Consider the following 72,089-nt stretch of genomic DNA (forward strand, 5'->3'; position numbering starts at 1 on the left):
GCAACCAAATACTTTTTAGTTACAAGTTCAATAACTTGCCATACAGTCTGCTTCACATTACGAACAAAGCTTATTGAAATATAATGAAATGCTGTCTTGAGACAAAGTTTCACGACATGCAACCGTAACGCCATAAACCTCTTAAAACTCAGAAGTTCTTACGTCATGGTCACGTGATACCGATTTGGAAGATAGTTTAATTAACACGCTCAGAATATATGTTTTATTTTTCAATCTACGATGATTTTATAACCAATGTACGTTAGTTCAATGTAATTCTAGTGATTGAAAGTGTCAGTTGGCTAAACCCTGCAGCACGTTATAGTTCTCTATTGTACCAAGTTTACCATTTTCGCCTGTTTCTTTGATGTTTCTGCAAAAACGAGAGTGAAATTTTGGTATTTCTGTCAGCACTAAGTTCGAGTTATTTCTACATATTGAACACCCTGCCGCATTTTCTCGGGATTATTGCGGTAGGGCGAGGAAAAATCTAGTACATCTGGCGGGAGAAATTCCACACAAACATCCGTCCTGGAGCCATCCATTTGGGCTTTCGTTCTCACACTACTTGTTATTATTCGACATCCAAAAATATTCTTGCATGTCTCCTGCGCGCGTACTTTTGCCAATGGTGTGTAAAAACAATCGCCTCACGAGAGCTATAGAAGCTCTGCTTTTAATCCTAAAAGATAAAGCCGGAACTCCTTCATTTACAATTTTAAAATGTTTCACCTCGAAGTGGCAAGCGATTGAGCTCCACGAATTAATTGTCGAACTCCATAGAGACCTCAAGACTTGACGTGTTATATGATACTCAAAAGCCGCACGTGAAAGACCTCTAACTTGGAGAGCTTAATTTTCTCGGAAGTCTGTCGGCTCAAACGAAAATCTGTTAAGTGATGCTAGTAAAATAGAAAGTAGAAGAGAAATTTTATTACTTTCGAGATAACTGAAGTGACGACCGTTCTAAGATCTCCAACTTATGACAACAACGCTTTGAGCCTCGTGTGTTTGGACTTATTTCAATGACTCGTCAAGTAAGCTGAAAAATTTGTAGCTATAATGCAGCGTGACCCATCGATATTGCGAATAAGATGTTTCATCGGTTTTTTCTTGAATCATTCAATCATCGAAATATGGCTAGTAGATACTCTTGATAGGATTAGGTGAGCTTACGGTGGTCAAATATGCTTTAAATTCAACAAAAGATGAGGCTCTTGAGTTATCAAATTTTTTTCTTTTACATATAAGTAAGCCTTTTCAAAAAGTAATGTATGTTACGTTCAAATTTGGATCTATGATAATAATTTTCTTTTTTAACGAAATCCTGATTTGATTGTTTAAGTAATTGTAAAAAAGAGATAGTTTTGAATGATAGTCTTATTTAGCACAATTTTAGGTTGTGCGGCACCTCTTGTACTATATAAAAAGATATCAACAAATCAAATATCACTATAGAGCGTTCTATATCCAGTTTTTTAGTAACCATAAAGAAAAAAAATTTTTTTATCGAAATACTTGCCATATTTGAGTTGTATATTGGACACTGTAGTTCGTATACATATAGTTATACTTGGCCGTATAAGTATTGTTTATGTATTTACAGCATTACTCAAGCTTTGAAGTTAGGTATTAAAAAAAAATTCTGTTTAACGTCTGTTTAATAAATTTTGTAAACATAATGCGCTTTTCTGAGTTTCGTTACTTATTTTGTCATGAGTTTCTGTTTTTTACTTCTGTGAATATTGATTTAAAAAGTTCTTCTGCAGCTGTGGACTTGTTCTTCTTCGACTCTTTTTGAATTCAACATTATAATAAAAAATTTCGGCAGAAGTTCGTAATTTACTACTCGGTGTTTTATTAAATCAATATTTCATTATATTTGTAAGTCAACGTAGTTGAAAAATGGCAATATATATATAGCCAATCTGTTACCTGATATCAACTAAATTTCGAATATCAGCATAGATAACCTTTAAATTATGGTACTTTCCTGAGAAATTAATGTCCAATTACATTTTTTAGAAAAATTTATATATATTAATTTATTCCCTCCAAGTATATATGGTATTATATATTAATTTGAATGCTAAAATAACCGTTCAGGTGTATTATTACTATTAGAATCCAAAAAACATAAAAGGATTAAATTTAATTTTCATGAACTTTCATTTTCGTAAAAAAAAGTAATCACATTTTTATTTTTATTATTCGAAACAACGTCTCATGGGAGCATCTCATAATTGAAGATACGAATGGTTTCAGAATTAAAAAAAAATTAAATGAAAAAGAAATTCAAAGAACTGTATACTTAAAAATATCTGTTTAGGGCTTGTTAGTTTAAAAATAAATAATTTGAAATTGTGATATACTACGATTTTTTACGGAAAGTTGGCCGGAATTCTTGTATTTGACATGTACTTGATAATATTGAAAGTAAAGTAAGAGTTAGTAAAATGCGAAAATATATGATTGCAGACTTAATGTGTACCAAGAGTACAAACTTTGTACCCATTCATTACTTCTTATTTTACGACCTCGTAAGCATCTAAATTTTGCGATTTACAAATTTAATCCATGTGTGCACAAATTAATAAGAAATATTAAATTTTTTTTTATGTTTCGTACCATTTTACACAAATTATATAGCCCTAAACCGTATCAGTTAGTTTTATAAATGACGAGTATAAAGATTGTGTTTACTATTGAAACGAACATAATTTCTCAAAAATATAAATTAAATAAGTATGTTGGTATCTTTTTAAATATTAAATAAATATTTACGTTATGAAAACAGGTAAATTGAAAAAAAAAAAAAAAACTTATTTCGTTATGTTCATGCTGACATCTTAAAAAATTATTTTACATGAGTACTGTCATTTTTACTTCACTGGTAATGATAAGCAACATCAAGATTATATTAGATAGGAACCTAATGACAATCGTCAATTTTACTAACGAAAAAAGTAAAATTTTGCTAAAATTTGTGTTTTTTGCTAATAAAGTTGACATATACAACATTAGACGTCTTTAAGTAAATTACTAAAACTGTTATTAGGTTCAATTTCTATCCAATAAAATAATGATTATCGATGGGTATTAAAAATCTGTTTAAGCTTCTAAAAGAATTTTTTATATTTTTTCAAATATTTTTGAACATTACATTTTTTGCTAAATATTATCCCTCCGTTTCTTCTTATCTCACTATTCATTTTTTGATGTATATATCAATTTATGAATCTTAAATTTACTTAATTCAACTAACTCAATTTAAAAATTCAATGCCAAACTTAATTTTTATCTCAATTCAATTCTTTTATTGTAATTTGACAATGACGTACGTCAAGTTTAAATGTTTTCCTGACGAGTAATCGTTTCTTCTTTTTTTATTTTTTTTTTTTATTAAAATAACATAATTATCAGTTGATCCAATGTTTTAATCAATACAAAGAAAGATAATATATTGAAACGTATTCGAACACATCATTTTTTTCCTGCTGTGTACAAATAATGTGATGTACAACAGCTCTTCTGTAACGAAATCGGTTTTTTTTCAGCATTTTCTTCAATCCTATCTGCATGACACATGAATGTCTTTCTTTTTTTTTTATTCACTACCCGCACGTGTACGAGTCTTCCACTTCGCCCTTGTATAATTATGTACTGGTGTTGATGATGATTTAATCATCACCTTTGAACTTGGCTTAATATGAAACGGTTATCTCGGGATTTCTTCGAAATTTAACACGCCCTGTCCAAGTTTACTCGAAATTTCATTACAAATTAGCGTCTGCGTTACTACTTATCTTTTAGTACTATAATACGTACTAGTCGATTATTTCATGGTTGTGGTGGTGTAAAAGATTTAAGTGTTGATTTTGATATTACCACCGGGTCTAATGTTACTTTTTACCTAAAAATAAAATACCTTAGTAATGATTGAAAAACCGAAAAAAAATATTACGATACTTCAAACCCTGCGGATTCATATGATATTCTGATTTTTATTTGTCTATATACTGATTAAAGAGAAAATCATGATTTTTCAAGTAAAAATGAAAACTTTAGTTAGGTTTATAAAACTGATGCGTTTATGCCATAGAAATAAACTGCACCACGTTCTGTTGGTTATGCTGTGAGCTTCCCACACCCTTGACGCCGCTTTGCCACCCCACTGGAAGATTGTATCAAACCTCCTTAACTTATTTAAAATGTGTCTTAACATGAATTATGAATTTTTCCTTTTGTTTCCAGTAGACTGGAACAAAAGGAAAAAAAAGTAAAAAATTATAACAATAGCTCCAAAAAGTCTCTTAACTCAAAAGAATGCATCATCTCTTTATAAAGATTTTTTTAGAGTATGGCTAAAACACTTTAAAAGTTTATTTTCGAAGATATCTTAGATAATTGCTACCAAAACTTTAAAAAAACTCTTTAGACAGTACCCATGATTTAAGGTATTTCGTGCCATACTGTAATCAATTTCGTTTAATGGAATCAAACTTTGAGTCCATTGTTTTTATTTTATGATACACATTTCCTTCAACTGGATAAAATTTCAACAAATATAATATAAAACTTTTTTTTAAACCATTATAACATACTTCTCTTTTTAAAATTTTTTTATCTTAAATTTAGTACAAGTTAATAAAAATTATGCAAACACTTTTATTTGTCACCTTTTTTTTTCTTGTATAAATAAAATATTCACTCATCTTCTATGAGAAAATTTGGTAAACTTGAACTATTCGGAACAGTAGCTTACAATAAATTCAAAACCAAATAAGTTAGGAAATTAAAAAAAATTTTTTTCAATAAATATAGATTTTATTTATTGTTTATAAGGTACTTATTTTTTTAAGATGATAACTTTATTATTAAGACTATTATACATTAGTAAAATATAGAGAAATTTAAAGCAGGTTTCATCCAAATGATATGTAAAACAGGTTTAAATTCACAATAAAATATAATAAACTTCTATAAAAAATTTTATAACATGGAATTTTTCACTAACGAAAAAATCATTCACTTCACTAATAACAAAGTTTCATTACATATTTATTAATCGTAGTTACCGTCACTGTTGCGCATCTTGATGATAACCGGGCTCAAGGGACCGACTTGACTAGATGCGTACCATTTTTCCGACCAAGGGTGCCGTAAACGCCAAAATGCTAAGAAGAAAAAAATGAAGATAGAAGAGTTGAGTTTTCAGCATTTAGGCCCTAAACCTGGCCTCGTATCACAAACAATTTTATTACATGTAACACATATGAGCTACCGACCATTGTATAAAATTTTATACAGTATTTGCAAAAAATTTAGGCCAAGGTTTAAAATTTAGTATACGCATTAAAACTATAAAAATTAATTTTAGAGAGATATTTTAAACAAATAACATGAAAAACTTCAAGTATTAAAATGTGATACTTTTTTTTTTTAAATCCTTCTTTAATTACTTCAAAGTAAAGTTGGGTATGTTTTTATAAACACAGAAAAACTTTTCTTATTCCAATAAAAATGTTATTTATTTATTAATTTAAATTATGTAATTTGAAATGTTTCTTTTAGGCAAGAAATGCACCCGCCTATCTTATATTTTAACACTAGTACTAAAAAAGTCTAATGGTATTTCATTTCCTATAGTAGCATCATGGGCTTAAACATTTTATAATTTTAGACATATATTCCTTCATCTATAACTAATCGACTATAAAAATTACCAACACAGAAACATGAGACATCAAAGTTGCACTACTTAACATGTTGAGTATAGGTGAAAGAAACATTTTATTTGATTACAAAATAACCATACAACAAACTTTTCTCAAAAACTTATATTATATTTCGTACAGTTATAAAAATACTATATTAAAGAGAAAAAAGAAACTACTTATACCCTTTAGAAATTGACTACGAAAATTAAGGTAATAAGTTAATCAAGTAAATTTTTTCTACTAATAAAAATAATGTAAAAACTGATAAGAAAAAAAACGCGTGATTCAAACTTATGCGTCAAAGATACGGTAACGTTGGTTTTAATGTAGCAAAGTAATTTATTGTAACAATACTATTTCTTCAAAAAAGAATGAGCAACCAAATTTTATGGGAAATAAACGTTTTCTGTTATACTAATGAATATTTTATATTTCATTTACCTTTAATTTTCGTCGTTTCAGGATTTTTTTTTTTTTTTTTTTTTTTTAGCTCAATAACCGAATAATTTGTTACAGAAAAAAAAATTAAATTTGAATTACTATTTCTCTCTTATTTTAATGTACAAAACTTGCAAAGATTTTTCAAACAAGGAACGTAACATGCAAAATATTCTGGTAAGTTTGATCGATATCATTGACAATGGTTAAAAGCTCTAATTGAATTTTTAATTTTTTACGTCAACTATTTAGTTCCACAGAATTATAGTGTTATGTGAAGACTACATTTTGCACAATACGATTTTCAAAATTTTTATTACTCATAATGAACTTTAATTAAGTCTGAAGTAGCCTGAGTTCAACAGAGGCAGTGATTAAATTTATGTGATAGTTATAACCGCAGTTCGTATCAATACATTTTAATAAATAAATTTCCATCCACAACTTATAGAATCAGCCGTTGATGGGTGTTTTCTGCAATCGTCACCAGCAAGTAATTTTAGGTTGCGCTCTACGTTACCGCTATGTCAGTAGGTCAACTATAGTTATATATAAGGTAACTATAGGTATACCTTGAATTAACTGGGGCTCTGTTCCGTAATCTGGCCAGTAAAAACAGCAGACAACGTGAGTCGAAAAAAAAGTAAAGATTTTATTGCTGTTGACTGTCGTCTGCTGTTTTTACTGGCCACATTACAGAACAGAGAGCCAGTTAATTCAAGGTATAGTTGACTTACCGAGCTGGTGGTAAAGTAGAGAACACCTAAAATTACTTGCAGGTGACGATTGCGGAAAACACCCATAGCATCCCAGATAGCATCACGTGGAGAGCAGGGGGTGCGCTTGTGTGACCGCATGCTGTGCTGTCAGTCTGTGGTCATGGTGCCGTCATAGCGTGTTAAAAGCATGCCGTGCCGTCAATGTCAATCTGCAGCAGGTACTCCGTACGATGTGCAGTAGCCTGTGCGCGCACGCCAAAGCATTTCGTGCTCCAGATAAGTTGCAGATCGTACCTTCTGACCGCAGCGTGGAGCACGACATGGAGCACGTATGAAAGCACCGTGACATCCAGCTGTCGTAATTTATGAGCGCACACTGCAAGCATGTCGTGGAAAGTGCACGTCGTGCTGTCAGACTGCATGCACTGTGCATGTACTATGGCTGCAGCATGCGCTCACACGAGGTGGTATGCGTGCAGTACCCATTGCCCTTAACCTCTTTTATATATTCTTATTATTATCTTAATTTATAATAATAAAAAAGTGTTTTCATAAATAAATTAATTTATTGGAATGTATAGTGTAATTCTACATAGTATAAATAAATTTCTTTTCATAAAGTATGTAAAATATTACTATCTTAGATGATTATTTTTCTATATGTAAAGCTGCAAGACTTGGTCCTTGATCCAACACCCATATACTTTGTCCCTGTAATGAATATAAGGTGTCAGTAAATTATGTAAATAATTAAATGAGCAGGTTTGAAGTGAGATTAATAAAGGTGAGAATGATATTACAAGAGAGATCATCCTTACTCTTTTTTGTTGTTTTGATTTTTTATAAGAAATTTACTTGATTTAATTCAAACTTGCCTAAAAAGTCCTCCACACTGCTAGTAGCTGACCATTCTTCAAGTTCTTTAGTCTTGATAAGCCTCTTTGTCACTTACAATATTTAACTGCTGTAATAATTAATTATAAGATTGTATAAAATACACCATACACTCTATAATTTTTATGATGAGTTACTAACTCCTACACACTCTCTTAATAATATAAAAACACCGCAGTTCACATTAATAGCGTAAATCTAAAAAATTATTAACTTTTTGTAACCCATAAAATATACCATCGGTTAAAAATTAATCATGTTTTACATTTGTAAGAGATCCTAACCTCTAAAAGTGTATGATAAATTGACAAGCAGTGATAATGATAAAAAAAATTTACCTTCTATTTGTATGTATGTATGTGCTTACAGATGACTTGAAAAGTTGAAAGTTGCACTTATTTTACATAAACAAAAATTTTAATGACTATATACTGTAAAATTTAGACAAAATTTCTGTATATGATCTTCACCGTTAGAAGCAAAAAACACAAGTGCATGACGTTAGATGATAGCTATATATGTGTATTTGTTTGCCATATATAGATTTTTTCTTGCTTATGCATGGTGCGTGCAGCTTATCTGGAGCACAACATACCTCCAGCATGCGTACACGTTCTACCGCATGGCATACTTCGCTTCAGCTACAGATTGGCTGCACAGCATGCTATAGCATACTGTGACGGCACCATGACTTCAGACTGACAGCACAAGGTGCGGTCACAGCTATTGCACGACCTGCTCTCCACGTAATGCTATCTGGGTTATTATTAAAATAACCTATACTTGCAATATGACAACCATGCAATTTTATTAACCGATATAAAGATCTTCGGATGGTATTCCGTTTCCTACATCAGCTTCAGTAGGTAAAATCAAGTAAGAATTGAAGATAAACACACGTTTGACACGATCGTTCTAGTCCAAGCAGGCTTATTTTTACCTCTGCTCATTGCCAACGTCCATACCATGCTGGAACCTGGAACCACCAGTATTCAACCTTTGACATATTGAATGCTCAAGTACTGGATTTCTGTGGAGTCAACAACGAACCTGACATGTATGGGCTGTGTCTTGCAGATGACTTTAGCAGTTAAAATAAACATATTCTAGTTACGTGGTATATTCCGTATTCAACTCCGTTGTGTAAAAGAACGTTACAAATCTTACTTAAAAAATCATGTGACCATCAGAGATACATTTTCAAATGTATTTCTCTTTGTCTATATTTACTCAACAAGTATCTAAAACGCCGTTTGTTTTTACCGATAAGAAGTATCGTAAACATCAATTGCAAAAAACGGCTTTTTTCTCTCTGGTCAGTAAAATTCCTGCATGCATGCTCCGAAAGTTTTGAGCGAGCGCGTTCAAAATGAGAAGGTGCGGTTTTTTGCAATCTATTTTTATATACTTGTACCTAATTAATGAAAATAAACGGCCTTTTAGGTACTTGTGGAGAGAATATAAACGAAGAGAAAAACGTTTGAATAATGTACCTATGTTGGCTAACAACTTTTTTATGGCCATTTTTGGAAAGGACCTTTTTTCGGTTTTTGCTGCAGTTCGCGAAGAGTTAAAACCGACCAACCTTATTTTGTGTGTATGTTAAGGGCTATAATATCTACCTTGTGTTTAAATTGTAGCTCTTAATATTGTATATATCGCGAGTTATTGAATTTAAAAAGGTGGCTCAAAATGGTAGTTTTTTGCGATTTGCGAAAAAACGGCTAAACTGATTTAAACTCAACGCAGCTTATTTTGTTGGTATTAAGGAGGCTCTTGCACGGGACTTCCACAACTAAAAAGTGATTTTTCTTATAGGAAAAAATGTGATTAATTTAACGGCATCCGCATTTTTGTCCGTTATCGTGAAAAATTTCAAGATATTCGATGCCAAAGTTCGCTCAACGGAACATTACTCTTATGGAGTCGTGCTTCAAGACGTTGTATATTGGCTGTAATACAACTGAATAACAGCATGTTCTCTTAACAAAAATATGAATATTCTGAAGAAAAAATCCTCATCTTTCAGATTTTCTTTAGTAAAATGTAGGTTGTCGTAGAAAAAAATCAAGATATTTGCGTTTGGAGTAAGTAGCTGCGAGAGTTGCTACAGTAAATACATGTAAAAAAACGCGCTGTCATCTGCTACTTGATGATTTTAACCTGTTATACTAATGTTTTTAGAATAAATACTAGCAAGGCGCAAGAGCCTCCTTACAATTGTGCATTTTTACTAAACACTTTCTTATGTGCGATTTTTCGGTTTTCTTCTAGACGCGACGAACAATGGTTTTGGCCATTTTAGCCATTTTTATAAGGCTTTTGCTGACATATTAACTTATTGAATTCTATGTTAATTCGTTACGATGCATTGAAACTACCACCCTATTTTTTTCGATCTAGTCAGAACTTTCGGGATATCGATAATTGTAAGCTAATTTTACCGAACTATCATATTTTAGCGCAAAGTAGGTTAAAAAATTATATTTATACGTTCACGTTATGTATAAATAAAACAATTTCATTGATAATTGGAAGAAAGGGTGTCATTTTAAATAAATTCGTGTAATTAAATTTTTTAAATCTTGTTTTCTACGAATAAGCTTTTAATCTCAACGTTATACCTAACACATGTTAAAAATCTTGCAATTAGTGCGGTATTTTAAACCTTTAAATTCATCGTGTTCCAATAAAATTTTAAAATAATTGGAAAACAAAAACCAAAGTGTACTTACAAAGCTTGAGAGTAATACCAAACATTGAACAAGGTATGTGAATGTAAACACAATCGTACAGCAAAACTAAGAACCAATAATCTAGTGAAAACTAAATATCGTACATATTTTCAGAAGTATCGTGGAATTCCTAATACAATTGGTACTTAACTAAACCATGATGATATGATAAGATCGTAATTTTTCATCAGTAAATCTTTTTTTTTTTGGTGATAAGAATAATAACCCGTTAGGAAACAAAGTATTTAAGGTTTACAAAAGCAGAAGAGCTCTAACGGAGATTGACAAAAAGAGATGCCAACAGCACGCGGGGTTCCCAAGCGGTCACCCATCCAAGTACTAACCGCGCCCAATGCTGCTTAACTTCGGTGATCAGACGAGAACCGGTGCTTTCAGCGTGGTATGGACGTTGGCGAATGCTCGGGGTAAAGATAAGCTTTTTCGGCTGCGTAAACACGCTGCGGGAATTTACGCGACGGAACTCTGGTGTCGGTACATCAGAGCAAATCCCTTACCAACGATTATTTTTCCGCACTGCAACAAATTTTCTGGTACCTTTGGGGTAATTTCTGTTACGGAATTTATCACTTACGTAACCTATAAATATTAAACTAGTGTGTTTTTGATATTGAATTGTTTATAACTATCACACAACCAGTGACTCGACTCAATTTTAACAAAATTTCTCAGATTGTATGCATCAAAAAGTCTGTGAAAATGTGTGAATGCATTGGTCTCTTGTACATTTTGATTTGTTTTAGTATGCAAAATTGCAATACCGTTTTCTCATTCGTTTTAGCTTTTTCAGTTTTACAGTTGCACGATACGGATATACAAAATATATGCAGACGACGATATGTCTGCGCAAAATTCCGAAGTCAAGAAACCCCTCGTTTACATGGAGCGGAAAATTCCGCGACGGAAACTTCATGATCCAATCAGCGTGGAGCTTTAGAAGAATCTATCAGAAAAGCTGTGCTCTGATTGGTGTATGAGGTCTCCGTCGCGGAATTTTCCGCTCCATGTAAACGAGGGGTCCTTCACCGTGCGGAAGCGGAACAGAAATAATCGTTGGTAAGAGTAGATTTGCTCTGATATACCGACGCCAGAGTTCCGTCACGTAAATTTCCGCAGCGTGTATACGCAGCCTTACTGGAACGATCGTATCAAACATATGTATTTATCTTCAATTCGCACTTGATTTTACCCAACGAAGCTGTGGTAGGAAATGAAATGCCGTCCAAAGATTTTACCATCGGTTAGTAATGTTAATGGTAAACTTTTCTGTGACAGTGATTGTTCCTGTGTCGTTAATCAAGTTTTATTTATAAAATTGTATCGATACGAAAGGTAGATTTAAATATCACACATGAGTTTAATTACAGACCCTTTTTAACTTGAGCCTACCTCAGACTTAATTAAAATGCATCAGGAGAAATAAAAATACTAAAAATCGTGTTGAACAGAATGTTGTCTATACATTATACTGAAAACAAAATTCCTGCAAATTGAGGAAATTAAAGTGACAAATTCTAGTTTAAAATTTTTTTAATTTTTTATCAAATTAATGATCGGTATCTACCGAGCCGAACAATCAAATAAGGGATTAAACAAACGTACTTTGGTTACATTAAATATTCTGTATTCAACTTACCTTGTTTCGAAAACTGCTACCAATCTTGCATAAAAAAATAATACTTAATATAAAATTTATTGTATCTTTTTTTTCTACAACAAATCATTTGGTTTTTTAACGACAAAAAAAAAAGAAAAAAAGAACTAAAATATCAAAATGACCAACATATAAGGTAAATGGAGCATTAAAATATCTATTATCTCAGACAACGTTCAATTTTAATAAAATTTATTTGCTTAATATTTTGCTAAAGGAAAAGTATATCGTTATAATTAATTGTTTTGCTGTATTAAAGCTAATGCTACCATATCTTTAACGTATAAGTTTGAATCTCACATATATTTTTTTTTCGGGACACACTTTTGAAAATAGGCTAATTTTATTCGCAGTGTTGTGTTTTACAGAGGAAAGTCGTGAACATAGATCTTAGTGGTAGTGTCAGTGTTTTCACGCAATGCACGTTCGAAAATTATATTTATACATTTGCGTTATATTTCAATGTAATAATTTTATTGAAAAAAAAAGGTATCATATAAAACAAACTCGTGTCATAAGGTCTTTTAAATCTTGTTTTCTCTCTAAACACGTATTAATCTCAATGTTACACCTTAAAAATGTTTAAAATCTTGCTATTAATGCGGTATTTCGAACCGTATAATATGTCATACTTACACTTGAAAGTTTTTTTTTATTTTTTTTTTAAATAGACAAATTTGTCGTTTTTTAACAGAAATTAAAAAATAATAGAAAAACCAAGTGTACAAGGCTTATAAGTAATGATAAACTTTGAACAAGGTATGTAAATGTAAACACAATCGTACTGCAAAACAAAAAACCAATAACCTAGCAAAAAGTGTATATCATACGAATTTTCAAAAGTTTCCTGAAATTCTTAATACTCTTAGTACTTAACTGAGCCATCGTGATTAATAAGATCATAATTTTTCATCAGTAATTTTTTGTTTGTTTTTTTTTTTTATTTTTTACAGCCATTTGAGGTCCCATACAGGTCCTATGTGGCTCTTTATTACTGTGTTACTCTTGCATATGTATGCTATCGTCATTGGCATAGATAAAAAACCGCCTCAGATTCAATGTGATAAATCACTTACACAGCAATCGGGACCGATATTGTACATGGCTTCCAAACCATCGGACCACAGTTGCAAATACGCACTTAAGAAATAAAGCTCCCAGAGGTGGTAGAGGTGCGAGCTAAGTGAGAAAAGGCCGAGTCTTGAACTCGTAAGCGTGTGTTACCATTAATCACTGTGCTACCATGGCCCTCTCTTCAGTAAGTCGTTTGTTTTATCGAGATCGTAGAAATGATAAGCCGTTAAAAAATAGCGTATTTAAGGTTTACAAAAGCAGAAGAGCTCTAACGGAGATTGACAAAAAGAGATGCCAACAGCACGCGGGGTTCCCAAGCGGTCACCCATCCAAGTACTAACCGCGCCCAATGCTGCTTAACTTCGGTGATCAGACGAGAACCGGTGCTTTCAGCGTGGTATGGACGTTGGCGAATGCTCGGGGTAAAGATAAGCTTTTTCGGCTGCGTAAACACGCTGCGGGAATTTACGCGACGGAACTCTGGTGTCGGTACATCAGAGCAAATCCCTTACCAACGATTATTTTTCCGCACTGCAACAAATTTTCTGGTACCTTTGGGGTAATTTCTGTTACGGAATTTATCACTTACGTAACCTATAAATATTAAACTAGTGTGTTTTTGATATTGAATTGTTTATAACTATCACACAACCAGTGACTCGACTCAATTTTAACAAAATTTCTCAGATTGTATGCATCAAAAAGTCTGTGAAAATGTGTGAATGCATTGGTCTCTTGTACATTTTGATTTGTTTTAGTATGCAAAATTGCAATACCGTTTTCTCATTCGTTTTAGCTTTTTCAGTTTTACAGTTGCACGATACGGATATACAAAATATATGCAGACGACGATATGTCTGCGCAAAATTCCGAAGTCAAGAAACCCCTCGTTTACATGGAGCGGAAAATTCCGCGACGGAAACTTCATGATCCAATCAGCGTGGAGCTTTAGAAGAATCTATCAGAAAAGCTGTGCTCTGATTGGTGTATGAGGTCTCCGTCGCGGAATTTTCCGCTCCATGTAAACGAGGGGTCCTTCACCGTGCGGAAGCGGAACAGAAATAATCGTTGGTAAGAGTAGATTTGCTCTGATATACCGACGCCAGAGTTCCGTCACGTAAATTTCCGCAGCGTGTATACGCAGCCTTACTGGAACGATCGTATCAAACATATGTATTTATCTTCAATTCGCACTTGATTTTACCCAACGAAGCTGTGGTAGGAAATGAAATGCCGTCCAAAGATTTTACCATCGGTTAGTAATGTTAATGGTAAACTTTTCTGTGACAGTGATTGTTCCTGTGTCGTTAATCAAGTTTTATTTATAAAATTGTATCGATACGAAAGGTAGATTTAAATATCACACATGAGTTTAATTACAGACCCTTTTTAACTTGAGCCTACCTCAGACTTAATTAAAATGCATCAGGAGAAATAAAAATACTAAAAATCGTGTTGAACAGAATGTTGTCTATACATTATACTGAAAACAAAATTCCTGCAAATTGAGGAAATTAAAGTGACAAATTCTAGTTTAAAATTTTTTTAATTTTTTATCAAATTAATGATCGGTATCTACCGAGCCGAACAATCAAATAAGGGATTAAACAAACGTACTTTGGTTACATTAAATATTCTGTATTCAACTTACCTTGTTTCGAAAACTGCTACCAATCTTGCATAAAAAAATAATACTTAATATAAAATTTATTGTATCTTTTTTTTCTACAACAAATCATTTGGTTTTTTAACGACAAAAAAAAAAGAAAAAAAGAACTAAAATATCAAAATGACCAACATATAAGGTAAATGGAGCATTAAAATATCTATTATCTCAGACAACGTTCAATTTTAATAAAATTTATTTGCTTAATATTTTGCTAAAGGAAAAGTATATCGTTATAATTAATTGTTTTGCTGTATTAAAGCTAATGCTACCATATCTTTAACGTATAAGTTTGAATCTCACATATATTTTTTTTTCGGGACACACTTTTGAAAATAGGCTAATTTTATTCGCAGTGTTGTGTTTTACAGAGGAAAGTCGTGAACATAGATCTTAGTGGTAGTGTCAGTGTTTTCACGCAATGCACGTTCGAAAATTATATTTATACATTTGCGTTATATTTCAATGTAATAATTTTATTGAAAAAAAAAGGTATCATATAAAACAAACTCGTGTCATAAGGTCTTTTAAATCTTGTTTTCTCTCTAAACACGTATTAATCTCAATGTTACACCTTAAAAATGTTTAAAATCTTGCTATTAATGCGGTATTTCGAACCGTATAATATGTCATACTTACACTTGAAAGTTTTTTTTTATTTTTTTTTTAAATAGACAAATTTGTCGTTTTTTAACAGAAATTAAAAAATAATAGAAAAACCAAGTGTACAAGGCTTATAAGTAATGATAAACTTTGAACAAGGTATGTAAATGTAAACACAATCGTACTGCAAAACAAAAAACCAATAACCTAGCAAAAAGTGTATATCATACGAATTTTCAAAAGTTTCCTGAAATTCTTAATACTCTTAGTACTTAACTGAGCCATCGTGATTAATAAGATCATAATTTTTCATCAGTAATTTTTTGTTTGTTTTTTTTTTTTATTTTTTACAGCCATTTGAGGTCCCATACAGGTCCTATGTGGCTCTTTATTACTGTGTTACTCTTGCATATGTATGCTATCGTCATTGGCATAGATAAAAAACCGCCTCAGATTCAATGTGATAAATCACTTACACAGCAATCGGGACCGATATTGTACATGGCTTCCAAACCATCGGACCACAGTTGCAAATACGCACTTAAGAAATAAAGCTCCCAGAGGTGGTAGAGGTGCGAGCTAAGTGAGAAAAGGCCGAGTCTTGAACTCGTAAGCGTGTGTTACCATTAATCACTGTGCTACCATGGCCCTCTCTTCAGTAAGTCGTTTGTTTTATCGAGATCGTAGAAATGATAAGCCGTTAAAAAATAGCGTATTTAAGGTTTACAAAAGCAGAAGAGCTCTAACGGAGATTGACAAAAAGAGATGCCAACAGCACGCGGGGTTCCCAAGCGGTCACCCATCCAAGTACTAACCGCGCCCAATGCTGCTTAACTTCGGTGATCAGACGAGAACCGGTGCTTTCAGCGTGGTATGGACGTTGGCGAATGCTCGGGGTAAAGATAAGCTTTTTCGGCTGCGTAAACACGCTGCGGGAATTTACGCGACGGAACTCTGGTGTCGGTACATCAGAGCAAATCCCTTACCAACGATTATTTTTCCGCACTGCAACAAATTTTCTGGTACCTTTGGGGTAATTTCTGTTACGGAATTTATCACTTACGTAACCTATAAATATTAAACTAGTGTGTTTTTGATATTGAATTGTTTATAACTATCACACAACCAGTGACTCGACTCAATTTTAACAAAATTTCTCAGATTGTATGCATCAAAAAGTCTGTGAAAATGTGTGAATGCATTGGTCTCTTGTACATTTTGATTTGTTTTAGTATGCAAAATTGCAATACCGTTTTCTCATTCGTTTTAGCTTTTTCAGTTTTACAGTTGCACGATACGGATATACAAAATATATGCAGACGACGATATGTCTGCGCAAAATTCCGAAGTCAAGAAACCCCTCGTTTACATGGAGCGGAAAATTCCGCGACGGAAACTTCATGATCCAATCAGCGTGGAGCTTTAGAAGAATCTATCAGAAAAGCTGTGCTCTGATTGGTGTATGAGGTCTCCGTCGCGGAATTTTCCGCTCCATGTAAACGAGGGGTCCTTCACCGTGCGGAAGCGGAACAGAAATAATCGTTGGTAAGAGTAGATTTGCTCTGATATACCGACGCCAGAGTTCCGTCACGTAAATTTCCGCAGCGTGTATACGCAGCCTTACTGGAACGATCGTATCAAACATATGTATTTATCTTCAATTCGCACTTGATTTTACCCAACGAAGCTGTGGTAGGAAATGAAATGCCGTCCAAAGATTTTACCATCGGTTAGTAATGTTAATGGTAAACTTTTCTGTGACAGTGATTGTTCCTGTGTCGTTAATCAAGTTTTATTTATAAAATTGTATCGATACGAAAGGTAGATTTAAATATCACACATGAGTTTAATTACAGACCCTTTTTAACTTGAGCCTACCTCAGACTTAATTAAAATGCATCAGGAGAAATAAAAATACTAAAAATCGTGTTGAACAGAATGTTGTCTATACATTATACTGAAAACAAAATTCCTGCAAATTGAGGAAATTAAAGTGACAAATTCTAGTTTAAAATTTTTTTAATTTTTTATCAAATTAATGATCGGTATCTACCGAGCCGAACAATCAAATAAGGGATTAAACAAACGTACTTTGGTTACATTAAATATTCTGTATTCAACTTACCTTGTTTCGAAAACTGCTACCAATCTTGCATAAAAAAATAATACTTAATATAAAATTTATTGTATCTTTTTTTTCTACAACAAATCATTTGGTTTTTTAACGACAAAAAAAAAAGAAAAAAAGAACTAAAATATCAAAATGACCAACATATAAGGTAAATGGAGCATTAAAATATCTATTATCTCAGACAACGTTCAATTTTAATAAAATTTATTTGCTTAATATTTTGCTAAAGGAAAAGTATATCGTTATAATTAATTGTTTTGCTGTATTAAAGCTAATGCTACCATATCTTTAACGTATAAGTTTGAATCTCACATATATTTTTTTTTCGGGACACACTTTTGAAAATAGGCTAATTTTATTCGCAGTGTTGTGTTTTACAGAGGAAAGTCGTGAACATAGATCTTAGTGGTAGTGTCAGTGTTTTCACGCAATGCACGTTCGAAAATTATATTTATACATTTGCGTTATATTTCAATGTAATAATTTTATTGAAAAAAAAAGGTATCATATAAAACAAACTCGTGTCATAAGGTCTTTTAAATCTTGTTTTCTCTCTAAACACGTATTAATCTCAATGTTACACCTTAAAAATGTTTAAAATCTTGCTATTAATGCGGTATTTCGAACCGTATAATATGTCATACTTACACTTGAAAGTTTTTTTTTATTTTTTTTTTAAATAGACAAATTTGTCGTTTTTTAACAGAAATTAAAAAATAATAGAAAAACCAAGTGTACAAGGCTTATAAGTAATGATAAACTTTGAACAAGGTATGTAAATGTAAACACAATCGTACTGCAAAACAAAAAACCAATAACCTAGCAAAAAGTGTATATCATACGAATTTTCAAAAGTTTCCTGAAATTCTTAATACTCTTAGTACTTAACTGAGCCATCGTGATTAATAAGATCATAATTTTTCATCAGTAATTTTTTGTTTGTTTTTTTTTTTTATTTTTTACAGCCATTTGAGGTCCCATACAGGTCCTATGTGGCTCTTTATTACTGTGTTACTCTTGCATATGTATGCTATCGTCATTGGCATAGATAAAAAACCGCCTCAGATTCAATGTGATAAATCACTTACACAGCAATCGGGACCGATATTGTACATGGCTTCCAAACCATCGGACCACAGTTGCAAATACGCACTTAAGAAATAAAGCTCCCAGAGGTGGTAGAGGTGCGAGCTAAGTGAGAAAAGGCCGAGTCTTGAACTCGTAAGCGTGTGTTACCATTAATCACTGTGCTACCATGGCCCTCTCTTCAGTAAGTCGTTTGTTTTATCGAGATCGTAGAAATGATAAGCCGTTAAAAAATAGCGTATTTAAGGTTTACAAAAGCAGAAGAGCTCTAACGGAGATTGACAAAAAGAGATGCCAACAGCACGCGGGGTTCCCAAGCGGTCACCCATCCAAGTACTAACCGCGCCCAATGCTGCTTAACTTCGGTGATCAGACGAGAACCGGTGCTTTCAGCGTGGTATGGACGTTGGCGAATGCTCGGGGTAAAGATAAGCTTTTTCGGCTGCGTAAACACGCTGCGGGAATTTACGCGACGGAACTCTGGTGTCGGTACATCAGAGCAAATCCCTTACCAACGATTATTTTTCCGCACTGCAACAAATTTTCTGGTACCTTTGGGGTAATTTCTGTTACGGAATTTATCACTTACGTAACCTATAAATATTAAACTAGTGTGTTTTTGATATTGAATTGTTTATAACTATCACACAACCAGTGACTCGACTCAATTTTAACAAAATTTCTCAGATTGTATGCATCAAAAAGTCTGTGAAAATGTGTGAATGCATTGGTCTCTTGTACATTTTGATTTGTTTTAGTATGCAAAATTGCAATACCGTTTTCTCATTCGTTTTAGCTTTTTCAGTTTTACAGTTGCACGATACGGATATACAAAATATATGCAGACGACGATATGTCTGCGCAAAATTCCGAAGTCAAGAAACCCCTCGTTTACATGGAGCGGAAAATTCCGCGACGGAAACTTCATGATCCAATCAGCGTGGAGCTTTAGAAGAATCTATCAGAAAAGCTGTGCTCTGATTGGTGTATGAGGTCTCCGTCGCGGAATTTTCCGCTCCATGTAAACGAGGGGTCCTTCACCGTGCGGAAGCGGAACAGAAATAATCGTTGGTAAGAGTAGATTTGCTCTGATATACCGACGCCAGAGTTCCGTCACGTAAATTTCCGCAGCGTGTATACGCAGCCTTACTGGAACGATCGTATCAAACATATGTATTTATCTTCAATTCGCACTTGATTTTACCCAACGAAGCTGTGGTAGGAAATGAAATGCCGTCCAAAGATTTTACCATCGGTTAGTAATGTTAATGGTAAACTTTTCTGTGACAGTGATTGTTCCTGTGTCGTTAATCAAGTTTTATTTATAAAATTGTATCGATACGAAAGGTAGATTTAAATATCACACATGAGTTTAATTACAGACCCTTTTTAACTTGAGCCTACCTCAGACTTAATTAAAATGCATCAGGAGAAATAAAAATACTAAAAATCGTGTTGAACAGAATGTTGTCTATACATTATACTGAAAACAAAATTCCTGCAAATTGAGGAAATTAAAGTGACAAATTCTAGTTTAAAATTTTTTTAATTTTTTATCAAATTAATGATCGGTATCTACCGAGCCGAACAATCAAATAAGGGATTAAACAAACGTACTTTGGTTACATTAAATATTCTGTATTCAACTTACCTTGTTTCGAAAACTGCTACCAATCTTGCATAAAAAAATAATACTTAATATAAAATTTATTGTATCTTTTTTTTCTACAACAAATCATTTGGTTTTTTAACGACAAAAAAAAAAGAAAAAAAGAACTAAAATATCAAAATGACCAACATATAAGGTAAATGGAGCATTAAAATATCTATTATCTCAGACAACGTTCAATTTTAATAAAATTTATTTGCTTAATATTTTGCTAAAGGAAAAGTACATCGTTATAATTAATTGTTTTGCTGTATTAAAGCTAATGCTACCATATCTTTAACGTATAAGTTTGAATCTCACATATATTTTTTTTTCGGGACACACTTTTGAAAATAGGCTAATTTTATTCGCAGTGTTGTGTTTTACAGAGGAAAGTCGTGAACATAGATCTTAGTGGTAGTGTCAGTGTTTTCACGCAATGCACGTTCGAAAATTATATTTATACATTTGCGTTATATTTCAATGTAATAATTTTATTGAAAAAAAAAGGTATCATATAAAACAAACTCGTGTCATAAGGTCTTTTAAATCTTGTTTTCTCTCTAAACACGTATTAATCTCAATGTTACACCTTAAAAATGTTTAAAATCTTGCTATTAATGCGGTATTTCGAACCGTATAATATGTCATACTTACACTTGAAAGTTTTTTTTTATTTTTTTTTTAAATAGACAAATTTGTCGTTTTTTAACAGAAATTAAAAAATAATAGAAAAACCAAGTGTACAAGGCTTATAAGTAATGATAAACTTTGAACAAGGTATGTAAATGTAAACACAATCGTACTGCAAAACAAAAAACCAATAACCTAGCAAAAAGTGTATATCATACGAATTTTCAAAAGTTTCCTGAAATTCTTAATACTCTTAGTACTTAACTGAGCCATCGTGATTAATAAGATCATAATTTTTCATCAGTAATTTTTTGTTTGTTTTTTTTTTTTATTTTTTACAGCCATTTGAGGTCCCATACAGGTCCTATGTGGCTCTTTATTACTGTGTTACTCTTGCATATGTATGCTATCGTCATTGGCATAGATAAAAAACCGCCTCAGATTCAATGTGATAAATCACTTACACAGCAATCGGGACCGATATTGTACATGGCTTCCAAACCATCGGACCACAGTTGCAAATACGCACTTAAGAAATAAAGCTCCCAGAGGTGGTAGAGGTGCGAGCTAAGTGAGAAAAGGCCGAGTCTTGAACTCGTAAGCGTGTGTTACCATTAATCACTGTGCTACCATGGCCCTCTCTTCAGTAAGTCGTTTGTTTTATCGAGATCGTAGAAATGATAAGCCGTTAAAAAATAGCGTATTTAAGGTTTACAAAAGCAGAAGAGCTCTAACGGAGATTGACAAAAAGAGATGCCAACAGCACGCGGGGTTCCCAAGCGGTCACCCATCCAAGTACTAACCGCGCCCAATGCTGCTTAACTTCGGTGATCAGACGAGAACCGGTGCTTTCAGCGTGGTATGGACGTTGGCGAATGCTCGGGGTAAAGATAAGCTTTTTTGGCTGCGTAAACACGCTGCGGGAATTTACGCGACGGAACTCTGGTGTCGGTACATCAGAGCAAATCCCTTACCAACGATTATTTTTCCGCACTGCAACAAATTTTCTGGTACCTTTGGGGTAATTTCTGTTACGGAATTTATCACTTACGTAACCTATAAATATTAAACTAGTGTGTTTTTGATATTGAATTGTTTATAACTATCACACAACCAGTGACTCGACTCAATTTTAACAAAATTTCTCAGATTGTATGCATCAAAAAGTCTGTGAAAATGTGTGAATGCATTGGTCTCTTGTACATTTTGATTTGTTTTAGTATGCAAAATTGCAATACCGTTTTCTCATTCGTTTTAGCTTTTTCAGTTTTACAGTTGCACGATACGGATATACAAAATATATGCAGACGACGATATGTCTGCGCAAAATTCCGAAGTCAAGAAACCCCTCGTTTACATGGAGCGGAAAATTCCGCGACGGAAACTTCATGATCCAATCAGCGTGGAGCTTTAGAAGAATCTATCAGAAAAGCTGTGCTCTGATTGGTGTATGAGGTCTCCGTCGCGGAATTTTCCGCTCCATGTAAACGAGGGGTCCTTCACCGTGCGGAAGCGGAACAGAAATAATCGTTGGTAAGAGTAGATTTGCTCTGATATACCGACGCCAGAGTTCCGTCACGTAAATTTCCGCAGCGTGTATACGCAGCCTTACTGGAACGATCGTATCAAACATATGTATTTATCTTCAATTCGCACTTGATTTTACCCAACGAAGCTGTGGTAGGAAATGAAATGCCGTCCAAAGATTTTACCATCGGTTAGTAATGTTAATGGTAAACTTTTCTGTGACAGTGATTGTTCCTGTGTCGTTAATCAAGTTTTATTTATAAAATTGTATCGATACGAAAGGTAGATTTAAATATCACACATGAGTTTAATTACAGACCCTTTTTAACTTGAGCCTACCTCAGACTTAATTAAAATGCATCAGGAGAAATAAAAATACTAAAAATCGTGTTGAACAGAATGTTGTCTATACATTATACTGAAAACAAAATTCCTGCAAATTGAGGAAATTAAAGTGACAAATTCTAGTTTAAAATTTTTTTAATTTTTTATCAAATTAATGATCGGTATCTACCGAGCCGAACAATCAAATAAGGGATTAAACAAACGTACTTTGGTTACATTAAATATTCTGTATTCAACTTACCTTGTTTCGAAAACTGCTACCAATCTTGCATAAAAAAATAATACTTAATATAAAATTTATTGTATCTTTTTTTTCTACAACAAATCATTTGGTTTTTTAACGACAAAAAAAAAAGAAAAAAAGAACTAAAATATCAAAATGACCAACATATAAGGTAAATGGAGCATTAAAATATCTATTATCTCAGACAACGTTCAATTTTAATAAAATTTATTTGCTTAATATTTTGCTAAAGGAAAAGTATATCGTTATAATTAATTGTTTTGCTGTATTAAAGCTAATGCTACCATATCTTTAACGTATAAGTTTGAATCTCACATATATTTTTTTTTCGGGACACACTTTTGAAAATAGGCTAATTTTATTCGCAGTGTTGTGTTTTACAGAGGAAAGTCGTGAACATAGATCTTAGTGGTAGTGTCAGTGTTTTCACGCAATGCACGTTCGAAAATTATATTTATACATTTGCGTTATATTTCAATGTAATAATTTTATTGAAAAAAAAAGGTATCATATAAAACAAACTCGTGTCATAAGGTCTTTTAAATCTTGTTTTCTCTCTAAACACGTATTAATCTCAATGTTACACCTTAAAAATGTTTAAAATCTTGCTATTAATGCGGTATTTCGAACCGTATAATATGTCATACTTACACTTGAAAGTTTTTTTTTATTTTTTTTTTAAATAGACAAATTTGTCGTTTTTTAACAGAAATTAAAAAATAATAGAAAAACCAAGTGTACAAGGCTTATAAGTAATGATAAACTTTGAACAAGGTATGTAAATGTAAACACAATCGTACTGCAAAACAAAAAACCAATAACCTAGCAAAAAGTGTATATCATACGAATTTTCAAAAGTTTCCTGAAATTCTTAATACTCTTAGTACTTAACTGAGCCATCGTGATTAATAAGATCATAATTTTTCATCAGTAATTTTTTGTTTGTTTTTTTTTTTTATTTTTTACAGCCATTTGAGGTCCCATACAGGTCCTATGTGGCTCTTTATTACTGTGTTACTCTTGCATATGTATGCTATCGTCATTGGCATAGATAAAAAACCGCCTCAGATTCAATGTGATAAATCACTTACACAGCAATCGGGACCGATATTGTACATGGCTTCCAAACCATCGGACCACAGTTGCAAATACGCACTTAAGAAATAAAGCTCCCAGAGGTGGTAGAGGTGCGAGCTAAGTGAGAAAAGGCCGAGTCTTGAACTCGTAAGCGTGTGTTACCATTAATCACTGTGCTACCATGGCCCTCTCTTCAGTAAGTCGTTTGTTTTATCGAGATCGTAGAAATGATAAGCCGTTAAAAAATAGCGTATTTAAGGTTTACAAAAGCAGAAGAGCTCTAACGGAGATTGACAAAAAGAGATGCCAACAGCACGCGGGGTTCCCAAGCGGTCACCCATCCAAGTACTAACCGCGCCCAATGCTGCTTAACTTCGGTGATCAGACGAGAACCGGTGCTTTCAGCGTGGTATGGACGTTGGCGAATGCTCGGGGTAAAGATAAGCTTTTTCGGCTGCGTAAACACGCTGCGGGAATTTACGCGACGGAACTCTGGTGTCGGTACATCAGAGCAAATCCCTTACCAACGATTATTTTTCCGCACTGCAACAAATTTTCTGGTACCTTTGGGGTAATTTCTGTTACGGAATTTATCACTTACGTAACCTATAAATATTAAACTAGTGTGTTTTTGATATTGAATTGTTTATAACTATCACACAACCAGTGACTCGACTCAATTTTAACAAAATTTCTCAGATTGTATGCATCAAAAAGTCTGTGAAAATGTGTGAATGCATTGGTCTCTTGTACATTTTGATTTGTTTTAGTATGCAAAATTGCAATACCGTTTTCTCATTCGTTTTAGCTTTTTCAGTTTTACAGTTGCACGATACGGATATACAAAATATATGCAGACGACGATATGTCTGCGCAAAATTCCGAAGTCAAGAAACCCCTCGTTTACATGGAGCGGAAAATTCCGCGACGGAAACTTCATGATCCAATCAGCGTGGAGCTTTAGAAGAATCTATCAGAAAAGCTGTGCTCTGATTGGTGTATGAGGTCTCCGTCGCGGAATTTTCCGCTCCATGTAAACGAGGGGTCCTTCACCGTGCGGAAGCGGAACAGAAATAATCGTTGGTAAGAGTAGATTTGCTCTGATATACCGACGCCAGAGTTCCGTCACGTAAATTTCCGCAGCGTGTATACGCAGCCTTACTGGAACGATCGTATCAAACATATGTATTTATCTTCAATTCGCACTTGATTTTACCCAACGAAGCTGTGGTAGGAAATGAAATGCCGTCCAAAGATTTTACCATCGGTTAGTAATGTTAATGGTAAACTTTTCTGTGACAGTGATTGTTCCTGTGTCGTTAATCAAGTTTTATTTATAAAATTGTATCGATACGAAAGGTAGATTTAAATATCACACATGAGTTTAATTACAGACCCTTTTTAACTTGAGCCTACCTCAGACTTAATTAAAATGCATCACGAGAAATAAAAATACTAAAAATCGTGTTGAACAGAATGTTGTCTATACATTATACTGAAAACAAAATTCCTGCAAATTGAGGAAATTAAAGTGACAAATTCTAGTTTAAAATTTTTTTAATTTTTTATCAAATTAATGATCGGTATCTACCGAGCCGAACAATCAAATAAGGGATTAAACAAACGTACTTTGGTTACATTAAATATTCTGTATTCAACTTACCTTGTTTCGAAAACTGCTACCAATCTTGCATAAAAAAATAATACTTAATATAAAATTTATTGTATCTTTTTTTTCTACAACAAATCATTTGGTTTTTTAACGACAAAAAAAAAAGAAAAAAAGAACTAAAATATCAAAATGACCAACATATAAGGTAAATGGAGCATTAAAATATCTATTATCTCAGACAACGTTCAATTTTAATAAAATTTATTTGCTTAATATTTTGCTAAAGGAAAAGTATATCGTTATAATTAATTGTTTTGCTGTATTAAAGCTAATGCTACCATATCTTTAACGTATAAGTTTGAATCTCACATATATTTTTTTTTCGGGACACACTTTTGAAAATAGGCTAATTTTATTCGCAGTGTTGTGTTTTACAGAGGAAAGTCGTGAACATAGATCTTAGTGGTAGTGTCAGTGTTTTCACGCAATGCACGTTCGAAAATTATATTTATACATTTGCGTTATATTTCAATGTAATAATTTTATTGAAAAAAAAAGGTATCATATAAAACAAACTCGTGTCATAAGGTCTTTTAAATCTTGTTTTCTCTCTAAACACGTATTAATCTCAATGTTACACCTTAAAAATGTTTAAAATCTTGCTATTAATGCGGTATTTCGAACCGTATAATATGTCATACTTACACTTGAAAGTTTTTTTTTATTTTTTTTTTAAATAGACAAATTTGTCGTTTTTTAACAGAAATTAAAAAATAATAGAAAAACCAAGTGTACAAGGCTTATAAGTAATGATAAACTTTGAACAAGGTATGTAAATGTAAACACAATCGTACTGCAAAACAAAAAACCAATAACCTAGCAAAAAGTGTATATCATACGAATTTTCAAAAGTTTCCTGAAATTCTTAATACTCTTAGTACTTAACTGAGCCATCGTGATTAATAAGATCATAATTTTTCATCAGTAATTTTTTGTTTGTTTTTTTTTTTTATTTTTTACAGCCATTTGAGGTCCCATACAGGTCCTATGTGGCTCTTTATTACTGTGTTACTCTTGCATATGTATGCTATCGTCATTGGCATAGATAAAAAACCGCCTCAGATTCAATGTGATAAATCACTTACACAGCAATCGGGACCGATATTGTACATGGCTTCCAAACCATCGGACCACAGTTGCAAATACGCACTTAAGAAATAAAGCTCCCAGAGGTGGTAGAGGTGCGAGCTAAGTGAGAAAAGGCCGAGTCTTGAACTCGTAAGCGTGTGTTACCATTAATCACTGTGCTACCATGGCCCTCTCTTCAGTAAGTCGTTTGTTTTATCGAGATCGTAGAAATGATAAGCCGTTAAAAAATAGCGTATTTAAGGTTTACAAAAGCAGAAGAGCTCTAACGGAGATTGACAAAAAGAGATGCCAACAGCACGCGGGGTTCCCAAGCGGTCACCCATCCAAGTACTAACCGCGCCCAATGCTGCTTAACTTCGGTGATCAGACGAGAACCGGTGCTTTCAGCGTGGTATGGACGTTGGCGAATGCTCGGGGTAAAGATAAGCTTTTTTGGCTGCGTAAACACGCTGCGGGAATTTACGCGACGGAACTCTGGTGTCGGTACATCAGAGCAAATCCCTTACCAACGATTATTTTTCCGCACTGCAACAAATTTTCTGGTACCTTTGGGGTAATTTCTGTTACGGAATTTATCACTTACGTAACCTATAAATATTAAACTAGTGTGTTTTTGATATTGAATTGTTTATAACTATCACACAACCAGTGACTCGACTCAATTTTAACAAAATTTCTCAGATTGTATGCATCAAAAAGTCTGTGAAAATGTGTGAATGCATTGGTCTCTTGTACATTTTGATTTGTTTTAGTATGCAAAATTGCAATACCGTTTTCTCATTCGTTTTAGCTTTTTCAGTTTTACAGTTGCACGATACGGATATACAAAATATATGCAGACGACGATATGTCTGCGCAAAATTCCGAAGTCAAGAAACCCCTCGTTTACATGGAGCGGAAAATTCCGCGACGGAAACTTCATGATCCAATCAGCGTGGAGCTTTAGAAGAATCTATCAGAAAAGCTGTGCTCTGATTGGTGTATGAGGTCTCCGTCGCGGAATTTTCCGCTCCATGTAAACGAGGGGTCCTTCACCGTGCGGAAGCGGAACAGAAATAATCGTTGGTAAGAGTAGATTTGCTCTGATATACCGACGCCAGAGTTCCGTCACGTAAATTTCCGCAGCGTGTATACGCAGCCTTACTGGAACGATCGTATCAAACATATGTATTTATCTTCAATTCGCACTTGATTTTACCCAACGAAGCTGTGGTAGGAAATGAAATGCCGTCCAAAGATTTTACCATCGGTTAGTAATGTTAATGGTAAACTTTTCTGTGACAGTGATTGTTCCTGTGTCGTTAATCAAGTTTTATTTATAAAATTGTATCGATACGAAAGGTAGATTTAAATATCACACATGAGTTTAATTACAGACCCTTTTTAACTTGAGCCTACCTCAGACTTAATTAAAATGCATCAGGAGAAATAAAAATACTAAAAATCGTGTTGAACAGAATGTTGTCTATACATTATACTGAAAACAAAATTCCTGCAAATTGAGGAAATTAAAGTGACAAATTCTAGTTTAAAATTTTTTTAATTTTTTATCAAATTAATGATCGGTATCTACCGAGCCGAACAATCAAATAAGGGATTAAACAAACGTACTTTGGTTACATTAAATATTCTGTATTCAACTTACCTTGTTTCGAAAACTGCTACCAATCTTGCATAAAAAAATAATACTTAATATAAAATTTATTGTATCTTTTTTTTCTACAACAAATCATTTGGTTTTTTAACGACAAAAAAAAAAGAAAAAAAGAACTAAAATATCAAAATGACCAACATATAAGGTAAATGGAGCATTAAAATATCTATTATCTCAGACAACGTTCAATTTTAATAAAATTTATTTGCTTAATATTTTGCTAAAGGAAAAGTATATCGTTATAATTAATTGTTTTGCTGTATTAAAGCTAATGCTACCATATCTTTAACGTATAAGTTTGAATCTCACATATATTTTTTTTTCGGGACACACTTTTGAAAATAGGCTAATTTTATTCGCAGTGTTGTGTTTTACAGAGGAAAGTCGTGAACATAGATCTTAGTGGTAGTGTCAGTGTTTTCACGCAATGCACGTTCGAAAATTATATTTATACATTTGCGTTATATTTCAATGTAATAATTTTATTGAAAAAAAAAGGTATCATATAAAACAAACTCGTGTCATAAGGTCTTTTAAATCTTGTTTTCTCTCTAAACACGTATTAATCTCAATGTTACACCTTAAAAATGTTTAAAATCTTGCTATTAATGCGGTATTTCGAACCGTATAATATGTCATACTTACACTTGAAAGTTTTTTTTTATTTTTTTTTTAAATAGACAAATTTGTCGTTTTTTAACAGAAATTAAAAAATAATAGAAAAACCAAGTGTACAAGGCTTATAAGTAATGATAAACTTTGAACAAGGTATGTAAATGTAAACACAATCGTACTGCAAAACAAAAAACCAATAACCTAGCAAAAAGTGTATATCATACGAATTTTCAAAAGTTTCCTGAAATTCTTAATACTCTTAGTACTTAACTGAGCCATCGTGATTAATAAGATCATAATTTTTCATCAGTAATTTTTTGTTTGTTTTTTTTTTTTATTTTTTACAGCCATTTGAGGTCCCATACAGGTCCTATGTGGCTCTTTATTACTGTGTTACTCTTGCATATGTATGCTATCGTCATTGGCATAGATAAAAAACCGCCTCAGATTCAATGTGATAAATCACTTACACAGCAATCGGGACCGATATTGTACATGGCTTCCAAACCATCGGACCACAGTTGCAAATACGCACTTAAGAAATAAAGCTCCCAGAGGTGGTAGAGGTGCGAGCTAAGTGAGAAAAGGCCGAGTCTTGAACTCGTAAGCGTGTGTTACCATTAATCACTGTGCTACCATGGCCCTCTCTTCAGTAAGTCGTTTGTTTTATCGAGATCGTAGAAATGATAAGCCGTTAAAAAATAGCGTATTTAAGGTTTACAAAAGCAGAAGAGCTCTAACGGAGATTGACAAAAAGAGATGCCAACAGCACGCGGGGTTCCCAAGCGGTCACCCATCCAAGTACTAACCGCGCCCAATGCTGCTTAACTTCGGTGATCAGACGAGAACCGGTGCTTTCAGCGTGGTATGGACGTTGGCGAATGCTCGGGGTAAAGATAAGCTTTTTCGGCTGCGTAAACACGCTGCGGGAATTTACGCGACGGAACTCTGGTGTCGGTACATCAGAGCAAATCCCTTACCAACGATTATTTTTCCGCACTGCAACAAATTTTCTGGTACCTTTGGGGTAATTTCTGTTACGGAATTTATCACTTACGTAACCTATAAATATTAAACTAGTGTGTTTTTGATATTGAATTGTTTATAACTATCACACAACCAGTGACTCGACTCAATTTTAACAAAATTTCTCAGATTGTATGCATCAAAAAGTCTGTGAAAATGTGTGAATGCATTGGTCTCTTGTACATTTTGATTTGTTTTAGTATGCAAAATTGCAATACCGTTTTCTCATTCGTTTTAGCTTTTTCAGTTTTACAGTTGCACGATACGGATATACAAAATATATGCAGACGACGATATGTCTGCGCAAAATTCCGAAGTCAAGAAACCCCTCGTTTACATGGAGCGGAAAATTCCGCGACGGAAACTTCATGATCCAATCAGCGTGGAGCTTTAGAAGAATCTATCAGAAAAGCTGTGCTCTGATTGGTGTATGAGGTCTCCGTCGCGGAATTTTCCGCTCCATGTAAACGAGGGGTCCTTCACCGTGCGGAAGCGGAACAGAAATAATCGTTGGTAAGAGTAGATTTGCTCTGATATACCGACGCCAGAGTTCCGTCACGTAAATTTCCGCAGCGTGTATACGCAGCCTTACTGGAACGATCGTATCAAACATATGTATTTATCTTCAATTCGCACTTGATTTTACCCAACGAAGCTGTGGTAGGAAATGAAATGCCGTCCAAAGATTTTACCATCGGTTAGTAATGTTAATGGTAAACTTTTCTGTGACAGTGATTGTTCCTGTGTCGTTAATCAAGTTTTATTTATAAAATTGTATCGATACGAAAGGTAGATTTAAATATCACACATGAGTTTAATTACAGACCCTTTTTAACTTGAGCCTACCTCAGACTTAATTAAAATGCATCAGGAGAAATAAAAATACTAAAAATCGTGTTGAACAGAATGTTGTCTATACATTATACTGAAAACAAAATTCCTGCAAATTGAGGAAATTAAAGTGACAAATTCTAGTTTAAAATTTTTTTAATTTTTTATCAAATTAATGATCGGTATCTACCGAGCCGAACAATCAAATAAGGGATTAAACAAACGTACTTTGGTTACATTAAATATTCTGTATTCAACTTACCTTGTTTCGAAAACTGCTACCAATCTTGCATAAAAAAATAATACTTAATATAAAATTTATTGTATCTTTTTTTTCTACAACAAATCATTTGGTTTTTTAACGACAAAAAAAAAAGAAAAAAAGAACTAAAATATCAAAATGACCAACATATAAGGTAAATGGAGCATTAAAATATCTATTATCTCAGACAACGTTCAATTTTAATAAAATTTATTTGCTTAATATTTTGCTAAAGGAAAAGTATATCGTTATAATTAATTGTTTTGCTGTATTAAAGCTAATGCTACCATATCTTTAACGTATAAGTTTGAATCTCACATATATTTTTTTTTCGGGACACACTTTTGAAAATAGGCTAATTTTATTCGCAGTGTTGTGTTTTACAGAGGAAAGTCGTGAACATAGATCTTAGTGGTAGTGTCAGTGTTTTCACGCAATGCACGTTCGAAAATTATATTTATACATTTGCGTTATATTTCAATGTAATAATTTTATTGAAAAAAAAAGGTATCATATAAAACAAACTCGTGTCATAAGGTCTTTTAAATCTTGTTTTCTCTCTAAACACGTATTAATCTCAATGTTACACCTTAAAAATGTTTAAAATCTTGCTATTAATGCGGTATTTCGAACCGTATAATATGTCATACTTACACTTGAAAGTTTTTTTTTATTTTTTTTTTAAATAGACAAATTTGTCGTTTTTTAACAGAAATTAAAAAATAATAGAAAAACCAAGTGTACAAGGCTTATAAGTAATGATAAACTTTGAACAAGGTATGTAAATGTAAACACAATCGTACTGCAAAACAAAAAACCAATAACCTAGCAAAAAGTGTATATCATACGAATTTTCAAAAGTTTCCTGAAATTCTTAATACTCTTAGTACTTAACTGAGCCATCGTGATTAATAAGATCATAATTTTTCATCAGTAATTTTTTGTTTGTTTTTTTTTTTTATTTTTTACAGCCATTTGAGGTCCCATACAGGTCCTATGTGGCTCTTTATTACTGTGTTACTCTTGCATATGTATGCTATCGTCATTGGCATAGATAAAAAACCGCCTCAGATTCAATGTGATAAATCACTTACACAGCAATCGGGACCGATATTGTACATGGCTTCCAAACCATCGGACCACAGTTGCAAATACGCACTTAAGAAATAAAGCTCCCAGAGGTGGTAGAGGTGCGAGCTAAGTGAGAAAAGGCCGAGTCTTGAACTCGTAAGCGTGTGTTACCATTAATCACTGTGCTACCATGGCCCTCTCTTCAGTAAGTCGTTTGTTTTATCGAGATCGTAGAAATGATAAGCCGTTAAAAAATAGCGTATTTAAGGTTTACAAAAGCAGAAGAGCTCTAACGGAGATTGACAAAAAGAGATGCCAACAGCACGCGGGGTTCCCAAGCGGTCACCCATCCAAGTACTAACCGCGCCCAATGCTGCTTAACTTCGGTGATCAGACGAGAACCGGTGCTTTCAGCGTGGTATGGACGTTGGCGAATGCTCGGGGTAAAGATAAGCTTTTTCGGCTGCGTAAACACGCTGCGGGAATTTACGCGACGGAACTCTGGTGTCGGTACATCAGAGCAAATCCCTTACCAACGATTATTTTTCCGCACTGCAACAAATTTTCTGGTACCTTTGGGGTAATTTCTGTTACGGAATTTATCACTTACGTAACCTATAAATATTAAACTAGTGTGTTTTTGATATTGAATTGTTTATAACTATCACACAACCAGTGACTCGACTCAATTTTAACAAAATTTCTCAGATTGTATGCATCAAAAAGTCTGTGAAAATGTGTGAATGCATTGGTCTCTTGTACATTTTGATTTGTTTTAGTATGCAAAATTGCAATACCGTTTTCTCATTCGTTTTAGCTTTTTCAGTTTTACAGTTGCACGATACGGATATACAAAATATATGCAGACGACGATATGTCTGCGCAAAATTCCGAAGTCAAGAAACCCCTCGTTTACATGGAGCGGAAAATTCCGCGACGGAAACTTCATGATCCAATCAGCGTGGAGCTTTAGAAGAATCTATCAGAAAAGCTGTGCTCTGATTGGTGTATGAGGTCTCCGTCGCGGAATTTTCCGCTCCATGTAAACGAGGGGTCCTTCACCGTGCGGAAGCGGAACAGAAATAATCGTTGGTAAGAGTAGATTTGCTCTGATATACCGACGCCAGAGTTCCGTCACGTAAATTTCCGCAGCGTGTATACGCAGCCTTACTGGAACGATCGTATCAAACATATGTATTTATCTTCAATTCGCACTTGATTTTACCCAACGAAGCTGTGGTAGGAAATGAAATGCCGTCCAAAGATTTTACCATCGGTTAGTAATGTTAATGGTAAACTTTTCTGTGACAGTGATTGTTCCTGTGTCGTTAATCAAGTTTTATTTATAAAATTGTATCGATACGAAAGGTAGATTTAAATATCACACATGAGTTTAATTACAGACCCTTTTTAACTTGAGCCTACCTCAGACTTAATTAAAATGCATCAGGAGAAATAAAAATACTAAAAATCGTGTTGAACAGAATGTTGTCTATACATTATACTGAAAACAAAATTCCTGCAAATTGAGGAAATTAAAGTGACAAATTCTAGTTTAAAATTTTTTTAATTTTTTATCAAATTAATGATCGGTATCTACCGAGCCGAACAATCAAATAAGGGATTAAACAAACGTACTTTGGTTACATTAAATATTCTGTATTCAACTTACCTTGTTTCGAAAACTGCTACCAATCTTGCATAAAAAAATAATACTTAATATAAAATTTATTGTATCTTTTTTTTCTACAACAAATCATTTGGTTTTTTAACGACAAAAAAAAAAGAAAAAAAGAACTAAAATATCAAAATGACCAACATATAAGGTAAATGGAGCATTAAAATATCTATTATCTCAGACAACGTTCAATTTTAATAAAATTTATTTGCTTAATATTTTGCTAAAGGAAAAGTATATCGTTATAATTAATTGTTTTGCTGTATTAAAGCTAATGCTACCATATCTTTAACGTATAAGTTTGAATCTCACATATATTTTTTTTTCGGGACACACTTTTGAAAATAGGCTAATTTTATTCGCAGTGTTGTGTTTTACAGAGGAAAGTCGTGAACATAGATCTTAGTGGTAGTGTCAGTGTTTTCACGCAATGCACGTTCGAAAATTATATTTATACATTTGCGTTATATTTCAATGTAATAATTTTATTGAAAAAAAAAGGTATCATATAAAACAAACTCGTGTCATAAGGTCTTTTAAATCTTGTTTTCTCTCTAAACACGTATTAATCTCAATGTTACACCTTAAAAATGTTTAAAATCTTGCTATTAATGCGGTATTTCGAACCGTATAATATGTCATACTTACACTTGAAAGTTTTTTTTTATTTTTTTTTTAAATAGACAAATTTGTCGTTTTTTAACAGAAATTAAAAAATAATAGAAAAACCAAGTGTACAAGGCTTATAAGTAATGATAAACTTTGAACAAGGTATGTAAATGTAAACACAATCGTACTGCAAAACAAAAAACCAATAACCTAGCAAAAAGTGTATATCATACGAATTTTCAAAAGTTTCCTGAAATTCTTAATACTCTTAGTACTTAACTGAGCCATCGTGATTAATAAGATCATAATTTTTCATCAGTAATTTTTTGTTTGTTTTTTTTTTTTATTTTTTACAGCCATTTGAGGTCCCATACAGGTCCTATGTGGCTCTTTATTACTGTGTTACTCTTGCATATGTATGCTATCGTCATTGGCATAGATAAAAAACCGCCTCAGATTCAATGTGATAAATCACTTACACAGCAATCGGGACCGATATTGTACATGGCTTCCAAACCATCGGACCACAGTTGCAAATACGCACTTAAGAAATAAAGCTCCCAGAGGTGGTAGAGGTGCGAGCTAAGTGAGAAAAGGCCGAGTCTTGAACTCGTAAGCGTGTGTTACCATTAATCACTGTGCTACCATGGCCCTCTCTTCAGTAAGTCGTTTGTTTTATCGAGATCGTAGAAATGATAAGCCGTTAAAAAATAGCGTATTTAAGGTTTACAAAAGCAGAAGAGCTCTAACGGAGATTGACAAAAAGAGATGCCAACAGCACGCGGGGTTCCCAAGCGGTCACCCATCCAAGTACTAACCGCGCCCAATGCTGCTTAACTTCGGTGATCAGACGAGAACCGGTGCTTTCAGCGTGGTATGGACGTTGGCGAATGCTCGGGGTAAAGATAAGCTTTTTCGGCTGCGTAAACACGCTGCGGGAATTTACGCGACGGAACTCTGGTGTCGGTACATCAGAGCAAATCCCTTACCAACGATTATTTTTCCGCACTGCAACAAATTTTCTGGTACCTTTGGGGTAATTTCTGTTACGGAATTTATCACTTACGTAACCTATAAATATTAAACTAGTGTGTTTTTGATATTGAATTGTTTATAACTATCACACAACCAGTGACTCGACTCAATTTTAACAAAATTTCTCAGATTGTATGCATCAAAAAGTCTGTGAAAATGTGTGAATGCATTGGTCTCTTGTACATTTTGATTTGTTTTAGTATGCAAAATTGCAATACCGTTTTCTCATTCGTTTTAGCTTTTTCAGTTTTACAGTTGCACGATACGGATATACAAAATATATGCAGACGACGATATGTCTGCGCAAAATTCCGAAGTCAAGAAACCCCTCGTTTACATGGAGCGGAAAATTCCGCGACGGAAACTTCATGATCCAATCAGCGTGGAGCTTTAGAAGAATCTATCAGAAAAGCTGTGCTCTGATTGGTGTATGAGGTCTCCGTCGCGGAATTTTCCGCTCCATGTAAACGAGGGGTCCTTCACCGTGCGGAAGCGGAACAGAAATAATCGTTGGTAAGAGTAGATTTGCTCTGATATACCGACGCCAGAGTTCCGTCACGTAAATTTCCGCAGCGTGTATACGCAGCCTTACTGGAACGATCGTATCAAACATATGTATTTATCTTCAATTCGCACTTGATTTTACCCAACGAAGCTGTGGTAGGAAATGAAATGCCGTCCAAAGATTTTACCATCGGTTAGTAATGTTAATGGTAAACTTTTCTGTGACAGTGATTGTTCCTGTGTCGTTAATCAAGTTTTATTTATAAAATTGTATCGATACGAAAGGTAGATTTAAATATCACACATGAGTTTAATTACAGACCCTTTTTAACTTGAGCCTACCTCAGACTTAATTAAAATGCATCAGGAGAAATAAAAATACTAAAAATCGTGTTGAACAGAATGTTGTCTATACATTATACTGAAAACAAAATTCCTGCAAATTGAGGAAATTAAAGTGACAAATTCTAGTTTAAAATTTTTTTAATTTTTTATCAAATTAATGATCGGTATCTACCGAGCCGAACAATCAAATAAGGGATTAAACAAACGTACTTTGGTTACATTAAATATTCTGTATTCAACTTACCTTGTTTCGAAAACTGCTACCAATCTTGCATAAAAAAATAATACTTAATATAAAATTTATTGTATCTTTTTTTTCTACAACAAATCATTTGGTTTTTTAACGACAAAAAAAAAAGAAAAAAAGAACTAAAATATCAAAATGACCAACATATAAGGTAAATGGAGCATTAAAATATCTATTATCTCAGACAACGTTCAATTTTAATAAAATTTATTTGCTTAATATTTTGCTAAAGGAAAAGTATATCGTTATAATTAATTGTTTTGCTGTATTAAAGCTAATGCTACCATATCTTTAACGTATAAGTTTGAATCTCACATATATTTTTTTTTCGGGACACACTTTTGAAAATAGGCTAATTTTATTCGCAGTGTTGTGTTTTACAGAGGAAAGTCGTGAACATAGATCTTAGTGGTAGTGTCAGTGTTTTCACGCAATGCACGTTCGAAAATTATATTTATACATTTGCGTTATATTTCAATGTAATAATTTTATTGAAAAAAAAAGGTATCATATAAAACAAACTCGTGTCATAAGGTCTTTTAAATCTTGTTTTCTCTCTAAACACGTATTAATCTCAATGTTACACCTTAAAAATGTTTAAAATCTTGCTATTAATGCGGTATTTCGAACCGTATAATATGTCATACTTACACTTGAAAGTTTTTTTTTATTTTTTTTTTAAATAGACAAATTTGTCGTTTTTTAACAGAAATTAAAAAATAATAGAAAAACCAAGTGTACAAGGCTTATAAGTAATGATAAACTTTGAACAAGGTATGTAAATGTAAACACAATCGTACTGCAAAACAAAAAACCAATAACCTAGCAAAAAGTGTATATCATACGAATTTTCAAAAGTTTCCTGAAATTCTTAATACTCTTAGTACTTAACTGAGCCATCGTGATTAATAAGATCATAATTTTTCATCAGTAATTTTTTGTTTGTTTTTTTTTTTTATTTTTTACAGCCATTTGAGGTCCCATACAGGTCCTATGTGGCTCTTTATTACTGTGTTACTCTTGCATATGTATGCTATCGTCATTGGCATAGATAAAAAACCGCCTCAGATTCAATGTGATAAATCACTTACACAGCAATCGGGACCGATATTGTACATGGCTTCCAAACCATCGGACCACAGTTGCAAATACGCACTTAAGAAATAAAGCTCCCAGAGGTGGTAGAGGTGCGAGCTAAGTGAGAAAAGGCCGAGTCTTGAACTCGTAAGCGTGTGTTACCATTAATCACTGTGCTACCATGGCCCTCTCTTCAGTAAGTCGTTTGTTTTATCGAGATCGTAGAAATGATAAGCCGTTAAAAAATAGCGTATTTAAGGTTTACAAAAGCAGAAGAGCTCTAACGGAGATTGACAAAAAGAGATGCCAACAGCACGCGGGGTTCCCAAGCGGTCACCCATCCAAGTACTAACCGCGCCCAATGCTGCTTAACTTCGGTGATCAGACGAGAACCGGTGCTTTCAGCGTGGTATGGACGTTGGCGAATGCTCGGGGTAAAGATAAGCTTTTTCGGCTGCGTAAACACGCTGCGGGAATTTACGCGACGGAACTCTGGTGTCGGTACATCAGAGCAAATCCCTTACCAACGATTATTTTTCCGCACTGCAACAAATTTTCTGGTACCTTTGGGGTAATTTCTGTTACGGAATTTATCACTTACGTAACCTATAAATATTAAACTAGTGTGTTTTTGATATTGAATTGTTTATAACTATCACACAACCAGTGACTCGACTCAATTTTAACAAAATTTCTCAGATTGTATGCATCAAAAAGTCTGTGAAAATGTGTGAATGCATTGGTCTCTTGTACATTTTGATTTGTTTTAGTATGCAAAATTGCAATACCGTTTTCTCATTCGTTTTAGCTTTTTCAGTTTTACAGTTGCACGATACGGATATACAAAATATATGCAGACGACGATATGTCTGCGCAAAATTCCGAAGTCAAGAAACCCCTCGTTTACATGGAGCGGAAAATTCCGCGACGGAAACTTCATGATCCAATCAGCGTGGAGCTTTAGAAGAATCTATCAGAAAAGCTGTGCTCTGATTGGTGTATGAGGTCTCCGTCGCGGAATTTTCCGCTCCATGTAAACGAGGGGTCCTTCACCGTGCGGAAGCGGAACAGAAATAATCGTTGGTAAGAGTAGATTTGCTCTGATATACCGACGCCAGAGTTCCGTCACGTAAATTTCCGCAGCGTGTATACGCAGCCTTACTGGAACGATCGTATCAAACATATGTATTTATCTTCAATTCGCACTTGATTTTACCCAACGAAGCTGTGGTAGGAAATGAAATGCCGTCCAAAGATTTTACCATCGGTTAGTAATGTTAATGGTAAACTTTTCTGTGACAGTGATTGTTCCTGTGTCGTTAATCAAGTTTTATTTATAAAATTGTATCGATACGAAAGGTAGATTTAAATATCACACATGAGTTTAATTACAGACCCTTTTTAACTTGAGCCTACCTCAGACTTAATTAAAATGCATCAGGAGAAATAAAAATACTAAAAATCGTGTTGAACAGAATGTTGTCTATACATTATACTGAAAACAAAATTCCTGCAAATTGAGGAAATTAAAGTGACAAATTCTAGTTTGAAATTTTTTTAATTTTTTATCAAATTAATGATCGGTATCTACCGAGCCGAACAATCAAATAAGGGATTAAACAAACGTACTTTGGTTACATTAAATATTCTGTATTCAACTTACCTTGTTTCGAAAACTGCTACCAATCTTGCATAAAAAAATAATACTTAATATAAAATTTATTGTATCTTTTTTTTCTACAACAAATCATTTGGTTTTTTAACGACAAAAAAAAAAGAAAAAAAGAACTAAAATATCAAAATGACCAACATATAAGGTAAATGGAGCATTAAAATATCTATTATCTCAGACAACGTTCAATTTTAATAAAATTTATTTGCTTAATATTTTGCTAAAGGAAAAGTATATCGTTATAATTAATTGTTTTGCTGTATTAAAGCTAATGCTACCATATCTTTAACGTATAAGTTTGAATCTCACATATATTTTTTTTTCGGGACACACTTTTGAAAATAGGCTAATTTTTTTCGCAGTGTTGTGTTTTACAGAGGAAAGTCGTGAACATAGATCTTAGTGGTAGTGTCAGTGTTTTCACGCAATGCACGTTCGAAAATTATATTTATACATTTGCGTTATATTTCAATGTAATAATTTTATTGAAAAAAAAAGGTATCATATAAAACAAACTCGTGTCATAAGGTCTTTTAAATCTTGTTTTCTCTCTAAACACGTATTAATCTCAATGTTACACCTTAAAAATGTTTAAAATCTTGCTATTAATGCGGTATTTCGAACCGTATAATATGTCATACTTACACTTGAAAGTTTTTTTTTATTTTTTTTTTAAATAGACAAATTTGTCGTTTTTTAACAGAAATTAAAAAATAATAGAAAAACCAAGTGTACAAGGCTTATAAGTAATGATAAACTTTGAACAAGGTATGTAAATGTAAACACAATCGTACTGCAAAACAAAAAACCAATAACCTAGCAAAAAGTGTATATCGTACGAATTTTCAAAAGTTTCCTGAAATTCTTAATACTCTTAGTACTTAACTGAGCCATCGTGATTAATAAGATCATAATTTTTCATCAGTAATTTTTTGTTTGTTTTTTTTTTTTATTTTTTACAGCCATTTGAGGTCCCATACAGGTCCTATGTGGCTCTTTATTACTGTGTTACTCTTGCATATGTATGCTATCGTCATTGGCATAGATAAAAAACCGCCTCAGATTCAATGTGATAAATCACTTACACAGCAATCGGGACCGATATTGTAAATGGCTTCCAAACCATCGGACCACAGTTGCAAATACGCACTTAAGAAATAAAGCTCCCAGAGGTGGTAGAGGTGCGAGCTAAGTGAGAAAAGGCCGAGTCTTGAACTCGTAAGCGTGTGTTACTATTAATCACTGTGCTACCATGGCCCTCTCTTCAGTAAGTCGTTTGTTTTATCGAGATCGTAGAAATGATAAGCCGTTAAAAAATAGCGTATTTAAGGTTTACAAAAGCAGAAGAGCTCTAACGGAGATTGACAAAAAGAGATGCCAACAGCACGCGGGGTTCCCAAGCGGTCACCCATCCAAGTACTAACCGCGCCCAATGCTGCTTAACTTCGGTGATCAGACGAGAACCGGTGCTTTCAGCGTGGTATGGACGTTGGCGAATGCTCGGGGTAAAGATAAGCTTTTTCGGCTGCGTAAACACGCTGCGGGAATTTACGCGACGGAACTCTGGTGTCGGTACATCAGAGCAAATCCCTTACCAACGATTATTTTTCCGCACTGCAACAAATTTTCTGGTACCTTTGGGGTAATTTCTGTTACGGAATTTATCACTTACGTAACCTATAAATATTAAACTAGTGTGTTTTTGATATTGAATTGTTTATAACTATCACACAACCAGTGACTCGACTCAATTTTAACAAAATTTCTCAGATTGTATGCATCAAAAAGTCTGTGAAAATGTGTGAATGCATTGGTCTCTTGTACATTTTGATTTGTTTTAGTATGCAAAATTGCAATACCGTTTTCTCATTCGTTTTAGCTTTTTCAGTTTTACAGTTGCACGATACGGATATACAAAATATATGCAGACGACGATATGTCTGCGCAAAATTCCGAAGTCAAGAAACCCCTCGTTTACATGGAGCGGAAAATTCCGCGACGGAAACTTCATGATCCAATCAGCGTGGAGCTTTAGAAGAATCTATCAGAAAAGCTGTGCTCTGATTGGTGTATGAGGTCTCCGTCGCGGAATTTTCCGCTCCATGTAAACGAGGGGTCCTTCACCGTGCGGAAGCGGAACAGAAATAATCGTTGGTAAGAGTAGATTTGCTCTGATATACCGACGCCAGAGTTCCGTCACGTAAATTTCCGCAGCGTGTATACGCAGCCTTACTGGAACGATCGTATCAAACATATGTATTTATCTTCAATTCGCACTTGATTTTACCCAACGAAGCTGTGGTAGGAAATGAAATGCCGTCCAAAGATTTAACCATCGGTTAGTAATGTTAATGGTAAACTTTTCTGTGACAGTGATTGTTCCTGTGTCGTTAATCAAGTTTTATTTATAAAATTGTATCGATACGAAAGGTAGATTTAAATATCACACATGAGTTTAATTACAGACCCTTTTTAACTTGAGCCTACCTCAGACTTAATTAAAATGCATCAGGAGAAATAAAAATACTAAAAATCGTGTTGAACAGAATGTTGTCTATACATTATACTGAAAACAAAATTCCTGCAAATTGAGGAAATTAAAGTGACAAATTCTAGTTTAAAATTTTTTTAATTTCTTATCAAATTAATGATCGGTATCTACCGAGCCGAACAATCAAATAAGGGATTAAACAAACGTACTTTGGTTACATTAAATATTCTGTATTCAACTTACCTTGTTTCGAAAACTGCTACCAATCTTGCATAAAAAAATAATACTTAATATAAAATTTATTGTATCTTTTTTTTCTACAACAAATCATTTGGTTTTTTAACGACAAAAAAAAAAGAAAAAAAGAACTAAAATATCAAAATGACCAACATATAAGGTAAATGGAGCATTAAAATATCTATTATCTCAGACAACGTTCAATTTTAATAAAATTTATTTGCTTAATATTTTGCTAAAGGAAAAGTATATCGTTATAATTAATTGTTTTGCTGTATTAAAGCTAATGCTACCATATCTTTAACGTATAAGTTTGAATCTCACATATATTTTTTTTTCGGGACACACTTTTGAAAATAGGCTAATTTTATTCGCAGTGTTGTGTTTTACAGAGGAAAGTCGTGAACATAGATCTTAGTGGTAGTGTCAGTGTTTTCACGCAATGCACGTTCGAAAATTATATTTATACATTTGCGTTATATTTCAATGTAATAATTTTATTGAAAAAAAAAGGTATCATATAAAACAAACTCGTGTCATAAGGTCTTTTAAATCTTGTTTTCTCTCTAAACACGTATTAATCTCAATGTTACACCTTAAAAATGTTTAAAATCTTGCTATTAATGCGGTATTTCGAACCGTATAATATGTCATACTTACACTTGAAAGTTTTTTTTTATTTTTTTTTTAAATAGACAAATTTGTCGTTTTTTAACAGAAATTAAAAAATAATAGAAAAACCAAGTGTACAAGGCTTATAAGTAATGATAAACTTTGAACAAGGTATGTAAATGTAAACACAATCGTACTGCAAAACAAAAAACCAATAACCTAGCAAAAAGTGTATATCATACGAATTTTCAAAAGTTTCCTGAAATTCTTAATACTCTTAGTACTTAACTGAGCCATCGTGATTAATAAGATCATAATTTTTCATCAGTAATTTTTTGTTTGTTTTTTTTTTTTATTTTTTACAGCCATTTGAGGTCCCATACAGGTCCTATGTGGCTCTCCATTACTGTGTTACTCTTGCATATGTATGCTATCGTCATTGGCATAGATAAAAAACCGCCTCAGATTCAATGTGATAAATCACTTACACAGCAATCGGGACCGATATTGTACATGGCTTCCAAACCATCGGACCACAGTTGCAAATACGCACTTAAGAAATAAAGCTCCCAGAGGTGGTAGAGGTGCGAGCTAAGTGAGAAAAGGCCGAGTCTTGAACTCGTAAGCGTGTGTTACCATTAATCACTGTGCTACCATGGCCCTCTCTTTAGTAAGTCGTTTGTTTTATCGAGATCGTAGAAATGATAAGCCGTTAAAAAATAGCGTATTTAAGGTTTACAAAAGCAGAAGAGCTCTAACGGAGATTGACAAAAAGAGATGCCAACAGCACGCGGGGTTCCCAAGCGGTCACCCATCCAAGTACTAACCGCGCCCAATGCAGCTTAACTTTGGTGATCAGACGAGAACCGGTGCTTTCAGCGTGGTATGGACGTTGGCGAAAGCTCGGGGTAAAGATAAGCTTTTTCGGCTGCGTAAACACGCTGCGGGAATTTACGCGACGGAACTCTGGTGTCAGTACATCAGAGCAAATCCCTTACCAACGATTATTTTTCCGCACTGCAACAAATTTTCTGGTACCTTTGGGGTAATTTCTGTTACGGAATTTATCACTTACGTAACCTATAAATATTAAACTAGTGTGTTTTTGATATTGAATTGTTTATAACTATCACACAACCAGTGACTCGACTCAATTTTAACAAAATTTCTCAGATTGTATGCATCAAAAAGTCTGTGAAAATGTGTGAATGCATTGGTCTCTTGTACATTTTGATTTGTTTTAGTATGCAAAATTGCAATACCGTTTTCTCATTCGTTTTAGCTTTTTCAGTTTTACAGTTGCACGATACGGATATACAAAATATATGCAGACGACGATATGTCTGCCCAAAATTCCGAAGTCAAGAAACCCCTCGTTTACATGGAGCGGAAAATTCCGCGACGGAAACTTCATGATCCAATCAGCGTGGAGCTTTAGAAGAATCTATCAGAAAAGCTGTGCTCTGATTGGTGTATGAGGTCTCCGTCGCGGAATTTTCCGCTCCATGTAAACGAGGGGTCCTTCACCGTGCGGAAGCGGAACAGAAATAATCGTTGGTAAGAGTAGATTTGCTCTGATATACCGACGCCAGAGTTCCGTCACGTAAATTTCCGCAGCGTGTATACGCAGCCTTACTGGAACGATCGTATCAAACATATGTATTTATCTTCAATTCGCACTTGATTTTACCCAACGAAGCTGTGGTAGAAAATGAAATGCCGTCCAAAGATTTTACCATCGGTTAGTAATGTTAATGGTAAACTTTTCTGTGACAGTGATTGTTCCTGTGTCGTTAATCAAGTTTTATTTATAAAATTGTATCGATACGAAAGGTAGATTTAAATATCACACATGAGTTTAATTACAGACCCTTTTTAACTTGAGCCTACCTCAGACTTAATTAAAATGCATCAGGAGAAATAAAAATACTAAAAATCGTGTTGAAAAGAATGTTGTCTATACATTATACTGAAAACAAAATTCCTGCAAATTGAGGAAATTAAAACGACAAATTCTAGTTTAAAATTTTTTTAATTTTTTATCTAATTAATGATCGGTATCTACCGAGCCGAACAATCAAATAAGGGATTAAACCAACGTACTTTGGTTACATTAAATATTCTGTATTCAACTTACCTTGTTTCGAGAACTGCTACCAATCTTGCATAAAAAAATAATACTTAATATAAAATTTATTGTATCTTTTTTTTCTACAACAAATCATTTGGTTTTTTAACGACAAAAAAAAAAAGAAAAAAAGAACTAAAATATCAAAATGACCAACATATAAGGTAAATGGAGCATTAAAATATCTATTATCTCAGACAACGTTCAATTTTAATAAAATTTATTTGCTTAATATTTTGCTAAAGGAAAAGTATATCGTTATAATTAATTGTTTTGCTGTATTAAAGCTAATGCTACCATATCTTTAACGTATAAGTTTGAATCTCACATATATTTTTTTTTCGGGACACACTTTTGAAAATAGGCTAATTTTTTTCGCAGTATTGTGAGTCACAGAGGAAAGTCGTGAACATAGATCTTAGTGGTAGTGTCAGTGTTTTCACGCAATGCACGTTCAAAAATTACATTTATACATTTGCGTTATATTTCAATGTAATAATTTTATTGAAAAAAAAAAAGGTATCATATGAAACAAACTCGTGTCATAAGGTCTTTTAAATCTTGTTTTCTCTCTAAACACGTATTAATCTCAATGTTACACCTTAAAAATGTTTAAAATCTTGCTATTAATGCGGTATTTCGAACCGTATAATATGTCATACTTACACTTGAAAGGTTTTTTTAATTTTTTTTTTAAATAGACAAATTTGTCGTTTTTTAACAGAAATTAAAAAATAATAGAAAAACCAAGTGTACAAGGCTTATAAGTAATGATAAACTTTGAACAAGGTATGTAAATGTAAACACAATCGTACTGCAAAACAAAAAACCAATAACCTAGCAAAAAGTGTATATCATACGAATTTTCAAAAGTTTCCTGAAATTCTTAATACTCTTAGTACTTAACTGAGCCATCGTGATTAATAAGATCATAATTTTTCATCAGTAATTTTTTGTTTGTTTTTTTTTTATTTTTTACAGCCATTTGAGGTCCCATACAGGTCCTATGTGGCTCTCCATTACTGTGTTACTCTTGCATATGTATGCTATCGTCATTGGCATAGATAAAAAACCGCCTCAGATTCAATGTGATAAATCACTTACACAGCAATCGGGACCGATATTGTACATGGCTTCCAAACCATCGGACCACAGTTGCAAATACGCACTTAAGAAATAAAGCTCCCAGAGGTGGTAGAGGTGCGAGCTAAGTGAGAAAAGGCCGAGTCTTGAACTCGTAAGCGTGTGTTACCATTAATCACTGTGCTACCATGGCCCTCTCTTTAGTAAGTCGTTTGTTTTATCGAGATCGTAGAAATGATAAGCCGTTAAAAAATAGCGTATTTAAGGTTTACAAAAGCAGAAGAGCTCTAACGGAGATTGACAAAAAGAGATGCCAACAGCACGCGGGGTTCCCAAGCGGTCACCCATCCAAGTACTAACCGCGCCCAATGCAGCTTAACTTTGGTGATCAGACGAGAACCGGTGCTTTCAGCGTGGTATGGACGTTGGCGAATGCTCGGGGTAAAGATAAGCTTTTTCGGCTGCGTAAACACGCTGCGGGAATTTACGCGACGGAACTCTGGTGTCGGTACATCAGAGCAAATCCCTTACCAACGATTATTTTTCCGCACTGCAACAAATTTTCTGGTACCTTTGGGGTAATTTCTGTTACGGAATTTATCACTTACGTAACCTATAAATATTAAACTAGTGTGTTTTTGATATTGAATTGTTTATAACTATCACACAACCAGTGACTCGACTCAATTTTAACAAAATTTCTCAGATTGTATGCATCAAAAAGTCTGTGAAAATGTGTGAATGCATTGGTCTCTTGTACATTTTGATTTGTTTTAGTATGCAAAATTGCAATACCGTTTTCTCATTCGTTTTAGCTTTTTCAGTTTTACAGTTGCACGATACGGATATACAAAATATATGCAGACGACGATATGTCTGCCCAAAATTCCGAAGTCAAGAAACCCCTCGTTTACATGGAGCGGAAAATTCCGCGACGGAAACTTCATGATCCAATCAGCGTGGAGCTTTAGAAGAATCTATCAGAAAAGCTGTGCTCTGATTGGTGTATGAGGTCTCCGTCGCGGAATTTTCCGCTCCATGTAAACGAGGGGTCCTTCACCGTGCGGAAGCGGAACAGAAATAATCGTTGGTAAGAGTAGATTTGCTCTGATATACCGACGCCAGAGTTCCGTCACGTAAATTTCCGCAGCGTGTATACGCAGCCTTACTGGAACGATCGTATCAAACATATGTATTTATCTTCAATTCGCACTTGATTTTACCCAACGAAGCTGTGGTAGAAAATGAAATGCCGTCCAAAGATTTTACCATCGGTTAGTAATGTTAATGGTAAACTTTTCTGTGACAGTGATTGTTCCTGTGTCGTTAATCAAGTTTTATTTATAAAATTGTATCGATACGAAAGGTAGATTTAAATATCACACATGAGTTTAATTACAGACCCTTTTTAACTTGAGCCTACCTCAGACTTAATTAAAATGCATCAGGAGAAATAAAAATACTAAAAATCGTGTTGAAAAGAATGTTGTCTATACATTATACTGAAAACAAAATTCCTGCAAATTGAGGAAATTAAAACGACAAATTCTAGTTTAAAATTTTTTTAATTTTTTATCTAATTAATGATCGGTATCTACCGAGCCGAACAATCAAATAAGGGATTAAACCAACGTACTTTGGTTACATTAAATATTCTGTATTCAACTTACCTTGTTTCGAGAACTGCTACCAATCTTGCATAAAAAAATAATACTTAATATAAAATTTATTGTATCTTTTTTTTCTACAACAAATCATTTGGTTTTTTAACGACAAAAAAAAAAGAAAAAAAGAACTAAAATATCAAAATGACCAACATATAAGGTAAATGGAGCATTAAAATATCTATTATCTCAGACAATGTTCAATTTTAATAAAATTTATTTGCTTAATATTTTGCTAAAGGAAAAGTATATCGTTATAATTAATTGTTTTGCTGTATTAAAGCTAATGCTACCATATCTTTAACGTATAAGTTTGAATCTCACATATATTTTTTTTTCGGGACACACTTTTGAAAATAGGCTAATTTTTTTCGCAGTATTGTGAGTCACAGAGGAAAGTCGTGAACATAGATCTTAGTGGTAGTGTCAGTGTTTTCACGCAATGCACGTTCAAAAATTACATTTATACATTTGCGTTATATTTCAATGTAATAATTTTATTGAAAAAAAAAAAGGTATCATATGAAACAAACTCGTGTCATAAGGTCTTTTAAATCTTGTTTTCTCTCTAAACACGTATTAATCTCAATGTTACACCTTAAAAATGTTTAAAATCTTGCTATTAATGCGGTATTTCGAACCGTATAATATGTCATACTTACACTTGAAAGTTTTTTTTAATTTTTTTTTTAAATAGACAAATTTGTCGTTTTTTAACAGAAATTAAAAAATAATAGAAAAACCAAGTGTACAAGGCTTATAAGTAATGATAAACTTTGAACAAGGTATGTAAATGTAAACACAATCGTACTGCAAAACAAAAAACCAATAACCTAGCAAAAAGTGTATATCATACGAATTTTCAAAAGTTTCCTGAAATTCTTAATACTCTTAGTACTTAACTGAGCCATCGTGATTAATAAGATCATAATTTTTCATCAGTAATTTTTTGTTTGTTTTTTTTTTTTATTTTTTACAGCCATTTGAGGTCCCATACAGGTCCTATGTGGCTCTCCATTACTGTGTTACTCTTGCATATGTATGCTATCGTCATTGGCATAGATAAAAAACCGCCTCAGATTCAATGTGATAAATCACTTACACAGCAATCGGGACCGATATTGTACGTGGCTTCCAAACTATCGGACCACAGTTGCAAATACGCACTTAAGAAATAAAGCTCCCAGAGGTAGTAGAGGTGCGAGCTAAGTGAGAAAAGGCCGAGTCTTGAACTCGTAAGCGTGTGTTACCATTAATCACTGTGCTACCATGGCCCTCTCTTCAGTAAGTCGTTTGTTTTATCGAGATCGTAGAAATGATAAGCCGTTAAAAAATAGCGTATTTAAGGTTTACAAAAGCAGAAGAGCTCTAACGGAGATTGACAAAAAGAGATGCCAACAGCACGCGGGGTTCCCAAGCGGTCACCCATCCAAGCACTAACCGCGCCCAATGCTGCTTAACTTCGGTGATCAGACGAGAACCGGTGCTTTCAGCGTGGTTTGGACGTTGGCGAATGCTCGGGGTAAAGATAAGCTTTTTCGGCTGCGTAAACACGCTGCGGAAATTTACGCGACGGAACTCTGGTGTCGGTATATCAGAGCAAATCCCTTACCAACGATTATTTTTCCGCACTGCAACAAATTTTCTGGTACCTTTGGGGTAATTTCTGTTACGGAATTTATCACTTACGTTACCTATAAATATTAAACTAGTGTGTTTTTGATATTGAATTGTTTATAACTATCACACAACCAGTGACTCGACTCAATTTTAACAAAATTTCTCAGATTGTATGCATCAAAAAGTCTGTGAAAATGTGTGAATGCATTGGTCTCTTGTACATTTTGATTTGTTTTAGTATGCAAAATTGCAATACCGTTTTCTCATTCGTTTTAGCTTTTTCAGTTTTACAGTTGCACGATACGGATATACAAAATATATGCAGACGACGATATGTCTGCGCAAAATTCCGAAGTCAAGAAACCCCTCGTTTACATGGAGCGGAAAATTCCGCGACGGAAACTTCATGATCCAATCAGCGTGGAGCTTTAGAAGAATCTATCAGAAAAGCTGTGCTCTGATTGGTGTATGAGGTCTCCGTCGCGGAATTTTCCGCTCCATGTAAACGAGGGGTCCTTCACCGTGCGGAAGCGGAACAGAAATAATCGTTGGTAAGAGTAGATTTGCTCTGATATACCGACGCCAGAGTTCCGTCACGTAAATTTCCGCAGCGTGTATACGCAGCCTTACTGGAACGATCGTATCAAACATATGTATTTATCTTCAATTCGCACTTGATTTTACCCAACGAAGCTGTGGTAGGAAATAAAATGCCGTCCAAAGATTTTACCATCGGTTAGTAATGTTAATGGTAAATTTTTCTGTGACAGTGATTGTTCCTGTGTCGTTAATCAAGTTTTATTTATAAAATTGTATCGATACGAAAGGTAGATTTAAATATCACACATGAGTTTAATTACAGACCCTTTTTAACTCGAGCCTACCTCAGACTTAATTAAAATGCATCAGGAGAAATAAAAATACTAAAAATCGTGTTGAACAGAATGTTGTCTATACATTATACTGAAAACAAAATTCCTGCAAATTGAGGAAATTAAAGTGACAAATTCTAGTTTAAAATTTTTTTAATTTTTTATCAAATTAATGATCGGTATCTACTTAGCCGAACAATCAAATAAGGGATTAAACAAACGTACTTTGGTTACATTAAATATTCTGTATTCAACTTACCTTGTTTCGAAAACTGCTACCAATCTTGCATAAAAAAATAATACTTAATATAAAATTTATTGTATCTTTTTTTTCTACAACAAATCATTTGGTTTTTTAACGACAAAAAAAAAAGAAAAAAAGAACTAAAATATCAAAATGACCAACATATAAGGTAAATGGAGCATTAAAATATCTATTATCTCAGACAACGGTCAATTTTAATAAAATTTATTTGCTTAATATTTTGCTAAAGGAAAAGTATATCGCTATAATTAATTGTTTTGCTGTATTAAAGCTAATGCTACCATATCTTTAACGTATAAGTTTGAATCTCACATATATTTTTTTTTCGGGACACACTTTTGAAAATAGGCTAATTTTTTTCGCAGTGTTGTGTTTTACAGAGGAAAGTCGTGAACATAGATCTTAGTGGTAGTGTCAGTGTTTTCACGCAATGCACGTTCAAAAATTATATTTATATATTTGCGTTATATTTTAATGTAATAATTTTATTGAAAAAAAAAAGGTATCATATAAAACAAACTCGTGTCATGAGGTCTTTTAAATCTTGTTTTCTCTCTAAACACGTATTAATCTCAATGTTACACCTTAAAAATGTTTAAAATCTTGCTATTAATGCGGTATTTCGAACCGTATAATATGTCATACTTACACTTGAAAGTTTTTTTTAATTTTTTTTTTAAATAGACAAATTTGTCGTTTTTTAACAGAAATTAAAAAATAATAGAAAAACCAAGTGTACAAGGCTTATAAGTAATGATAAACTTTGAACAAGGTATGTAAATGTAAACACAATCGTACTGCAAAACAAAAAACCAATAACCTAGCAAAAAGTGTATATCATACGAATTTTCAAAAGTTTCCTGAAATTCTTAATACTCTTAGTACTTAACTGAGCCATCGTGATTAATAAGATCATAATTTTTCATCAGTAATTTTTTGTTTGTTTTTTTTTTTTATTTTTTACAGCATTTGAGGTCCCATACAGGTCCTATGTGGCTCTCCATTACTGTGTTACTCTTGCATATGTATGCTATCGTCATTGGCATAGATAAAAAACCGCCTCAGATTCAATGTGATAAATCACTTACACAGCAATCGGGACCGATATTGTACATGGCTTCCAAACCATCGGACCACAGTTGCAAATACGCACTTAAGAAATAAAGCTCCCAGAGGTGGTAGAGGTGCAAGCTAAGTGAGAAAAGGCCGAGTCTTGAACTCGTAAGCGTGTGTTACCATTAATCACTGTGCTACCATGGCTCTCTCTTCAGTAAGTCGTTTGTTTTATCGAGATCGTAGAAATGATAAGCCGTTAAAAAATAGCGTATTTAAGGTTTACAAAAGCAGAAGAGCTCTAACGGAGATTGACAAAAAGAGATGCCAACAGCACGCGGGGTTCCCAAGCGGTCACCCATCCAAGTACTAACCGCGCCCAATGCTGCTTATCTTCGGTGATCAGACGAGAACCGGTGCTTTCAGCGTGGTATGGACGTTTGCGAACGCTCGGGGTAAAGATAAGCTTTTTCGGCTGCGTAAACACGCTGCGGAAATTTACGCGACGGAACTCTGGTGTCGGTATATCAGAGCAAATCCCTTACCAACGATTATTTTTCCGCGCTGCAACAAATTTTCTGGTACCTTTGGGGTAATTTCTGTTACGGAATTTATCACTTACGTTACCTATAAATATTAAACTAGTGTGTTTTTGATATTGAATTGTTTATAACTATCACACAACCAGTGACTCGACTCAATTTTAACAAAATTTCTCAGATTGTATGCATCAAAAAGTCTGTGAAAATGTGTGAATGCATTGGTCTCTTGTACATTTTGATTTGTTTTAGTATGCAAAATTGCAATACCGTTTTTTCATTCGTTTTAGCTTTTTCAGTTTTACAGTTGCACGATACGGATATACAAAATATATGCAGACGACGATATGTCTGCGCAAAATTCTGAAGTCAAGAAACCCCTCGTTTACATGGAGCGGAAAATTCCGCGACGGAAACTTCATGATCCAATCAGCGTGGAGCTTTAGAAGAATCTATTAGAAAAGCTGTGCTCTGATTGGTGTATGAGGTCTCCGTCGCGGAATTTTCCGCTCCATGTAAACGAGGGGTCCTTCACCGTGCGGAAGCGGAACAGAAATAATCGTTGGTAAGAGTAGATTTGCTCTGATATACCGACGCCAGAGTTCCGTCACGTAAATTTCCGCAGCGTGTATACGCAGCCTTACTGGAACGATCGTATCAAACATATGTATTTATCTTCAATTCGCACTTGATTTTACCCAACGAAGCTGTGGTAGGAAATGAAATGCCGTCCAAAGATTTTACCATCGGTTAGTAATGTTAATGGTAAACTTTTCTGTGACAGTGATTGTTCCTGTGTCGTTAATCAAGTTTTATTTATAAAATTGTATCGATACGAAAGGTAGATTTAAATATCACACATGAGTTTAATTACAGACCCTTTTTAACTTGAGCCTACCTCAGACTTAATTAAAATGCATCAGGAGAAATAAAAATACTAAAAATCGTGTTGAACAGAATGTTGTCTATACATTATACTGAAAACAAAATTCCTGCAAATTGAGGAAATTAAAGTGACAAATTCTAGTTTAAAATTTTTTTAATTTTTTATTAAATTAATGATCGGTATCTACCGAGCCGAACAATCAAATAAGGGATTAAACAAACGTACTTTGGTTACATTAAATATTCTGTATTCAACTTACCTTGTTTCGAAAACTGCTACCAATCTTGCATAAAAAAATAATACTTAATATAAAATTTATTGTATCTTTTTTTTCTACAACAAATCATTTGGTTTTTTAACGACAAAAAAAAAAGAAAAAAAGAACTAAAATATCAAAATGACCAACATATAAGGTAAATGGAGCATTAAAATATCTATTATCTCAGACAACGTTTAATTTTAATAAAATTTATTTGCTTAATATTTGCAAAAATGTTCACGAGGGAAGGGGTTTTATGCTGCTCCCAATCCAGTTCAGTCGTGTAGAGGTGGAAGTGGTTTACGGCGGAAAATAAATATAACGCAAATGTGCAATAAAAATATTTACAATATATTTACTGTGCTTAAATTATGAAAATGTGCTCAAGTGAAGGCAAGCGGAGAGAAGCTTTCTCTGCCGCCGCGGCGCGCTAACTAACATACTATGCTCGCAGAGCAATATTTATAGAGACAAAAGTTAAAGTAGAAATTCTAGTACATTGATAAATAAAGGTACAAGAGTAAAGGTAAAACGGTCTCTTGGGCATTGCAAATGTACGCGATGATAAAGGCGTATGATCGGAAAATTACTTCAACTTTAATACAAGAATAACAAATGTGACGCAATTTGAATTTAGAAAAGGTTTGTCGGCAAATATTCAGGTACAAAACTGAACATACCGCCCGCCATACTACGGTTCGGGGTAAACGGAGTATTAACAATTAGCACTGCACTTATGTAAAACAAACTTAGAGTCTGTATTTTGAAAATGTCAATAATGTGATGGACCGGAAAGCGTCCAGCCGAATATGGTGCGCTGGGCCATGGGTGTTCCAGGTAGTCCGATGCGTAAGCCCTCTTGAAGAACTCGTGGAAGCACATCAGCTCCTAGCAGCAACTCGATTTCCGTCAGATCGGCTCGAAAGTCGTCTGCAAGCTCCAAACCCTGTAGATACTTCCAGTCGCCTGGAAGCTTGAAGTTTCCTGACCTGTAGCTGGATATGAGCGAGAGCACTAGAGCTTCGCACGTGAGCTTCCCGTCGCTAACCATGGAGGCGAGAGTAAGGTAAGTTTTTCCATGAACTCACGGAGTCTTGATGCCACCGATGCCAATGACCTCCATGCTGGCCTCTTCATATTCCTGGCGAAGTTTTCTTAGCAGGCTCTTTGCAACAAGGGATCGCTGAGAGCAGTTTTCGAGCATGGCACGAGCGATGAGTGTGCGTCCGTCCGGGCCTTGAATTCGGACGAGCGCAGTAGGCAACAGCGTAGTGTTTGAAGAGTCTGGCGATGCCATCCAATGACAGGATACGCGACTCCCTTTCGTGAGTGTAGCAGGCCATGCAGAAGATGCAAGATGCACTGTAGTGGCAGGATTCTCGTGCAGCAGCGTATGGTGATGCCCGTTGCAAGTTAGGCATCGTTTGCTTGATTTGCAGCTTGCGAGTTTGTGAGCACCAAGGCAATTATAGCACATGTTCTTGGCCTCAACAAACTGTTTGCGTTCGTGTGGCGATTTTGCTTTGAAATCGGCACAGCGTAGTATGAAATGCTCACCTTGGCAAAAGCGGCATTTCTCCGTAAAGGCGGCATATGCGTGCGAAGTAGAAGACGCCGTCTTGTCCTTCTTCCGTGTTGCCTTCTCTGTAGAAGACGCGACGATCTCGAGCATCGAGATGCGTTGTTCAATGAAACGCACGAGGGTTTCAAGTGCAGGAGGCTCGTATGTACTGCTGAGCGATGACTCCCATTCTCGGAAAGTTCGAGCGTCGAGTTTCCGAGCTGTAACAGCGACCACCAAGTCATCCCACTGGTCCGTCGGACGCTTAAGCTGTTTAAGTGCAGCCAAGGCATTTACAGTGCCACTGAGCAATGCCTTGAGTTCGAGCGGCGATTCGTTGCTTACAGCCGGCGCGGCTAGCAAATCGCGAGTTAGCGCGGCAACCAAGCGCCGCTTGTTTGCATAATGATCCTCCAACCTTTTCCATGCAGCCTCGAAGTTGGCGTCGATTACCTGGATCGTCCTCAACAATTCAGCCGCCTCGCCTTGCACATGCGTCTTGAGGTGCTGAAGCTTCTCGACGTTGGAAAGTCGAGAATCGTTGACTATGATCGCAGAGAACAGATCCTTAAACTCGAGCCAGTCGTTGAAATGTCCGGAAAATGTGGGCACAGCAATGGACGGCAGGTTGCGAGAGTTAGCTGGTGAAACAGGAGCTGGGTCTGATGCGGGCGATGCAAGAAGTTTTCCGAGCTGTTCAGCCAAATTAGCTGCCGAATCGAGGTAAGCTTCTTCGGCGATTTCGTAGCTGTTTTCATCGAAATAGCCGATGTTCTTAGTATCGTCTGGAGCAATGTTGAGAATCCTGAGATGAGTGTCCTTGAAGTCATCCCAGTTTATTCGTAGTTGCTGTATACGGCTCTCGATGATTGCACGAGTGAACTTATCCTTGCCGCGCTTCTAGAGGTTTTCGTAAGCATTGCTAATGCTTTTGTACAACTCCTGTTGACGCTTAAGTAAAATTTTGAGTTCCTTGACGTCTGCCATGACGCAGTCGATGTCGCGATGAAGCGCTTGATAATAGGGCTGAGTGTTGGCAGCTAACGACCGCCCGCCTTGGCAAATTCAAGCACGGAGAGCATGCACACACTCTGATTCCTTAAATGACTCACTACTGCAGCTTCGCGAGAGCGCGTTCACCTACACGGCATCAAATGGTCAAGGCAAAATTCAAGGCTTCACTGAGCACTAGCACATATCCACTCCTGCACTGACCGTCGGTCCCTAGAACCACGCTCTGCTACCAAAAATATTCACGAGGGAAGGGGTTTTATGCTGCTCCCAATCCAGTTCAGTCGTGTAGAGGTGGAAGTGGTTAACGGCGGAAAATAAATATAACGCAAATGTGCAATAAAAATATTTACAATATATTTACAGTGCTTAAATTATGAAAATGTGCTCAAGTGAAGGCAAGCGGAGAGAAGCTTTCTCTGCCGCCGCGGCGCGCTAACTAACATACTATGCTCGCAGAGCAATATTTATAGAGACAAAAGTTAAAGTAGAAATTCTAGTACATTGATAAATAAAGGTACAAGAGTAAAGGTAAAACGGTCTCTTGGGCATTGCAAATGTACGCGATGATAAAGGCGTATGATCGGAAAATTACTTCAACTTTAATACAAGAATAACAAACGTGACGCAATTTGAATTTAGAAAAGGTTTGTCGGCAAATATTCAGGTACAAAACTGAACAATTTTGCTGAAGGAAAAGTATATCGTTATAATTAATTGTTTTGCTGTATTAAAGCTAATGCTACCATATCTTTAACGTATAAGTTTGAATCTCACATATATTTTTTTTTCGGGACACACTTTTGAAAATAGGCTAATTTTTTTCGCAGTGTTGTGTTTTACAGAGAAAAGTCGTGAACATAGATCTTAGTGGCAGTGTCAGTGTTTTCACGCAATGCACGTTCAAAAATTATATTTATACATTTGCGTTATATTTCAATGTAATAATTTTATTGAAAAAAAAAAGGTATCATATAAAACAAACTCGTGTCATAAGGTCTTTTAAATCTTGTTTTCTCTCTAAACACGTATTAATCTCAATGTTACACCTTAAAAATGTTTAAAATCTTGCTATTAATGCGGTATTTCAAACCGTATAATATGTCATACTTACACTTGAAAGTTTTTTTTTATTTTTTTTTTTAAATAGACAAATTTGTCGTTTTTTAACAGAAATTAAAAAATAATAGAAAAACCAAGTGTACAAGGCTTATAAGTAATGATAAACTTTGAACAAGGTATGTAAATGTAAACACAATCGTACTGCAAAACAAAAAACCAATAACCTAGCAAAAAGTGTACATCATACGAATTTTCAAAAGTTTCCTGAAATTCTTAATACTCTTAGTACTTAACTGAGCCATCGTGATTAATAAGATCATAATTTTTCATCAGTAATTTTTTGTTTGTTCTTTTTTTTTATTTTTTACAGCCATTTGAGGTCCCATACAGGTCCTATGTGGCTCTCCATTACTGTGTTACTCTTGCATGTGTATGCTATCGTCATTGGCATAGATAAAAAACCGCCTCAGATTCAATGTGATAAATCACTTACACAGCAATCGGGACCGATATTGTACATGGCTTCCAAACCATCGGACCACAGTTGCAAATACGCACTTAAGAAATAAAGCTCCCAGAGGTGGTAGAGGTGCGAGCTAAGTGAGAAAAGGCCGAGTCTTGAACTCGTAAGCGTGTGTTACCATTAATCACTGTGCTACCATGGCCCTCTCTTCAGTAAGTCGTTTGTTTTATCGAGATCGTAGAAATGATAAGCCGTTAAAAAATAGCGTATTTAAGGTTTACAAAAGCAGAAGAGCTCTAACGGAGATTGACAAAAAGAGATGCCAACAGCACGCGGGGTTCCCAAGCGGTCACCCATCCAAGTACTAACCGCGCCCAATGCTGCTTAATTTCGGTGATCAGACGAGAACCTTTTTTTTTTTTTGAAAATATTTTTATTCATTATTGTTTAATATACATTTATACATGTAGCAACACTATATATACAAAATGTTTATTGTTACGTGATTTACATTGTAGCGCCTGCTCTTTCAGAATAGAGCTTTATCTACTGTTATAATTAATTATATTGACATGTAGTCTGTTAGTGGGTTATTTGTTAAGATACAAGTTCGGTTTTAGTGATGATTACAATAATTGTTAGATTGTAGGAAAAATATGGTTGAAAAACCTACTGTTGAAAATTAATACGGTTCATAGAATTAGCGTAGTCGCTCATTTTGAAATGTACATAGTGGCAACGCCACCTGATGGTTATCGACAGAGCAACTCAGCTTAGCAGCAGCAGTGAACAGCGAGAGCGATGCGGGCTGCATCTGCATCTGCATGCTCAGGGCGACGTGAAAGCCGTCTGCAGCCGCAATATTTATTGATGAAAAAATTTCAAATTTTGATATGGTAATTTATGCTTGTAGGTAAATGGTAAGTTGTAGGATTTGATTTTCTTGATGGAGTCAAGTAATTCGTTAGAGTCCAGTTGATTTTGGTAAAAATTTTCAAAGAGTGAAGTGACATAGGTGTTGACATAATCAATTTCAGCTTCTGTGTGTAGGTTAGTAATTTTGGTATATCTGTCTGCTGACAGTACAAGTCTGAGGCACTTATTTTGTAGCACTTGTAGTTTCTTCATGTGGGTATTTGCTAAATTAGACCATACTGGAGCTGCATATGTGAAGATTGGTCTTAATAGCATTTTATAGATGAGCTTCTTATTATTCACTGTGACAGTTGATTTGTGTGCAAGGAGTGGGTATATTTTTTTGATGACTGCATATGTTTTTCTGATTGTTTCTTTTATGTGTCTGTGGTAGGTGAGTTTTGAATTCAAGTGTACTCCAAGATACTTAACGGAATTAACTGGTGTTATTGAGTGTCCACGTACTTTGATTGGGCAAAAAATCTTTATGTCTTTTGTTTTTTTAGCAAGAACTAATACCTCTGTCTTGGTTTCGTTGATTGAGATTTTCCAGTCCATGTAGAATTTTTCTAGTTTGCTGATGTGTATTTGATTCTGCTTTGCTGCAACAACTGCTGAGAAGGAGGAAGCATATAAAGCGGTGTCATCTGCGAATAGAGCAATGTTTGTCTTTTCAAATTTTGGGATATCATTAATAAATATCAAAAAGAGTCTGGGCCCAAGGACTGAACCCTGGGGGACTCCTGCCTTGATTAGATTTGGCTCCATCTACTGTGACAGTGAGGTTCCTGTTTTGTAGGTAAGAGGAGATAAGCTTGATTAGTGCAGCTGGGTATTTATTTTGAATCATCTTGAACAGCAGTCCGTTGATCCAGACTTTATCAAAGGCTTTTTCTATGTCTAGTAGTGTCATTGCTGTGACTTTATTTTTGTTAAAGTTTGTGCTAATATCATTGGCTATTCGAACACACTGTTGTACCGTATTATGCTTACTTCTGAATCCAAATTGTTCGTTGATTATGGTTTTGTTTTTGTTGTCGTGGTCTACTAATCTTTTGAGTATTATTTTTTCAGCGAGTTTGCTGAGTGCGTTCAGTAAGTTAATGGGTCTGTAACTACTGGGTTCATTACTTTTTTTACCTGGTTTCAATATTGGAGTAATCAGTCCAGTTTTCCAGTGAATTGAGAAGTAACCTAATTTTATTGAGGTGTTAATAATATACATCAATTGGATTATGGCTTTCCTTGGTAGATTCTTGAGGACGATGTTTTGAATGTTATCCAAACCAGGTGCCTTTAGCGATGGAAGTTTTTTGATCTCTGTTGTTATTTCGTGAGGATTTGTGAAATATTTATAGGTATCTAAAGCAGTTGTTTGTTCCATGTACAGTTTGACGCTTTGGGTGATCTTGTCCTGACTTGGGGTATTGTTTGTTTCATCCAGGTTGTGAACGTTTTCATATTGGGTAGCTAGCATTTCAGCCTTTTCTTGGGGGTAGCATGCTGCTTTTCCATTCATTTGAAGAGTTGGAATCTGATGATAATCGTTTTTAAGGATTTTAGTCATTTTCCAGAGAGATTTATCATGTGGATTGAGCTTTAAGAGTTTCTTTTTCCATTGTGCATTCCTGAAGTCTGATATTTTTTTTCTTTTAATTTTATTTTGGTCGTTAAAAAGAGTTTTATAGTATGGCATGCTAGTGCGTTGCCAAAGTTTTCTGGTTTGATTTCTAGTTTTTATTAAGTCAGTTATTTCTTGAGGTAATTCTTCTGTGTAATTTGTCAATGCTTTTACTGGTACAGCTTTTTCGATGCAACATTTGACGTTTTCAGTGAGTTTTTGGACTTCTATATCTAGGTCAGTTTGGCTGTTGATGTTTTTATTAATTATAGTTTTTTTGTTCAGTAATCTTTTAAATTCTTCCCAGTCTGCTTTTTTATAATTATATATTATTTTCTTCATGTTGTTAATTTGTTGAGATCCTATGTAAAATACAATAGGTAGGTGGTCCGAACTGAGCTCATGCTGGACTATTGGTTCAGTTACTGTGTTTATGTTTTTGTTGACAACTAGATCTATTGTGGAAGGTGTTGAGTTATTTGGTGGGTAGTGTGTAGGTTCACTTGGATATAGTAGTATGCTATTACTTTTTTGTAGGTAATTAAGAAGGAGGTTTCCACTTTTATTGTTTCTGTGACAGTTCCAAGTCAAGTGTGTGGCATTTAGGTCTCCGACTAGCAAAACTTTTTTTCCCAATTCCATGATAAAGTCTAGATCCATTTGAGTGAGGTGTAGTGATGGCTTCCTGTATGCAGCTATCAAGTGTATGGCACTAGGAAGTGTTATACCTATAACTTCTAGGTCGGTAGGTTTATTAAATTTGATTTCTGTGTGTGGGATGGTATTTTTAACAAGAAGAGCTACACCTCCTGATGGGTCATCTCCAGTTACATCCCTGTCTCTGTCTTTCCTGTAGCATGTGTAGTTTTTGACTTTTAATTTAGATTGACTTGTATACTTGGTTTCGTTGATGAGCATGATGTCTATTTTTTCTCTATGGATAAATTCAATTAGTTCACCTACTTTGCTTTTTAGGCCATTAGCGTTCCAGCTACATATTTTTAGCTTATTCATTTTGTTCTAATTTGTAGGAAAAGTTTATAAATAGTTGAAATTGTTCAGTTTTTGTTTGACACTTTTGTAGTTCCACTCTGAATTGTTTTACTAGGTTTAGCATACTATTGATGTTACATAGTTGGTCGATAATTTTAATTTCACTTGAGAGTTCTAATAGTGTTGATATTTGACTAATTGGGTTAGTACTTTCATTTTCAGTGTGTTTATCTATATGTTGGTCAATGGGATTTTTGCCTAGCTTGTCAGCTGTTTTCCAGTTTAAAGTTCTGTCAGTGTTCCAGGCAGTACTTTTGTGGTTAAGGTCAGGGAATTGTTTCTGATCCTGAATATTGGGATTTTTGTTGATTTGTCGGCCTGTTTTTGGGTTTACATGCTTGTTTTTGTTAGTTAGCATTTCCACTCTTTTTGTATAGACCTTACAGATTGTGGCATTCGCAGGGTGGTCTCCACCGCAATTTGCGCATGTTGCAGGCTCACTTTTGTTTTTAGTGCAGTCTTTGGTCAAATGGTTTTGAGCACATTTTAAGCACATTGGGTTTGCAAAGCAGTTGGAAGTTGCGTGTCCCCATTCTTGGCATCTATGACATTGCGTAATCCTTCTTTTGTTCTGGTATCTTTCCCATTCAATTTTAGTGTAGTGTAGATATCTAACTTTGTCCTTCAATTCACTTAGCTTTGTGTCTGGGCCAAATGTTGCCATATAGAGTGGTCTTGTTGTGTTTTTCATCTGATTTATTTTAGAGACCTCAAAGTTCATTTCTTTTAATTCGGTCATCAGTTCGGTAATAGGTGTATCTGTATGCAGTCCTTTGATGACAAATACACGCTGTTTGTTAATCTTTTCAGTAAACGTATGAAATTCTAAATTTTCATCTTGCCAACGACTTTTTAATAGTTTGTGATCTTCCACATCAGTGGTAAAGACTTCTGTATATCCTTTGTTGTGTTTGATAAAAAGTTTTTCCTTAAGCATGTCTTTAATTTTTTTTTAAAAACTTGTTGTTGTCAGTTATTTCTCCATGAATTACAAGTGGTGGTATTTTATTTATGGGCGTCTTCTGTTTTTGTTTATTGTGCAGTTGAGATGTGTGCTGTTTGCCTTTTGACTCTGCATCATTACCTTCTATCTCATCAGAACTGTTTTCTTCATCGTCGAATTCTATTACATTATCATTGTTGGTTTGCATGTTTTCATTGTCGTTATTTTTTAACAGTTCGAATTTGTTGCTTAAGCGTATTGTGTTTTCCGTCTGTTTGCGGTTAGTCATTTTTACTGTTTTCTGGTTAATGGCCTTGTCATTGTTTTCTTGTGTCTCCCGTTTTCTCTTTCTTTCCACTTTTTGAGTCAACGCTGCGAAGCCTGACATGCTTTGCTGCGTCGCATCACTGCGGCAATTGAGGTTAGGTTGCTTATTTTCGTTAATCGCTCACTTATGATTGAAGAATGGTTTTTCCGATCAGTGAAAATCAGGATAATAATTGGTGAAAAAGGTTTTCCACTAATTACGTTGATTTATATTATTTACTTGTAGCAATATTTACTGTAAGCATGAGAGCTTAGACTAGACGAGAACCGGACCAGACGAGAACCGAACAAGAACTGAGACGAGAACCGGTGCTTTCAGCGTGGTATGGACGTTGGCGAATGCTCGGGGTAAAGATAAGCTTTTTCGGCTGCGTAAACACGCTGCGGGAATTTACGCGACGGAACTCTGGTGTCGGTACATCAGAGCAAATCCCTTACCAACGATTATTTTTCCGCACTGCAACAAATTTTCTGGTACCTTTGGGGTAATTTCTGTTACGGAATTTATCACTTACGTAACCTATAAATATTAAACTAGTGTGTTTTTGATATTGAATTGTTTATAACTATCACACAACCAGTGACTCGACTCAATTTTAACAAAATTTCTCAGATTGTATGCATCAAAAAGTCTGTGAAAATGTGTGAATGCATTGGTCTCTTGTACATTTTGATTTGTTTTAGTATGCAAAATTGCAATACCGTTTTCTCATTCGTTTTAGCTTTTTCAGTTTTACAGTTGCACGATACGGATATACAAAATATATGCAGACGACGATATGTCTGCGCAAAATTCCGAAGTCAAGAAACCCCTCGTTTACATGGAGCGGAAAAATCCGCGACGGAAACTTCATGATCCAATCAGCGTGGAGCTTTAGAAGAATCTATCAGAAAAGCTGTGCTCTGATTGGTGTATGAGGTCTCCGTCGCGGAATTTTCCGCTCCATGTAAACGAGGGGTCCTTCACCGTGCGGAAGCGGAACAGAAATAATCGTTGGTAAGAGTAGATTTGCTCTGATATACCGACGCCAGAGTTCCGTCACGTAAATTTTTGCAGCGTGTATACGCAGCCTTACTGGAACGATCGTATCAAACATATGTATTTATCTTCAATTCGCACTTGATTTTACCCAACGAAGCTGTGGTAGGAAATGAAATGCCGTCCAAAGATTTTACCATCGGTTAGTAATGTTAATGGTAAACTCTTCTGTGACAGTGATTGTTCCTGTGTCGTTAATCAAGTTTTATTTATAAAATTGTATCGATACGAAAGGTAGAGTTAAATATCACACATGAGTTTAATTACAGACCCTTTTTAACTTGAGCCTACCTCAGACTTAATTAAAATGCATCAGGAGAAATAAAAATACTAAAAATCGTGTTGAACAGAACGTTGTCTATACATTATACTGAAAACAAAATTCCTGCAAATTAAGGAAATTAAAGTGACAAATTCTAGTTTAAAATTTTTTTAATTTTTTATCAAATTAATGATCGGTATCTACCGAGCCGAAAAATCAAATAAGGGATTAAACAAACGTACTTTGGTTACATTAAATATTCTGTATTCAACTTACCTTGTTTCGAAAACTGCTACCAATCTTGCATAAAAAAATAATACTTAATAAAAAATTTATTGTATCTTTTTTTTTTACAACAAATCATTTGGTTTTTTAATGACAAAAAAAAAAAAAAAGAAAAAAAGAACTAAAATATCAAAATGACAAACATAAAAGGTAAATGGAGCATAAAAATATCTATTATTTCAGACAACGTTCAATTTTAATAAAATGTATTTGCTTAATATTTTGCTAAAGGAAAAGTATATCGTTATAATTAATTGTTTTGCTGTATTAAAGCTAATGCTACCATATCTTTAACGTATAAGTTTGAATCTCACATATATTTTTTTTTCGGGACACACTTTTGAAAATAGGCTAATTTTTTTCGCAGTGTTGTGTTTTACAGAGAAAAGTCGTGAACATAGATCTTAGTGGTAGTGTCAGTGTTTTCACGCAATGCACGTTCAAAAATTACATTTATACATTTGCGTTATATTTCAATGTAATAATTTTATTGAAAAAAAAAAGGTATCATATAAAACAAACTCGTGTCATAAGTTCTTTTAAATCTTGTTTTTTCTCTAAACACGTATTAATCTCAATGTTACACCTTAAAAATGTTTAAAATCTTGCTATTAATGGGGTATTTCAAACCGTATAATATGTCATACTTACACTTGAAAGTTTTTTTTTATTTTTTTTTTAAATAGACAAATTTGTCGTTTTTTAACAGAAATTAAAAAATAATAGAAAAACCAAGTGTACAAGGCTTATAAGTAATGATAAACTTTGAACAAGGTATGTAAATGTAAACACAATCGTACTGCAAAACAAAAAACCAATAACCTAGCAAAAAGTGTATATCATACGAATTTTCAAAAGTTTCCTGAAATTTTTAATACTCTTAGTACTTAACTGAGCCATCGTGATTAATAAGATCATAATTTTTCATCAGTAATTTTTTGTTTGTTTTTTTTTTTATTTTTTACAGCCATTTGAGGTCCCATACAGGTCCTATGTGGCTCTCCATTACTGTGTTACTCTTGCATATGTATGCTATCGTCATTGGCATAGATAAAAAACCGCCTCAGATTCAATGTGATAAATCACTTACACAGCAATCAGGACCGATATTGTACATGGCTTCCAAACCATCGGACCACAGTTGCAAATACGCCTTTGAGAAATAAAGCTCCCAGAGGTGGTAGAGGTGCAAGCTAAGTGAGAAAAGGCCGAGTCTTGAACTCGTAAGCGTGTGTTACCATTAATCACTGTGCTACCATGGCCCTCTCTTTAGTAAGTCGTTTGTTTTATCGAGATCGTAGAAATGATAAGCCGTTAAAAAATAGCGTATTTAAGGTTTACAAAAGCAGAAGAGCTCTAACGGAGATTGACAAAAAGAGATGCCAACAGCACGCGGGGTTCCCAAGCGGTCACCCATCCAAGTACTAACCGCGCCCAATGCTGCTTAACTTCGGTGATCAGACGAGAACCGGTGCTTTCAGCGTGGTATGGACGTTGGCGAATGCTCGGGGTAAAGATAAGCTTTTTCGGCTGCGTAAACACGCTGCGGGAATTTACGCGACGGAACTCTGGTGTCGGTACATCAGAGCAAATCCCTTACCAACGATTATTTTTCCGCACTGCAACAAATTTTCTGGTACCTTTGGGGTAATTTCTGTTACGGAATTTATCACTTACGTAACCTATAAATATTAAACTAGTGTGTTTTTGATATTGAATTGTTTATAACTATCACACAACCAGTGACTTGACTCAATTTTAACAAAATTTCTCAGATTGTATGCATCAAAAAGTCTGTGAAAATGTGTAAATGCATTGGTCTCTTGTACATTTTGATTTGTTTTAGTATGCAAAATTGCAATACCGTTTTCTCATTCGTTTTAGCTTTTTCAGTTTTACAGTTGCACGATACAGATATACAAAATATATGCAGACGACGATATGTCTGCGCAAAATTCCGAAGTCAAGAAACCCCTCGTTTACATGGAGCGGAAAATTCCGCGACGGAAACTTCATGATCCAATCAGCGTGGAGCTTTAGAAGAATCTATCAGAAAAGCTGTGCTCTGATTGGTGTATGAGGTCTCCGTCGCGGAATTTTCCGCTCCATGTAAACGAGGGGTCCTTTACCGTGCGGAAGCGGAACAGAAATAATCGTTGGTAAGAGTAGATTTGCTCTGATATACCGACGCCAGAGTTCCGTCACGTAAATTTCCGCAGCGTGTATACGCAGCCTTACTGAAACGATCGTATCAAACATATGTATTTATCTTCAATTCGCACTTGATTTTACCCAACGAAGCTGTGGTAGGAAATGAAATGCCGTCCAAAGATTTTACCATCGGTTAGTAATGTTAATGGTAAACTTTTCTGTGACAGTGATTGTTCCTGTGTCGTTAATCAAGTTTTATTTATAAAATTGTATCGATACGAAAGGTAGATTTAAATATCACACATGAGTTTAATTACAGACCCTTTTTAACTTGAGCCTACCTCAGACTTAATTAAAATGCATCAGGAGAAATAAAAATACTAAAAATCGTGTTGAAAAGAATGTTGTCTATACATTATACTGAAAACAAAATTTCTGCAAATTGAGGAAATTAAAGTGACAAATTCTAGTTTAAAATTTTTTTAATTTTTTATCAAATTAATGATCGGTATCTACCGAGCCGAACAATCAAATAAGGGATTAAACAAACGTACTTTGGTTACATTAAATATTCTGTATTCAACTTACCTTGTTTCGAAAGCTGCTACCAATCTTGCATAAAAAAATAATACTTAATATAAAATTTATTGTATCTTTTTTTTCTACAACAAATCATTTGGTTTTTTAACGACAAAAAAAAAAGAAAAAAAGAATTAAAATATCAAAATGACCAACATATAAGGTAAATGGAGCATTAAAATATCTATTATCTCAGACAACGTTAAATTTTAATAAAATTTATTTGCTTAATATTTTGCTAAAGGAAAAGTATATCGTTATAATTAATTGTTTTGCTGTATTATAGCTAATGCTACCATATCTTTAACGTATAAGTTTGAATCTCACATATATTTTTTTTTCGGGACACACTTTTGAAAATAGGCTAATTTTTTTCGCAGTGTTGTGTTTTACAGAGAAAAGTCGTGAACATAGATCTTAGTGGTAGTGTCAGTGTTTTCACGCAATGCACGTTCAAACATTATATTCATACATTTGCGTTATATTTCAATGTAATAATTTTATTGAAAAAAAAAAGATATCATATAAAACAAACTCGTGTCATAAGGTCTTTTAAATCTTGTTTTCTCTCTAAACACGTATTATTCTCAATGTTACACCTTAAAAATGTTTAAAATCTCGCTATTAATGCGGTATTTCAAACCGTATAATATGTCATACTTACACTTGAAAGTTTTTTTTTATTTTTTTTTTAAATAGACAAATTTGTCGTTTTTTAACAGAAATTAAAAAATAATAGAAAAACCAAGTGTACAAGTCTTATAAGTAATGATAAACTTTGAACAAGGTATGTAAATGTAAACACAATCGTACTGCAAAACAAAAAACCAATAACCTAGCAAAAAGTGTATATCATACGAATTTTTAAAAGTTTCCTGAAATTCTTAAAACTCTTAGTACTTAACTGAGCCATCGTGATTAATAAGATCATAATTTTTCATCAGTAATTTTTTGTTTGTTTTTTTTTTTTATTTTTTACAGCCATTTGAGGTCCCATACAGGTCCTATGTGGCTCTCCATTACTGTGTTACTCTTGCATATGTATGCTATCGTCATTGGCATAGATAAAAAACCGCCTCAGATTCAATGTGATAAATCACTTACACAGCAATCGGGACCGATATTGTACATGGCTTCCAAACCATCGGACCACAGTTGCAAATACGCACTTAAGAAATAAAGCTCCCAGAGGTGGTAGAGGTGCGAGCTAAGTGAGAAAAGGCCGAGTCTTGAACTCGTAAGCGTGTGTTACCATTAATCACTGTGCTACCATGGCCCTCTCTTCAGTAAGTCGTTTGTTTTATCGAGATCGTAGAAATGATAAGCCGTTAAAAAATAGCGTATTTAAGGTTTACAAAAGCAGAAGAGCTCTAACGGAGATTGACAAAAAGAGATGCCAACAGCACGCGGGGTTCCCAAGCAGTCACCCATCCAAGTACTAACCGCGCCCAATGCTGCTTAATTTCGGTGATCAGACGAGAACCTTTTTTTTTTTTTGAAAATATTTTTATTCATTATTGTTTAATATACATTTATACATGTAGCAACACTATATATACAAAATGTTTATTGTTACGTGATTTACATTGTAGCGCCTGCTCTTTCAGAATAGAGCTTTATCTACTGTTATAATTAATTATATTGACATGTAGTCTGTTAGTGGGTTATTTGTTAAGATACAAGTTCGGTTTTAGTGATGATTACAATAATTGTTAGATTGTAGGAAAAATATGGTTGAAAAACCTACTGTTGAAAATTAATACGGTTCATAGAATTAGCGTAGTCGCTCATTTTGAAATGTACATAGTGGCAACGCCACCTGGCGGTTATCGACAGAGCAACTCAGCTTAGCAGCAGCAGTGAACAGCGAGAGCGATGCGGGCTGCATCTGCATCTGCATGCTCAGGGCGACGTGAAAGCCGTCTGCAGCCGCAATATTTATTGATGAAAAAATTTCAAATTTTGATATGGTAATTTATGCTTGTAGGTAAATGGTAAGTTGTAGGATTTGATTTTCTTGATGGAGTCAAGTAATTCGTTAGAGTCCAGTTGATTTTGGTAAAAATTTTCAAAGAGTGAAGTGACATAGGTGTTGACATAATCAATTTCAGCTTCTGTGTGTAGGTTAGTAATTTTGGTATATCTGTCTGCTGACAGTACAAGTCTGAGGCACTTATTTTGTAGCACTTGTAGTTTCTTCATGTGGGTATTTGCTAAATTAGACCATACTGGAGCTGCATATGTGAAGATTGGTCTTAATAGCATTTTATAGATGAGCTTCTTATTATTCACTGTGACAGTTGATTTGTGTGCAAGGAGTGGGTATATTTTTTTGATGACTGCATATGTTTTTCTGATTGTTTCTTTTATGTGTCTGTGGTAGGTGAGTTTTGAATTCAAGTGTACTCCAAGATACTTAACGGAATTAACTGGTGTTATTGAGTGTCCACGTACTTTGATTGGGCAAAAAATCTTTATGTCTTTTGTTTTTTTAGCAAGAACTAATACCTCTGTCTTGGTTTCGTTGATTGAGATTTTCCAGTCCATGTAGAATTTTTCTAGTTTGCTGATGTGTATTTGATTCTGCTTTGCTGCAACAACTGCTGAGAAGGAGGAAGCATATAAAGCGGTGTCATCTGCGAATAGAGCAATGTTTGTCTTTTCAAATTTTGGGATATCATTAATAAATATCAAAAAGAGTCTGGGCCCAAGGACTGAACCCTGGGGGACTCCTGCCTTGATTAGATTTGGCTCCATCTACTGTGACAGTGAGGTTCCTGTTTTGTAGGTAAGAGGAGATAAGCTTGATTAGTGCAGCTGGGTATTTATTTTGAATCATCTTGAACAGCAGTCCGTTGATCCAGACTTTATCAAAGGCTTTTTCTATGTCTAGTAGTGTCATTGCTGTGACTTTATTTTTGTTAAAGTTTGTGCTAATATCATTGGCTATTCGAACACACTGTTGTACCGTATTATGCTTACTTCTGAATCCAAATTGTTCGTTGATTATGGTTTTGTTTTTGTTGTCGTGGTCTACTAATCTTTTGAGTATTATTTTTTCAGCGAGTTTGCTGAGTGCGTTCAGTAAGTTAATGGGTCTGTAACTACTGGGTTCATTACTTTTTTTACCTGGTTTCAATATTGGAGTAATCAGTCCAGTTTTCCAGTGAATTGAGAAGTAACCTAATTTTATTGAGGTGTTAATAATATACATCAATTGGATTATGGCTTTCCTTGGTAGATTCTTGAGGACGATGTTTTGAATGTTATCCAAACCAGGTGCCTTTAGCGATGGAAGTTTTTTGATCTCTGTTGTTATTTCGTGAGGATTTGTGAAATATTTATAGGTATCTAAAGCAGTTGTTTGTTCCATGTACAGTTTGACGCTTTGGGTGATCTTGTCCTGACTTGGGGTATTGTTTGTTTCATCCAGGTTGTGAACGTTTTCATATTGGGTAGCTAGCATTTCAGCCTTTTCTTGGGGGTAGCATGCTGCTTTTCCATTCATTTGAAGAGTTGGAATCTGATGATAATCGTTTTTAAGGATTTTAGTCATTTTCCAGAGAGATTTATCATGTGGATTGAGCTTTAAGAGTTTCTTTTTCCATTGTGCATTCCTGAAGTCTGATATTTTTTTTCTTTTAATTTTATTTTGGTCGTTAAAAAGAGTTTTATAGTATGGCATGCTAGTGCGTTGCCAAAGTTTTCTGGTTTGATTTCTAGTTTTTATTAAGTCAGTTATTTCTTGAGGTAATTCTTCTGTGTAATTTGTCAATGCTTTTACTGGTACAGCTTTTTCGATGCAACATTTGACGTTTTCAGTGAGTTTTTGGACTTCTATATCTAGGTCAGTTTGGCTGTTGATGTTTTTATTAATTATAGTTTTTTTGTTCAGTAATCTTTTAAATTCTTCCCAGTCTGCTTTTTTATAATTATATATTATTTTCTTCATGTTGTTAATTTGTTGAGATCCTATGTAAAATACAATAGGTAGGTGGTCCGAACTGAGCTCATGCTGGACTATTGGTTCAGTTACTGTGTTTATGTTTTTGTTGACAACTAGATCTATTGTGGAAGGTGTTGAGTTATTTGGTGGGTAGTGTGTAGGTTCACTTGGATATAGTAGTATGCTATTACTTTTTTGTAGGTAATTAAGAAGGAGGTTTCCACTTTTATTGTTTCTGTGACAGTTCCAAGTCAAGTGTGTGGCATTTAGGTCTCCGACTAGCAAAACTTTTTTTCCCAATTCCATGATAAAGTCTAGATCCATTTGAGTGAGGTGTAGTGATGGCTTCCTGTATGCAGCTATCAAGTGTATGGCACTAGGAAGTGTTATACCTATAACTTCTAGGTCGGTAGGTTTATTAAATTTGATTTCTGTGTGTGGGATGGTATTTTTAACAAGAAGAGCTACACCTCCTGATGGGTCATCTCCAGTTACATCCCTGTCTCTGTCTTTCCTGTAGCATGTGTAGTTTTTGACTTTTAATTTAGATTGACTTGTATACTTGGTTTCGTTGATGAGCATGATGTCTATTTTTTCTCTATGGATAAATTCAATTAGTTCACCTACTTTGCTTTTTAGGCCATTAGCGTTCCAGCTACATATTTTTAGCTTATTCATTTTGTTCTAATTTGTAGGAAAAGTTTATAAATAGTTGAAATTGTTCAGTTTTTGTTTGACACTTTTGTAGTTCCACTCTGAATTGTTTTACTAGGTTTAGCATACTATTGATGTTACATAGTTGGTCGATAATTTTAATTTCACTTGAGAGTTCTAATAGTGTTGATATTTGACTAATTGGGTTAGTACTTTCATTTTCAGTGTGTTTATCTATATGTTGGTCAATGGGATTTTTGCCTAGCTTGTCAGCTGTTTTCCAGTTTAAAGTTCTGTCAGTGTTCCAGGCAGTACTTTTGTGGTTAAGGTCAGGGAATTGTTTCTGATCCTGAATATTGGGATTTTTGTTGATTTGTCGGCCTGTTTTTGGGTTTACATGCTTGTTTTTGTTAGTTAGCATTTCCACTCTTTTTGTATAGACCTTACAGATTGTGGCATTCGCAGGGTGGTCTCCACCGCAATTTGCGCATGTTGCAGGCTCACTTTTGTTTTTAGTGCAGTCTTTGGTCAAATGGTTTTGAGCACATTTTAAGCACATTGGGTTTGCAAAGCAGTTGGAAGTTGCGTGTCCCCATTCTTGGCATCTATGACATTGCGTAATCCTTCTTTTGTTCTGGTATCTTTCCCATTCAATTTAAGTGTAGTGTAGATATCTAACTTTGTCCTTCAATTCACTTAGCTTTGTGTCTGGGCCAAATGTTGCCATATAGAGTGGTCTTGTTGTGTTTTTCATCTGATTTATTTTAGAGACCTCAAAGTTCATTTCTTTTAATTCGGTCATCAGTTCGGTAATAGGTGTATCTGTATGCAGTCCTTTGATGACAAATACACGCTGTTTGTTAATCTTTTCAGTAAACGTATGAAATTCTAAATTTTCATCTTGCCAAC

The 72,089-nt window shown here is 34.4% G+C and overlaps 13 non-coding genes and 4 pseudogenes across 13 annotated transcripts; all 17 read right to left on the reverse strand.

Annotated features, from left to right (window-relative positions):
• Positions 1-10,801: 10,801 nt before the first annotated feature.
• LOC149374847 (5S ribosomal RNA) lies at positions 10,802-10,920 on the reverse strand. Its single transcript, XR_016293024.1, has one exon. It is a non-coding gene; the product is annotated as a 5S ribosomal RNA (ribosomal RNA).
• A 2,624-nt stretch (positions 10,921-13,544) lies between these two features.
• On the reverse strand, positions 13,545-13,663 carry LOC149374848 (5S ribosomal RNA). The gene has a single exon (XR_016293009.1). It is a non-coding gene; the product is annotated as a 5S ribosomal RNA (ribosomal RNA).
• Positions 13,664-16,287: 2,624 nt separating this feature from the next.
• On the reverse strand, positions 16,288-16,406 carry LOC149374849 (5S ribosomal RNA). The gene has a single exon (XR_016293010.1). It is a non-coding gene; the product is annotated as a 5S ribosomal RNA (ribosomal RNA).
• Positions 16,407-19,030: 2,624 nt separating this feature from the next.
• LOC149374850 (5S ribosomal RNA) lies at positions 19,031-19,149 on the reverse strand. Its single transcript, XR_016293011.1, has one exon. It is a non-coding gene; the product is annotated as a 5S ribosomal RNA (ribosomal RNA).
• A 2,624-nt stretch (positions 19,150-21,773) lies between these two features.
• Positions 21,774-21,892, reverse strand: LOC149374851 (5S ribosomal RNA). Its single transcript, XR_016293012.1, has one exon. It is a non-coding gene; the product is annotated as a 5S ribosomal RNA (ribosomal RNA).
• A 2,624-nt stretch (positions 21,893-24,516) lies between these two features.
• On the reverse strand, positions 24,517-24,635 carry LOC149374852 (5S ribosomal RNA). Its single transcript, XR_016293013.1, has one exon. It is a non-coding gene; the product is annotated as a 5S ribosomal RNA (ribosomal RNA).
• A 2,624-nt stretch (positions 24,636-27,259) lies between these two features.
• On the reverse strand, positions 27,260-27,378 carry LOC149374853 (5S ribosomal RNA). The gene has a single exon (XR_016293014.1). It is a non-coding gene; the product is annotated as a 5S ribosomal RNA (ribosomal RNA).
• A 2,624-nt stretch (positions 27,379-30,002) lies between these two features.
• On the reverse strand, positions 30,003-30,121 carry LOC149374854 (5S ribosomal RNA). The gene has a single exon (XR_016293015.1). It is a non-coding gene; the product is annotated as a 5S ribosomal RNA (ribosomal RNA).
• A 2,624-nt stretch (positions 30,122-32,745) lies between these two features.
• LOC149374855 (5S ribosomal RNA) lies at positions 32,746-32,864 on the reverse strand. Its single transcript, XR_016293016.1, has one exon. It is a non-coding gene; the product is annotated as a 5S ribosomal RNA (ribosomal RNA).
• A 2,624-nt stretch (positions 32,865-35,488) lies between these two features.
• Positions 35,489-35,607, reverse strand: LOC149374856 (5S ribosomal RNA). The gene has a single exon (XR_016293017.1). It is a non-coding gene; the product is annotated as a 5S ribosomal RNA (ribosomal RNA).
• Positions 35,608-38,231: 2,624 nt separating this feature from the next.
• LOC149374857 (5S ribosomal RNA) lies at positions 38,232-38,350 on the reverse strand. Its single transcript, XR_016293018.1, has one exon. It is a non-coding gene; the product is annotated as a 5S ribosomal RNA (ribosomal RNA).
• A 2,624-nt stretch (positions 38,351-40,974) lies between these two features.
• Positions 40,975-41,093, reverse strand: LOC149374858 (5S ribosomal RNA). The gene has a single exon (XR_016293019.1). It is a non-coding gene; the product is annotated as a 5S ribosomal RNA (ribosomal RNA).
• A 2,624-nt stretch (positions 41,094-43,717) lies between these two features.
• LOC149374859 (5S ribosomal RNA) lies at positions 43,718-43,836 on the reverse strand (annotated as a pseudogene).
• Positions 43,837-46,461: 2,625 nt separating this feature from the next.
• Positions 46,462-46,580, reverse strand: LOC149374860 (5S ribosomal RNA; annotated as a pseudogene).
• A 2,626-nt stretch (positions 46,581-49,206) lies between these two features.
• On the reverse strand, positions 49,207-49,325 carry LOC149374861 (5S ribosomal RNA; annotated as a pseudogene).
• Positions 49,326-51,949: 2,624 nt separating this feature from the next.
• On the reverse strand, positions 51,950-52,068 carry LOC149374862 (5S ribosomal RNA; annotated as a pseudogene).
• Positions 52,069-65,230: 13,162 nt separating this feature from the next.
• Positions 65,231-65,349, reverse strand: LOC149374863 (5S ribosomal RNA). Its single transcript, XR_016293020.1, has one exon. It is a non-coding gene; the product is annotated as a 5S ribosomal RNA (ribosomal RNA).
• Positions 65,350-72,089: the final 6,740 nt, after the last annotated feature.

Source organism: Copidosoma floridanum, unplaced genomic scaffold (assembly GCF_036245765.1).
Source record: "Copidosoma floridanum isolate Cflo_tuat_1 unplaced genomic scaffold, Cflo_Japanese_pri ptg000013l, whole genome shotgun sequence".
Taxonomy (NCBI): Eukaryota; Metazoa; Arthropoda; class Insecta; order Hymenoptera; family Encyrtidae; genus Copidosoma; species Copidosoma floridanum.